At 36.5% G+C, this 72,089-nt stretch overlaps 1 long non-coding RNA gene across 1 annotated transcript; it reads left to right on the forward strand.

Annotated features, from left to right (window-relative positions):
• The first annotated feature begins 2,723 nt into the window (after positions 1-2,723).
• On the forward strand, positions 2,724-40,534 carry LOC311597243. The gene is made up of 3 exons (XR_014779147.1): positions 2,724-2,783; positions 3,846-3,957; positions 37,236-40,534. It is a non-coding gene; the product is annotated as an uncharacterized lncRNA (long non-coding RNA).
• Positions 40,535-72,089: the final 31,555 nt, after the last annotated feature.

Here is a 72,089-nt window from a genome sequence, read left to right on the forward strand (position 1 = left end):
CGAAGATGAGGCAGAATTTGGCCAGAAATCAAGGAGAAAGGCACTATTTTAAGAATTTAACATTAAATAAAATAGAATTTTAAACTATTGGAGAGACTGGTAATTGAAGACGTAAGTCCGAAGAAGAGAGAACTCACCCATAGAGGACAACTCTATAATCTTCATTAAAATAACTTTTAAAAAATTGCTTTGAGATGCATTAGTAAAAGATTAAAAGAATCTTACTAGAAATTAACAAAGGAATGCAAAAAATCTGTAAAACTGTAGAAAAAATAAAATATAGAACTGTGGCTTCTAGACAAGGTCTTTGTAAATATGTCAAATCATCATTACAATCCTGAATTCCTCCATGACATCATGCCTACATAGACAAAACGAAAGAACAAACAAACAAACAAAAAAGCTTTCCGAAAACAGGAAGAAATTAATTTCAGTGGATTTAAAATCATATCCAGCAATTTAATTTCATCTAAAAAAAAGTAAATATACTTCTGTTTAAAGTAAGAGTTCAGAGTTTATGCAAGACATTCTGTGTACTACCCCATATATCATGAAAAGCAATTAGATTAAAATAGCAGGGAATAAAACAAGTCAAGAAAAAAATATAGATAATAAAAATAGAAGTAGGAATGAAATTCTTGTTACTGTAAGCAGTGAGAATCTCCTTTTTAAAAATTAATTAATTAATTAATTAATTAATTAATTAAATTCAGATTACATCTCAATTGTTATCCCGTCCCTTGTATCCTCCCATTCCTCCCTCCCTCCCACTTTCACCCTATTCCCCTCCCCTATGTCTGTGACCTAGGGGGACCTGCTTTCCCACTTTATGGTCATAGGCTATAAAGTCTTATCTTGATAGCCTGCTTATTCTTTCTCTGAGTGCCACTAGGCCTCCCTACCAGGAGAAGTGGTCAAATATGGGGCACCAATGTGCGTATCAGAGTCAGTCTCTACTCTCCACTAAACTATGGAGAATGTCTCGTCCATTAGTTAGATTTGAAAAGGGGCTCAATGTTTACTGAAAGTATTGTCTGTGATTGGTGCAGTAGTTTGAGCAGGACACCTGTACCCAGATCTGCCTGTCATGATATTCTCCTTGTAGGTGTCTAGGGACCCTCTCCCATACTTCTCTCACCTAGAGTCCCAATAGGATGTCCTCACAATTATCCCAAATCTCCTGGTAAGTAAAGACTTTCATGAGACATGCCTCTTGGGCTAATGTTCAATTATACGTGAGTATATACTATATGAATCTTTCTGCTTCTGGGTTAACTCATTTCTAGTTCATTCCATTTGTCCACAAATTTCTAGATTTCCTTTTTTTATTTTATTTTTTATAGCTGAGTAGTATTCCATACTGTAAATGTACCACAGTTTCTTTATGTATTCTTCGATGGAGGGACATTTAGGTTGTTCCCAGGTCTTGGCTATATGAGGAATAGTTAGAAATGTAAAGTGGATAGACAGGAGTGCTGGTACATGATTTTCATCCCAGCACTCTGGAAGCAGAGGGAGGCAAATCACTGTGAGTTCAAGCCAGCATGGTCTACAAAATGTATATATATATATATATATATATATATATATATATATATATATATATATATATAGTGGGTTTCAAACTGGACCAGCTATTGGTTGTCCAATCCCATAATTTCTGTACTATCTGTACCTTAGCACATCTTATAACAAGACAAATTTTGTGGTTGTGTTGCTCAGATTGGTCAAAGATACCACAAGAAAACCCATAGAATCAAACAGCCTGGGCCCGTAGGAGCTCACAGAGCCTGAACTTCCAACTATGGAACCTTGCAAGGGACTGACTTAGGCCCTCTACAGATGTTACAGTTGTGTAGATTGGTGTTCTTGTGAGGCTTCTAACAGTGGGGGCAGGGATTCTCCTTGACTGTTGCCTGCTTTTGAGACCAATAGAAAATGCTTTGAATCCTCATTCATTGACTTATGGCAATGCTTTGAAGGCTATAAATATTTTAGGCTCTGGGATCTCATGGATAGAAGTAGATAACTGAAAGTGAGGGACATTTGAAAGTTATATCTGTCCCCAGTTCCTGGTACAATGCCTACTTCCCAGTCCACACTTTGAGAGGTGTTTGCCCCATATTTCTATCTCAATGAACAAGAATGTGTGAATGTGACTATCTGTTCATGATAGACCATGTCACTTGGAAAGCATAAACCAAAGCAAATATTTTGAATTTCTTCTGTCAAGTATTTTGTCTCAGAAAAAAAGGCAACTAATTTAGAAGGCATTATATATCTCTCAATTTGAACCATTCGAAATCAGTGTAAATGTTCTTTGTCTAATAATGTATACTGAGTTATCAAAAATGTTTTCTTAAGATTTATTTTAATTTACATCTTCAAACTAACAAGTTCTTCAATGACTACTAACACTCACTGATATTTAATACATGATTTACCGCTAGTGTTAATGCTGAATATATTTCCTCATTCTTTTGAGTCATGTACATTCCTCATCTCATCTCATCATAAACCCCAAAGTTTAAAAGAATGGCAATAACATAGTGGAATGAAAAAGCTTAAAGTGTATAGTCAATACACAAAATTAAGGCCTAATGTTTGTTCCTCTGGTATTGAAATGTTCCTTTATTCTCTCTCTTCAATTTACCCTTTATTAGTATGCACTTGAATAGGCTCTATATGTTGTAATTTGACCAGTTAATGTTATATTTTTTCCTAGGATCATACTATCATCTTGGAAAAGAACTACGTTGTTGATAGTCTTCAGTAACTGAGAAGTAAGCTTTCTCTCCTCCTTTTCCCCATGTGGTATGGGTATGAGTAATTATTTTAGTCTGAATGCTACTATATCTTGCAATATTTTCAACTACCAAATGTTAATACTATTTAATATTATTTCCAACTGATATATATTTTTAAAAATATTTATTTATTTATTATGACATATACAGTTCTCTGTCTGCAGGCCAGAAGAAGGCATCAGTTCACATTATAGATGATTGGGAGCCACCATGTGGTTGCTGGGAATTGAACTCAGGACCTCTGGAGGAGCAGTCAGTGCCCTCAAACTCTGATCCATCTTTAGCCCTGCCAACTGATATATTTTTATCTTGGTATTGATGATTGCATTGCATATTTTAGTAGAAATTAGAAGCTCAGATTGCATATACTGCTGTGGCTGGAAAAAATCCAATGTGGAAAGAATAAGGCTGTGAATAAATTCTAAAGCTTCAATCTGATTAGAAAGGATGCAAGTCTTATACTTTGCTCCAACTATCTTGTTTTAAAAACAAACTGTATTTCTTAATGAACTGAAAAGTTAGGTGAAACTAGCAATTTTTTTTCCTTTTGGGAAAATGAATGCATAATATTCTATTCTCCCCCAAACTTGTATACAGCATTTCAAACTGAAATTTTGTACTGCAGTAATTAGATCTTTATTGTAGAGAATAATGATTGTACTTTACTTAGTCCTGCATACTGAATAAGCCAATATACCATAAATAATATCCATAGACACTGATTTCTTATTATCTGTGAATGTGTAATATACTTTTAGAAACAACATATTATATTTAGCCTGTGATAGACATGAGTTGAAAATTCACTTCGGTTTTCTCCTGCCCATATATAATATCTGTATTTTACTGTAGTGCTCCTTCCATACTATCCTTTCCCAACCTCTATTAGCAAAACACAAGTCTAGTAAGGTGTGTATGCCTTGCATTCATGATATTGAAAAGAACATAAAATGGTTTTCATGGCATGTTTGGATGAAGAGACTATTTTTATTTTTTATTTATAGTTCTTATTTTCCTTCTTCTAATCTACTGTCCTAGTGTTTTCCCACGGATGATGATGAAGAAGAGGACATGGTGGACATGACTATATTGGGTGATCTTTTTTGTCAGTCAACTAAGAAAATAGCCACTGGGAGCATCTGTGAGATTAGTAAGTTAAGTTATTTGAAGCAGTAAAGTCCACTTTAAATACAGGTGGTAACTTCTAGTGCCATCCAGATAAATTTGATTTCTAGGGTAAGGTTGTGTTTTCCTTCTTTCTCTTATTTCTTTTTCTTTCTTTCTTTCTTTCTTTCTTTCTTTTTCTCTTCTTTCTTTCTTTATTTCTTCCTTCCCTTCTTCCTTCCTTCCTTTCTTTTGTTCCTTTTAATCTTATTTTATTGACATCTTGCTGTCAAGTTTGCCTGTTCTATTTCTGCCATGATTATTGCTGTTGCCCCTACTGCTAAACCCCTCTGCTTATGCCAGGTCCTAGTTTCTTGATGTTTACAATAGGACTGAAATATGATTATCTTTTGAAATCCTCCAGGTCTTCTGATGAGACTGAGATTTCTGAGGCATCCTTACCCATAGACAGAGCAACTAACTGGTGCCCAGGCTCTTCAGTGAGCAGAAAGCCATTGTTGGACTGCCCAGGAAGTGTCCAACAAACAATCTAATAAATACCCTTATAATAATCATTCTACTGAAACTGTTCCTCCAGAAAACCCTAACTAATGGATAAAGATGATTTCTCTAAGTTATCTTTTGGGGTGTTTGGAATGAAACCTGCTAAAAGATCCTCGATGTTTTGGGATGATGACCCTGGGAACTAATTTCCCAAAAGCCATAGTTCTATCTTCTTACATTATTTCTTGGATGAGTGATCTAAGAGACAATGTTGTCTAGAGCTCAGGAGGATCATCAAGGATCCTACTGATCCTTATAATCTCATTGTTATATTAAAAATAAGATTGGCAATGTGGATGTTTACGATAATGCTAGCCTCCACATTAAGTGTGGAAGAATGATGTCACTCATAAAAGACAAAATGTGACTAGATGTGGACCAGAATGCCTTTAGAGAGGTAGGAGTATTTTATTCTTCCTTCAACACTATCACATTTTATAGCTCTGTCCAGATTAATTATTTTGTACTTTTGGTTCTGAGCCTAACTTTTAATGGCTGAGTCATCTCTCCAGCCCCAGCTTAGATATTTTACTGAAATAGGCATGTGGCTTTATTCTTGTGAACATATTTTCAGTTTTGTGGTGAACTTTCCCCAGATGTGGCAGTATCAATGAGCATGTGGATAATATTCAGAGAAGGCCCAAGCCCATCATATCATTGTTCCCTTGAAGAGCTATCTGAGTGGTATTGATGGCATAGAATATGATAATGAAGTCTTCCATGATGCCAAAATTCTATGGATGTTCTTGGCAACATTGCATAATGGTCATATAAAAGGTACTGTTAATGACCTTAAGAGAACTGCTGTACTTCTCATTTTTCATTTTTATATTTATCCCAAAATGGAAGTATCAGAAGAAAGAGACAGAAAGAATTATCTTGACTCAATGCTTCAGTTACTTTAGGGTAGTAAACAAACCAGTAGGTTCAAATATATTACAAATATCACCTTCACTCTAGTTGATAAGTGCAGCCTATGACAACAGAGAAATGTTTATGGCTTTTCAATAACAACAGAACTCTATCTCTACATTGTTTGGGCATAGAACTTACAAGGAGTGACAGAAACATGTAAACCGTGTAGTTTAAGCAACTTAGGGTTCATAAGTGGGTACAAGTTTGCTTTTTCAAGGCTGAAAAATCCTTAGCAAATGTGTGCATAGCATGGCCAAATCTGTATGCTCAAACCCTCACCATTTTTTTAGATATATGGTTGGCACTTTACAGGGAGATAAAACTCATTGTTGAACAGTGAGGAGGATAAAGACTATATAGCTGATTTATTGAAACAAATGCTTAACATTCCAAAGAGCTCAATTTATTTTTTTAAAAAAGCAACACATTTTAAAAGCACTCTGCAGGTTTTTGCCTTTAAGATTCAGATTTTGAAGTAGCTATTTTCTTGATTCAATCACGAGTAACAAAGCTTACATATTTTAAGGTAGAAAAACAACCTTTATGTTACTCTATCATTTTATATACTCTATTTCATTTCTCAACTGACATTGTGGGCTTAATTTTTTGCACTTTTACATTTATAATTTGACAAGTAATGAAAATTTGAATAAGAGAAAAATATAAAATACTGTTAGATGGTGATCAGTATATAAGAGAATCTTGCCATGTAATGTAGAAAATTGAAACAATATTTTTAAAACTTTTATTTTAGAGCCTACAGTTCTTCCTCAAGGCATGCATATGGAGCTTTGTTCAAATTGGGCTAAAATTTTATTGAAAACAAACTATTTTTAAATTGTTATTAACATTTAACCCTTCAGAATAATGAAACTTTTATTGTGATAATATTGAGTGAGCTTAGATATGATTTTGTTAAAAGAATGTAACTCTGAATACAATTTTCATGTAATTCTCTATAGTTCCTAATGATGGGCATATTTTTGAAAATTAAACATAAGCAAACAAACAAAACCTGAAATAGACAGACAAACAAATAAAAACAAAGATTTCTTGGCCTTTAAATCTTGAGCTAGTGGTCTCCCAAAGGCCTTCATTATTATTGTTACCTTCATTCACTATCACATTAGATGTGAGAGAGAGCCTTGTGCATGATTTCCTGGGAAGGAATGGGAATAAAAACAAAACAAAACAAAACAACAACAACAACAACAACAACCCCCCCAAAAAAACAAAACCCTGTAGCTAGCTTTCCACACTGTAGATGAAAAATAAAGACTATGGCCTCTTTAAATCATTGTTCACTTTGTTTTTTCTTGTGTGTGTTAGTTTTGTAAACTATAAAGACTAAACTAAAAATTCCATATTGTTTTGACTTCTTTATAGACATTATTTTGTGCGGTCTTGTACTTTTGATAGATAAGGGGATAAAATATTCCTTGGGGAATTGAAACATATACTTGAACTGAAAGTAATAATACTTAGGTAGTGTATTTAAAGAAAATTATCATGATAAAAGCATCTTTCTATAACGCATTGACCCATGTGCCTTAACCTTTGTTCAGTATGTAACAGCCCAGAAAGTCACCATAATTCTGTTTTATGTGCAGGAACTGGCTCATAGCTATCAAGGTCACAGTAAATCAAAACAAAATAGCTGGGGTCACTAGTTCATTTTTCCCTGTACCCAATATTCCATCCATCAGACATGGATTTATCTTTAATCTCAGGAACTGATCTTGATCATATAAACATTTGTTTCCATACGATATTTTTGTGAATGAATATAGAAAGCATTTATCAATAAAAAATGGCTTCTATTTACCTTCTACTTACCTTTTATTTACAACATATATACTTCCATGTTAGAAGTACCTTAGATATTATAATAACAGTATTGAGTACACTGCTAACAATGTAACAGCATATACATGAATAAATGGGCATCTAATAATCCAGTTATTTGTAAAGTCCTAACTGCTTAAGATCATTTTTAATTTCTTGATAATTTAATACATGAATATAATGTGTTTTAGTCAAATCCAGTCCTATTCACTCCCTTGCAAGTTTTCTTCTATCCTTGCCATCACTTTCTGGGGGCTAAATTCATGCACTCTTATTGTTGTCTGTATGTATATGAGTGCAATATCATCTACCTCTCAGGTTAATGTTACTTTTAGAAAACTGTCTCTTCCTCCATTTGCAGCAATCACTTGCATATTGCTCCTCAGGTAAGGATGGAACATTATGAACCTTTTCTCCGTCTATACTGGTATTTTAGTTGGCTTGCTCTTGTGCAGGTCTTGTGCATATAGTCAATGCAGCTAGCTATGCATTCTGTGTGCAACGCCCCTGGCTAGATCTGTTTCCTTGCCATCATCCTTGGACTCTGGCTCTTTCCATCAATCTGTCCCTTCTTTCTCACTATGTCTAAGCCTTTAGAGGATAGCTTTTGAGACAATGTCCCACTTAGAGTTGAACTCTCTATAGTGATTTATTTTCTGTATATTGACCAAGTGTTGAGCTCACTGTTAGTTGATACTTACATTAAAAACAAGCTTCCTTGGTTTGGGTTGAGAGATGCACTAATCAATATGGACAAAGACAGAAAGTGGGGATAAGTATTTGTTTTTCAATTTTTAAATTAAAATTTATTTACATTACATCCTATTATAATACCTTCATTCTTATCTTCCTGTTACTACTCTTCTTTCTTTGTCCACACTCTTCCCCTCTCTTAGACCTTACACAGATGGGATCCTCCTCCCCCACCATCAAAACTTAGCTTATCAGGTTTTATCTAGATAGCCTTTGTCCCATTTCTCTGTGTTCTCTGTGTATCTCTGCCAAGGGGCAGGGATCAAATCTCAGGCACCAGAATTCATGCTGGATGCCTGCTCTCCTCCCACCACCTTCCCCACGTGGATAATCAGCTGCCCATCAGCTATATCTGAACAGGGGGTCTAAGTGTTCTGCTTTCAATCTCCTTGGTTGGTGAATTAGTTTGTGCAGGCCCCCCGGGTCTAGATCCACCAGGCTTAATAGTCTCCTTGAAGAGCTCCTGACAGCCATGCACTCTGTCCTTCCATCGCCCAACTCTTCCATACAACTTGCAAAGTAGAGCCAAGATTTCTGCTGCAAGTTCCAGCATCTGTTGCAATCCCCTGCTAGGTGGAGTCTCTAAGAGTACATCATTTATAAGTGATTATATATCATTGTGCCTTTCTGGTTCTGGGACACCACAATCAGGATGATTGTCTTTAGTTCCATTAATTTGGCCACACATTTCAAAATTTCCTTGTTTTTGATAACTGAATAGTATTTCATTGTGTAAATGTAGTATAGCTATTTTATTCATTCTTTGGTTTAGGGCCATCTAAGTTGTTTCCAGATTCTGGCTACTATGAATAAAGCTACTCTGAACATAGTTGAGCAAATGTCCGTGTTGTATCTTGGAGCATCATTTGAGTATATTCATAGGAGTGATATAGCTGAGTCTTGCTTGAGGTAGTAGTACTCCCAATTATGGAGAAAGTACCAAGTTGATTTCCAAATTAGTTGTTCAAGTTTTCACTCCAACAAGCAATGGAAGAGTGTTCCCCTTTCTCTACATCCTCTCTAGCATGTGTTGTCAATTGAGTTTTTGATCTTAGCCATTCTTATAGGTATAAGATGGAATCTCAGAGTCAGGTGATTTGCATTTCACTGATAACTATGGACATTGAGCATTTCTTTAAATGTTTCTCAGCAATTCAATATAATTACTACAGCTGATAAACACCTTCAGCAAAGTGGCTGGATACAAAATCAACTAAAAATACAAATGACAAATGAGATGCGAAAGAAACTAGGAAAAATACACCCTTTACAAGTAATATAAAGTATTTTTGGGTAACTCTATCCAAGCATGTGAATTTTTTTTTTTATGAAAAAAACTTCGAGTCTCGGAAGAAAGAAATTGAAGGAGATATCAGAAGATGGAAAGATCTCCCGTGCTCCTGGATCCGGAAAATGAACATAGTAAAGATTGACATCTTACTGAAAGCAATTTACAGAGTCAATGCAATTCCCATCAAAATCCCTACAAAATTCTTTACAGACCTTGAAATATCAATTCTCAACTTCATATGGAAAAACAAAGAACCCAGAATAGCTAAAACTATCCATATGGAAAAATATCCATCTAGGATCTCAAGCTTTACTATAGAGCAACAATAGTAAAAACAACAGGATATTGGCATAGAAATAGGCTGGTCCATCCATGGAATTAAATCAAAAGACCCAGGAATATACCCACATACCTATGGATACTTGATTTTCAACAAAAAACCCAAAACCATGCAATGGAAAAAGACAGCACCTTCAGGGAATGGTGCTGGTCTAACTGGATGTCTACATGTAGAAAAATGCAAATAGATCCCTATTTATCACCCTGCACAAAAATAAAGTCCAAGTGGGTTAAAGGCCAGACACTAAATGTGTTAGAAGAAAAAGCACGAAAGAGCCTTGAACTCACTGGGACAGGAGAGAGCTTCCTGAACATAACACCAACAGCTCAGGATCTAAGGCCAACAATTAACAAATGGGACTTCATGAAACTTAAAAGCTTCTGTAAAGCAAAGGACACTGTCATTAGAACAAAGCGACAGCCTACAGGTTGTGAGAAGATCTTCACCGACCCTACATTTGACAAAGAGCTAATATCCAAATCATATAAAGAACTCAATAAATTAAACACCACCAAACCAAATCACCCCATTAAAAATGGGGAACAGAGATAAACAGAGAATTCTTACGAGAGGCAGAAGCATTTTTATGTGGAATAGGATTAACTTTTTCCCCCTACACTAGCTAGGGAACATCCAGACAGTGATTTTTGAGACATTTACATATAAGTTCCCAAATAGAGTTTTATTATAATTTAACTAACAATGAATGTGTATGAAAGTTCTGATTATGTAGCTACAAAGTAAAGTTAGAGAAAATTAATCACACAGAAATCAGAGAATAGTGTTGAATGCCACAATTTGATCCTTCTCAAATACTTGCCATTAGACTTTACAAAGATGTTGCTGAGTTATGAAAAACAAAAACTCGGACACAAAACCCCAACATTTAATCTCTAACTAAAAGTATTGTAAGAAATATATGGAACATCTTAAGATTAGTAAGCTAAGAAAAAATATACTTTTTCAAATTAAATTATAATATTAATTATATACTTGGAAATCAGAATTGAACAATTTTTTTTTCTGAGACAGGATTTCTCTGTGTAGCTTTGGCTGTCCTGGACTCACTTTGTAGACCAGTCTGGTAAAATAGAATAATTTTAATTTTTATCTTTTTAAACGCCAGATGATACTAAGGGAAAAATCCCTTTATTTAATGACAGTTTTACCCCAGACAGGATTTTATTCTCCTGTACATAACTATAATACAGTGTTTTCTCTAAAATCAGAGTAAATAAATTCCTTATGTGCCAGTAAATTTTAGATCATTTCTATAAATAAACAGAAAAGAAATTTAATTTATTAATACAATTATGGCGTTGTAGAATAATATGCATTTCATTATGAAGCATAGTGAGGTATGTTTCTGGTATGAGTAATATCTTAGAAATTTCATTAACATATGATATTGTTATATTAGTAATTCAGTAATTAGTTTATAGCTGAACTGGGACTAATACTAACTGCGAATTTCTCGGTACTCAGAAGAACATTTTTCTTCCTTTGTGTTTGCCTTCAAACATATCTTAGAAGAATTCACCTAGACATGTACAGTTACTAGAGAGAAGAAAACACCAATAGCACAACAATGAGTCTTGCAGTAGTACCAGTCAGTTTGTACAAAGCTCACACATCCTCAAGGAATCTCTCTCATTTCTTGGAAATACTTAGATATTTGGCAACAGTCTGTAGACTATATAATATTTTTATTACTTGACATCAAAATTATGCTTTTAGATTATTTAATTGATATTTATATAACTGTTAAAATATTAATATGCTACAATAAAATGAGATGTGTATGTTTATCATAAATAAAAGTAATTACTTTATATATAATTTAAAATTTTATATTTATGCTTATTTTTTATGTTTTTAAATACTATTATTATTCAGATTTACATTTAAGTAGATTGTACTTCCTTTAAATATTTTAATTAAATTTAGACTACTTTGACTTTTTTCTAATTAACTTTTTAATTTAATTTTAAGCATGTAAATTTAATCCTCTATATTAGTGTAGTGTTTGCATAATATGCAATGCTGACATTCTGAATTAGTTAAAAAAACAGTAATTATATTCAAAGTTAGAAGTCTATTACCTATCAGGACAGAATTGCTCAGTCCCATATGACATAACCCAAGAAATAACTGACATCTCTGAGTAATTTAAAGTGCCAAAAATCCCCATACTGGTGAATTTGCTTATGCCTTCAAATGTTGTTCTTATTTAAAAATTTAAATTATATTTTAGCTTAAAAAGCATTGACCAGAAATTACTCTAGTGAAAAATGTTGTCTTTGATGCTACTAAGGAAAATGATTATGGGGCAGACTCAGAAGACACAAACTTTGGGCCGAGAAGTGTCACAAGGATGATTCCAGCATGAAAATCCAGGTGATCTTTTCTAAGTTGTCTTCTTAACTCTCTGAGTTAGTGCAAATAATAATAGTGATGACCAATGCTGATAGCAAGGCAAACACGTGAACTTTGAAAAAGTGAACACTGTTCACAATCAGAAAGAAAGATTTCAAATAATTTTACCTTTACAACTCTACCTTTTCTTTGCTTGTCAACTTAGTATATAATCACTATTAAGAATGACATTTTAGGGGATCCAAGGTGGCGGCAAGTAGGATGGACCGTGTTTAGAAGCTCCAGTAAATGATTAAGGGAATTGCATGGAATACTGAACCAGGAACACCAAGGTCCGCACCCCACTACAGGGGGAGTATTCCACAGTTCGAAAGGACCAAAATACAGAAAACCTGCGTATCCCTGCACACGGAAGGAGCACACATTTTCTCGGACCAGCATAGCTGTGGCAGCGGCTGAGGTTTGCAGCTGGAAACTCTCCAGCAGAGGTTATTGGGGAACTGAGGCGGGAGAGGGGACTTTGTGCAAAAAATGGGCCCCATGATCCAAGCTCAACTTGGCACGTGGCTCATGTCCTGAGACCTAAACAGGACTCAGTGCGTGGTTCGGCTCCTGAGACTCTAGCTGAGCTCAGTGTGCAGTTCGGGCCCAGAGTCCCTAGTTGGACTTGACGGGCAGTTTGGGCCCAGACACTCTAGCTGAATTTGGTATGCAGTCCCGGCCCATTCATGTTTAAAGTTTTGGAGAGATCAGTGATACAAGGCACATACCTCAACATAATTAAGGCTACATGCAGCAAGCCAATAGCCAAAATCAAATTAAATGGTGAGATACTCAAGGAAATTCCTCTAGAATCGGGAACAAGGCAAGGCTGTCCACTCTCTCCATATCTCTTCAATATAGTACTGAGAAAACAAAAGGAGATCAAGGGTATCCAAATGGGAAAGGAGGAAGTCAAATTATCCCTATTTGCAGATGACATGATAGTGTACATAAGTGACCCTCAAAATTCCACCAGAGATCTACTACATCTGATAAACACCTTTGCAAATTGGCTAGATACAAAATTAACTCAAAAAAGTCAGTGGCCTTTCTATATACAAATGACAATCATTCAGAGGAAGAAATTAGGAAAACTACATCCTTCACGTTAGCCACAAGCAATATAAATTATTTAGGAGTTACTCTAACCAAGCAAGTGAAAGACTTGTTTGAAAAAAATTTCAAAACTCTGAAGAAAGATTTGAAGATGACATGAGAAGATGGAATGATCTTCCTTGCTCATGGATTGGGAGAATTAACATAGCAAAAATGACCATCTCACCAAAAGCAATTTAGAGATTCAGTGCAATCCCTATTAAAATACCTACACAATTTTTAAAGACTTTGAAAGTTCAATTCTCAACTTCATATGGAAAAACAAAAAAACATAGAATAGCTTAAACAATCTTTTACAATAAAAGATCCTCCGGAGGAATCTCCATACCTGATCTCAAGCTATACTATAAAGCTGCAGTAATTAAAACAGCATGGTACTGGCCCAGCAATAGGCTGGTTGTTCAGTGGAATCGAATCGAAGACCCAGATATGAATCCACACACATATGGTCACTTGATTTTTGACAGAGAAGCCAAATCTATTCAATGGAAAATGAATAGCATCTTTAACAAATGGTGTGAGTCTAACTGGATATCTATGTGTAAAATAATGCAGTTAGACCCATATTTGTCATCATGCACAAAACTCAAGTCCAAGCAGATCAAAGACCTCAAGATAAAACCAAAGACACTAAATCAGTTAGAAGAAAAAGTGGGGAAGAGCCTGGATCACACTGGCACAGGAGATAACTTTCTGGACAGAACACCAACAGCCCAGGCCTTAACTTCAACAATTAATAAATGGGACCTCATGAGCCTGAGAATCTTTTGTAAGGCATGAGACATTGTCAACAGAACAAAACAACAGCCTACAGACAGGGAAAAGATCTTCACAAACTCTGCATCTGACAAAGGTCTAATATCCAAAATATATAAAGAAAACAAGAAATTAAACACCACCAAACCAAATAACCCAAATGAGAAATGGGGTCAGAACTAAACAGGGAATTCTCAACAGAGGAATATCAATGGCTGAGAAACACTTAAAGAAATGCTCAACCTCCTTAGTCATAAGGGAAATGTAAATCAAAACAACTCTGAGAGCCTATCTTACAGCCATCAGAATGGCTAAGATAAAAAATTCAAGTGACACCACATGCTGGCGAGGATGTAGAGAAAGAATGCTAGTAGGAGTGCAAACTAGTACAGTCACTTTGGAAATCTATCTGCCATTTTCTCAGAAAACTAGGAATAAGGCTTCCTCAGGACCCTTGGAATATACCCAGAAGATGCTTCAGCACACAATAAGAACATCTGCTCTACCATGTTCATAGCAGCCTTATTCATAATAGCCAGAACATGGAAACAGTCTAAGTGTCCCTCAATAAAAGAATGAATAAAGAAACTGTGGTATGTCCCTGTATGGGGAGACCTGGTGGCACTCAGAGGAAGGACAGCAGGTTACCAAGAAGAGACTTGATACCCTATGAACATATACAGGGAGAAGAAGTCCCCCTCATTCATAGTCATAGGGGAGGGGAGTAAGAAAAATGGGAGGGAGGGAGGAATGGGAGGATACAAGGGATGGGATAAGAATTAAGATGTAATATGAATAAATTAATAAAATAAAATTAAAAAATAGAAAAACTGTAAAAAATATTAAGAAAGAAACTGTGGTACATATACACTATGGATTACTACTCAGCTTTTAAAAAACAAGGAATTCCCTAAATTTGTGTACAAATGGATTGAACTAGAAATGATCATAATGAGTGAGTTCACCAAGAAGCAGAAAGAGTCAAATGGTATATACTCACTTATGTCTGGACACTAGCCCAAAGGGCATGTCCCATGGAAGTCTTCACTTACCAGGAAACTGGGACAGAGGGGAGGACATTCTATTGGCAGTCTAGATGAGAGAATCATGGGAGAATGGGCAAAAAGAGGATCCAGAGGGTCCTAGAAACCTATTAGAACATTATGACTGGTGGATCTGGTCCCAGGGGTTCTGCTCAAACTATGGTACCAGCCAAGGACAATATGTGCAGAAAACTTTGAACCCCTACCCAGATCTAGCCAATGGACAGGACATTTTTCACATTGAGTAGAGAGTGGGTTCTGACTTTCACAACAACTCTGGTTCTTGTGAACATATATAGGGAGAAGAAGTCCCTGTCATACACAGTCATAGGCAAGGAGAGTAAGGGAAAAATCAGAGGAAGGGAGGGATGGGAGGATACAAGGGATGGTATAACAGCTGAGGTTTAATATGAATAAGTTAATAAAATATATTTAAAAAGAATGAAATTTTAAACACGTTTTCATAAAAAAATAAAGTAACTCATATTACATCTCAATTGCTATCCCATCCCATGCATCCTCCCATTCTTCCCTCCCTCCTGCTTTTACCCCAATCCCCCTTCCCTATGACTGTGACCCAAGGGAACCTCCTCCCCATGAATATGGTGCTAGGGTATCAAGTCTCTTCTTGGTAGTTTGCTTCCTCCGAGTGCCATTGGGCCCCCCTAACAAGGGGATATGGCCAAATATGGGGCACCAAAGATCTTGTGAAAGTCAGTCCCCAGTCTCCACTTAACTGTTGAGAATGTTCTGTCCCTTGGCTAGATCTGGGTAGGGGTTTGATGATGACTGCACGTATTGTCCTTGGTTGGTGCCTTAGATCAAGCAGAACCCCTGGGTTCAGATCCTCCCATCATAATGTTCCTCTTGTAGGTTTTTAGGACCCTCTGGTTCCATCTATTTCCCTATCCCCTATATTTTTCTCACCTAGAGTCTCAATAGGATGTCTTCTCCTCTGTCCCACTTTCCTGGGCTAGTGTCCAGTTATAAGTGAGTATATACCAAAGAATGACATTTTAATGCTTCAATTAACCTGTTAATTTGTAACATTAATTGTATACACTGTGTAACTTCAGTCCTTATGTTCCTGTCTCTACCTCCAGTGTGTTAATAACCTCTCTTCTTATTTTATTTTATTTTACTTTAAATTTGAGATAGGGTCCCTTCATTGCCATGGCTGACCTGGAATTCAGGAGGTAGACCAGGCTTGCCTCCAATTCATAGATTCTGGAGTAATGGAACTAAAGGCATGGACTACATCAGTTGTATTTGCTTTCTGCCAAAGCACAAAGTTTCTCTTACCTAGCAGGAATAAAACAATGCTGAGTATCAGGTCCCAATCAGGCTACTCGAACTCACCTTATTATCTGGTCTTTTCTCACTGATGTACTGATATTCAATAGTATTTAACATTATCTTCTTCAACTAAGCTTGTTTCTGCTTTAAGGTACTTGAGTTTACTCTTCATCTGCTGAGATTAGGGTTTACCATGTGTGAGTAGATTGATAACACTCTAGTTTCATTCAATTTGGCTCAGGCTCTTTCTTCTTGCAGGTATAAAGATAGCAGCACTGGGTGTAATTCTTTATGCTCTGCTATTTCCTGGACTATTTATTCATATTTCAATTCTCTTTCTGATTTAGGATAAATTCTCTACTTTAAGGATGCATGTGATTGTAACTGATGCTACCAGAAATTAGGACCTTTATCTCAAGATCTTTAACTTAATTACATCTGCAGATTTTCTCTTGTTAGGTAAGATACAGTGTACACAGGATTAAAATATGAAGGTGTGGACATATTTAGGTACATTATTGTGTCTATCAATTATGCTTCAAATTTCCTGCAACACTTGTCACCATCTGAGTCAATGTTTCACTAAGGATTGAAATGAGAAGTTTTCTCACAGACTAGTCTACACAAAGAGAAAGCCCAAATTTGGGTTTTCCACTTCTTCCCCCATGTCTTCTGTATGGCTGTTAGTTTGTGGTCTCTTACCTGTCTGTTTTCTGTGTGTTCTGTATGATTTCTGTCTTTCCATGTTACTTGTCTCTTAAATGGGCTTTGCTTTACATTTATTAAACAACACAGAAAACATGCTATGTGAAAGGAATGAGGACTATTTTTTTTACAGAAATCTTTAACCAAATTATTTAAGGAATGCAGGTACTTTGTTGAATCCACCTTATCCAAAACAGAACCGAAAAATTATGAAAGATGTTCTCAATCTATATCTATAGTTGTTTCCAACATATTTGGACTATTTGTTTTGCTTAAGATTTATTTGAATCTATTTACTGCCTTAGCAAATAATTGTCAAAAAATAATTCTCTCTCTCTCTCTCTCTCTCTCTCTCTCTCTCTCTCTCTCTCTCTCTATCTCTCTCTTCCTCCCTCCCTCTGGAAACAACAGATATCAAGTACCATCTTTGACATCAATTGAGGAAACTGAAGTGGGCATGAATCCTGGTGACCCTGTAGATTTTCTCTGAGGCCAACCTCAGAGAACTGATAGTTACTGGCAATAGCTTCCAATGATAGTCACAAGCTGGAGCTAGGGATGATGGGGCCTTCCACTGATGGTGGCAAGCAGGGGCTAGAGCTAATGGCTCCTACAGGGGCTTCCACTGATGTTGGCAAGCATCTAAAAAGGAAAGGAAAAGGAGAGAAAAGAAACACACACACACACACACACACACACACACACACACACACACACACACACTTAACTAGATGATAAAGTAAGACAGACTCCAGCTGGTAGGTTTCAACAAGTTGTTTCTTCTTCTTTTTATTATTGTTTTCTTATTTTCATTCTTATTCCTATTCTTGTCCTTCTTCTTCTTGTTCTTCTTGTTCTTGTTCTTGTTCTTGTTCTTCTTGTTCTTCTTGTTCTTCTTGTTCTTGTTGTTGTTGTTGTTGTTGTTGTTGTTGTTGTTGTTGTTCTTCTTCTTCTTCTTCTTCTTCTTCTTCTTCTTCTTCTTCTTCTTCTTCTTCTTCTTCTTTTATGCTTCTGGTTCTGCTTCTGTGTCTTCTTCTAGTTTCTTCTTTTTGTTCTTCTTCTTGTTACTGTTTCTTCGGTTTATGTTTTTTATCCCTTTCTTTTCACAGTTTTTATACACCAACAAAGTCTTTCAAGCAATACAAAAATCACAATGTGTTTACACTCTATTTCTCTATAAATAAATGATTACAATGGATATATGTAAGAAAATCATGTTCCACAATAGCTTCACATGACCGAGTGTTTTATGTAAGGAACAAACATGATTAACAAATTATTTCTGAGAATCCACACACATTTGTACAAAGCAACTTGTTACATATTAACAAAGTATAAACAAGCCAGGGAATTTCTCAGCCAGCTTTTCTTTACTGGCATGTTGCAATTTGCAATTACAAAGTAGGAATCAATTATCTTAAGAATTAATCTTATGAAGATGTTAAAGGAAACACAAATCTAAACATATATAAAAATAATCAGCCATGTCTATTTTAAGTCCTAATGGTGCTCATCTACTAATTAATATGTTTTATTAAATCATATCATGAAGCTGAGGGCATAAAAATAGAATAAGGAAATTAATTGTCATCTCAGTCACCAGCCCAGCTTGAAAGAGTCATGTCAGTCAATGGTGCTATGGCCCATTGTTCTTTCTTTGCCAACCTCAAAATGTCTCTAGATTAAGATTTCCTGCATCAGGGCCAACAGCAAAAACATCTTTACCTTACTTTGCTAAACAATCTATTCTTCCCTAAGACTTTCTATGTCAGAGCCACTAGCAAAAACATCTTTATTTAACGTTGTTGAACAATCTATTTTTCCAAAGTCTTTCTAAGCTTACTAATCATTGTTAGCAATCTATATCCATAGGTTGTTTTCAGAGATGTTGGTTGAATCATTAATCTGCTCCAGTAGCAATGCCTGAAAGAGATCAAGCATTGTTATTGCATATGTCAATGATACTGCCCCTTTATAATACTCACACAATTCACATATTACGGGGATTATAAGGACAGCAAAGGTAACAAGCAGAGCTATGCTCCATAACAGCATGAAGTCCTCAGGACATGTAGTTCTTGGGGTTATGCCTTGCCGAGACACACCTGTTGTGGTTTGCTAACCGGTGGGACTCATTCTGTGAATTCTAGAGCTATTTTGCTCTTCCTCTTGCATGGACCCCAGCAAACAGAAGACAAACAAACCTGAAAACAATAAAAGAAAAATCTTGAAGTTGAAAAATACATTGAAGATAACTAAAGACAAAACAAAAACATCAATAATTAAATGAATTTGGCAGTACAAAAATGAGCCATGCAACTGGAAACTAGAATGGAATGGAATTAAGAAGGCCTATCGAAATTTTCTGACATTACCAAAATTATAGATAGTCAAGAATTCAAAAAGGATGTGAAAATGCCACAGTAGCAGGTAGATTCTTTAGAGATTAACCAAAAGTCCAGCATTACATCTAAGAAAATGTACAGGTATACAACCATATAAGGAGTAAGATTATTAGTGTGATTTCATGGAGGAAATCCGTAACAACTCATACTATAGACAAACTGCCAAAGGTAAAAGATTAAAAGAAAAATTCTGAAGGCAGAAAAAAAATCCAGACATACCATAAAGTGATATAACATCTCTCCCTGAAAACAGACTTCTCAAAAGCATCTTTTCAGGCCTGATGCATTACTTTTCTTGTTATTTGGAACAAATACTTCAGAAGAAGAAACTTAAGAAAAGGATGGTTTATGTGGGCTCACGGTTCAAAAGGGTACAGTCCTTCATGGTCACTAAGGCATCTTGGAAAGAACATGGGTCAGACAATACTTCCAGCAGTCAAAAATAAAAATAGATAGGAAGAGATGGAGAGGTATAAAAAACCACAAAGCCCGCACTAACGACCTATTCTTTCACCAAGATCACCTCAAGTTTGCCCACAATCTTCCAAAACACCTCCAACAGTTGAAGCATCATAAAATAACAAGACAACTTAAGAATTTACTCTTGACGATCAATGGATTTTCAGAAAAATCGGTAAAAACATTTTTAAAAAATTAGGTCAATGAAAATGGAGTCAGTCATAACACACATAACTTAAAGGACACAGATAAAGCAGATCTAATGTGAATTCAATCTACATCTATATTAAATAAGTAGAAAGATGTCAAATAGACAGTCGATTGCTACATCTCAAGGAACTGGAAAACAAGAAAACACCAAAACTAAATTAATATAAAGAAACAAACACCTAGGGCTGGAGTGATGGCTCAGTAGTTCAAAGCATTGATTGCTCTTCTAGAAAACCTAGTTCTATTCCTAGTACCTACAAGATAATTACAAACATCTGTATCTCCAGGTTCTGGGAGTCTGAGACTCTGGCATGATGGCCTCTGAAAGCACAGCATACATCTGCTGCACAAATATGCACGAAGTCAAAATTCCCATATATCTACAATAAAAATAAATCTTATTAAAAGAAACATTAAGCACCATAGTGTTAATGAATGCACTAAATACTAAAATCAGTTTTAAAACAAAAGAAGGAAAATTGATTCTTTAAAGGAAAAACAAGTAAGCCTCAGAGTACAAAATAAATAAATAAATAAATAAAATGACTCAAACAAATCAAAGCGGATAAGGGAAAAATTGCATCTGACAGCTGAGTAATACAAAAGGATCATTTGAGATTATCAACAACTATCTGTCAATAGACTTGATAACCTAGAAAAAGCAGACAAAAAAAATCCCAAATAAACAAAACAAACAAACAAACAAAAAATCAAAAGTGGCCATATACTATTAACCATAGATAAGACTGAATCAGCTTATTGTTTGGCTGTGGTTCTCTGTATCTGTTTCCATCAGCTGCTAGATGAAACCTCTCATACCACAGTTATGCTATGCTTATGTCTGCAAGCACAGCAGAGTGTCATTAATAACAGATGCAGAAACCCACAGCCAAACAATAGGTCAAGGTTGGGGAGTTTTTCGAAAGAGTGAGAGGAAGGATTAAGGGAGCCAGAGGACCAAAAACATTACAAGAAGACCTACAGAATTCCTTGTTTTTAATAGCTAAATTGTATTCCATAGTATAATGTACCACCGTTTCTTTATCCATTCTTCTACTGAGGGACACTTAGGCTGTTGCCATGTTCTGGCTATTATGAATAAGGCCGCTATGAACATGGTTGAGCATATGTCCTTGCTGTGTGTTGGAGCAATTTCTGAGTATATTCCAAGGAGTGGAATAGCTGGGTCTTGAGGAAGCTTTATTTCCAGTTTTCTGAGATAGCACCAGAGATTTCCAAACTGGTTGTACTAGTATGCATTCCCACCAGCAATGAAGGAGTGTTCCTCTTTCTCCACATCCTCGCCAGCATGTGCTGTGCGATGAATTTTTTATCTTAGCCATTCTGATGGATGTGAGATGGACTTTCAGAGTTGTTTTGACTTGCATTTCCCTGATGACTAAGAAGGTTGAGCATTTCTTTAAGTGTTTCTCAGCCATTGATATTCCTCTGTTGAGATTCCCTGTTTAGTTCTGAGCCCCATTTCTCAATTGTGTTATTTGGTTTGGTGGTGTTTAATTTCTTGATTTCTTTATATATTTTGGATATTAGACCTTTGTCAGATGCAGGGTTAGTGAAGATCTTTCCCCAGTCTGTAGGCTGTTGTTTTGTCCTGTTGACAGTGTCTCCTGCCTTACAGAAGCTTCTCAGGCTCATGAGGTCCCATTTATTAATTGTTGACGTTAAGGCCTGGGCTGTTGGTGTTCTGTTCAGGAAGTTGTCTCCTGTGCCAATGTGTTCCAGGCTCTTCCCCACTTATTCTTCTAACCAATTTAGTGTCTCTGGTTTTATGTTGAAGTCTTTTATCCACTTGGACTACCAGCTATTAGAAACAAGGAATTCCTGAAATTTGTGTACAAATGGATTGAAGTAGAAAATGATCATAATGAGTGAGTTCATCCAGAAGCAGAAAGAGTCAAATGGTATATACTCACTTATATCTGGACACTAGCCCAAGGGGCATGTCCCATGAAAGTCTTCACTTACAAGGAAAGTAGGACAGAGGGGAGGACATCCTATTGGGACTCTAGGTGAGGGAAACATGGGAAAATGGGGAAATAGAAGGATCCAGAGGGTCCTAGAAACCTACAAAAAGAATATTATGATGGGCAGATCTTGGCACAGGGGTCCTGCTCAAACTATGGCACCAGCCAAGGACAATATGTGCAGTACAATTCAAACCTCTACCCAGATCTAGCCAATGGTCAGGACATTCTCCACAGTTGAGTGGGGTCTGACTTTCACACGAACTTAGGTGCCCCATATTTGATCACGTCCCCTGGATGGGGAAGCCTGGTGGCACTCAAAGAAAGCATAGCAGGCTACCAAGAAGTGACTTGATATGCGGTGAGCATATACAGGGGGAGGAATTCCACCTCATTCACAGTCATAGGGGAAGGAAGCAGGGGGAAAGCAGGAGGAAAGGAGGAATGGGAGGACAGGGGGTTAGGATAACAATTGAGGTGTAATATGAGTAAATTAATAACATATATTAAAAAAATAGTCAAAAAGGAAGTCCTACAGAATCAACTAACCTGGGCCCATTGGAGCTCATGAAAACTGAACCACCAATCAAAATACATGGTAGGGATGGAACTAGATGTCCTACACAGTGTAGTTGATCTGCATCTTGGTCTTCATGAGCATTCCCTAACAATGGGAATAGAGGTTCCCTGTTGGCTGCCTTTGGACCTTTCTCTATAGCAGGGCTGCCTTGTTAGGGCCCAGTGGGAGAGGATGTGCTTAGTCTTGTTGTGGTTTGAGGTGCTTTACTGTCTTGCTATCCATTGGTGGCTTCCTCTTCTCTGAGAAGGAGAGGGGGTATGGGGGGAAATGGGCATGATGGTGCAACAGGGAGAGGAAGAGTAAGGAGGCTACAATCAGGATGTAAAGTTATTAAATAGTTAGATAATTAAATCTAAATAAATAAAAAATAAATAAGACTGGGTCAGAAATTAAAAGCCTCTGTCTCCATTGAAGTAAAGTCGATGAACAGATGGTTTCATTAAATACTTTATTGGATAATTAATGTGAATATTAATTTTATACCATAATAATTGAAAAGTAAATTTTTGAAAAAATTATATATGTATAGCTATACCTTAATACCCCAAACAAGAAAAAGTAGTATAAAAAGTTATATACTGATATGATTGATGGGAGAAAAAGAACCACAAAATATGAACAAGCTGAACCTAACATTGTATTAAAATTATATTTCACCTTGGTCAAGAGACTTTGTCTTAAGGATGCAAGAATATTCCATCCAAAAATCAATAAACATGATGAACAATATCATCTGGATGGACATAAATCATGTGATCATCCCAGTAGATGCAGACAAACTATTCCTAAATACCAAGAAACTTGATAATAATATTCTGAACCAATTCCTTATATTTCAATATACTTCCACATGGTAGTGTACACAAATAATGAATCAATAACTGATATCCTATCAAATGAGGAAATACTGAAATCATTTTCTTCAATAGGTAGATCATGATAAGGATGCACACTTTCTCCATTTTAATTCAATAAAATCCTGAGGAATTTAGTAAAGCTATTTGGGCAAAATCAGGAAATGCATACCACCCTACTTGGAAAGAGATTATAATCTTACAAATGAGAAACCCAAAATAAGCCTACAGCCCAAAGTACTAACAAATAAACTCAAATATATGAACCAGCATATTTTGTAATATGCTGATATTTAATTCTCTGACAAAAATTAAGAATGTAACCACATTTATAATTAATATAAAAATGAAATAAACTATATGGGAATACATTTCAACAATGATGTTACAGACTTCTTAAACAAAAATAATAAACTGTTTATGAAGGAATCATAAAAAGACACAAAAATAGAAATGCATGTAGTGACTATGGATTGAAAGAATAAATATTATAAAATAACCATTCTTTCAAAAATAGCCAAGAATTTAGGGCAAGTAGATCTCTATGAGAATTCTCAGCAACTTTCTTCACAAAACTAGCAAAAATGCCTTTAAAATTTTAATGGAACAACACATCACCCATAGTAACCAAATCATCTTGAGAAACTAAGCAAAAATACTTCAAATTAAGAATTTAAAATATGTTACAAAGTTGTAATATCTTAAAAGGTAATATATTTACACAAACAGACCAATGCTACAAAGTCTTTACAAAAAAATTTATGCCTACAGACAACGAATTTTCCACAAGACTAAAAGAATAACCTTCTCAAGTGTTTGAAGTAATAATGGCCAGAAACTTTTCAAAATGAAGAGTTTAAGGTATAAACATGGGAATGTTAGAAAACAACAAGTGAAATAAACATCCTTATACATATATCCAACATATTCACACCTAGAGAAACAGTGAGGAAAACAAAGGTATTTCTGAAGTGTCTTAGGGGACAACGAACAAACAGCAAACACAGATTTTTTTTTCTCAGACTAACATAAAGTGTAATATTTGACAAAGAGCAGAAATACTACACCAGGTAGATTTTAAAATGTTATTCAGAAAAAAGAAAGAAATTATCAGATTTTCATATAGGAAAGAAAGCTGTAAACAAAGTCAACAGGAATAAAAATGCCTATTTTATTGTTGATTCTTAAACTACAATATAAATATTCAAACATAATGAAATAACATTAGTGATCATTGTATGTGTGCAAGTGAAATGATTGACAGCCATGAGAGTAGGCATAGGAGGAAGAACTCAGAAACACGTTTGTATAAAGTACCTACGTTACCTTTGAGTGACACTGTGCTGTTTGAAGAGAAAGTTGCTGCTGAGAGTGGAGTAGGTTTGAGGAAAGGTGAAAGGAGTAGTGAAGCACCGGGGAAGTTAGATGAAAATATTTGAAATTTCAATGGTTAGTGTGACACTGTGCATCTGTTAAAACAACCCAGTGCTCCAACTTGAGCAGTCAGCACTCAGGAATTCAAACTTCAGAGCACATTACTGAGTCTGATGGAATGGAAAGCTCTGCCACACAATGTAACAGCATTACTGACATGGGAAACACTGGTAGGAATTGGGGGGTAAACTTTTATTAAAGCAAATTTGGTGTGAGTTTGCAACACTAATGACACAGTAACCCTCCATAAGCTTTATACTCAAATGGACAGAGTTTCTTCTTCTTCCTTCTCCTCTTCTTCTGTTTGTTTACTATAATACTTGTAATTATTTTGAATTGTTCTAGCATATTTTAAGTTCCAGTTTTCATGATGAAAAGACATGAGGCCCATTAAAAAACATAGCAAGTTTATTTTCCAAATTGTATATATTTAATTACACAAAATATAATTTCTATAGGAAATATAAATATATATGAATTTAGGCTTACTAGAGGCATTAATAAATTTATATAGAATATTAGGAATTGAAAATGTGAAAAAATAAAATACAAATTGTTGTAATGTGAATGCTAAATTATTAAAATGAAAAATGATCAATAGGTAAATGTCTTGTATAACCTAGTATTGATCATTCTGCTTTTTACTTACTTCGACTTAAAGAAATTAACAATGTTTTTCAAAATTAAACTTAATGCATATTTCCAATATAATATTTAATATTAATGAAAGTCTGTATTAAATACCATTTGTGTTTATGCAACATTTTGAAATGTTGCCCAAAGGTATGTTTGGAGGTCAACTCAGAGTCATGGCAGACATTGGTTTAGACTGCAAATGAAGGCTGTCTCATAAAACTTATAAACCAAAGGGGGGGGTGCTTTATATGAAAGAAAAAAATGACTTATGTAAAATAATAGTTTTTAACCTGGAAAGTTCATATTGCTTTTAAATATTCTGTAGCACTTATGCTTATTGTAAAATCTCATATTCTTTCCATATTGAAGTGTGAAATACTATCAGAAGTTTCTTACACATACTCTAGGATGCTTATTTTTTCTTTTTTATTGAAAAATAAAATCATTCATATTATATCTCAATTGATATCCCATCCCATGCATCTTCCCATTCCTCCATCCCTCTTGCTTTCACTCCACTCCCCTTCCCTATGACTGTGACTGAGGGAGAACTCCTCCCCTTGAATATGTATGTTAATTTTTATCTTTATCCACTATGCACATAGTTACCCAACAAGAGCATCAAGTACAGATATTGTTTCATTTCTTAAAATTTTTTCTTTTATTGAAAATAATTTTTTTTGACCCGGGCATGGTGGCGCACTCCTTTAATCCCAGCACTCGGGAGGCAGAGGCAGGTGGATAGCTGTGAGTTCAAGGCCAGCCTGGTCTACAAAGTCAGTCCAGGATGGCCAAGGCTACACAGAGAATCTCTGTCTCAAAAAACCAAAAAAAAAAAAAAAAAAAAAGAAAAAAGAAAAGAAAAGAAAAAGAAAATATTTTTTTTCTCATACAAGATATGCTGATTACATGTATCATCCTTGTTTGGTGCCATAGTTTGAGCAGGACCCCTAGGCCCAGCTCCGTCCATCATAATGCTTTTCTAGTAGGTTTCTAGGACCCTCTGGATCCTTCTGTTTCCCCATTCTCCCTTGTTTATCTCACCTAGAGTCCCAATAGGAAGTCTTCCCCTCTGTTCCACTTTCTTGGTAAGTGAAGACTTTCATGGGACAGTCCCCTTGGGCTAGTGTCCAGATACAAGTGAGTATATACCATTTGACTCTTTCGGCTTCTGGCCAATGAACAGAACACTCTCCACAGTTGAGTGGAGAGTGGGGACTAACTTTCACTTGTCTACTGGATGGGGAGGCCTTGTGGCACTCAGAGGAAGGATAGCAGGTTACCAAGAAGAGACTTGATACCCTATAGCATATACAGGGGGAGGTAATCCCCCTCAGGAACAGTCATAGGGGAGGGGAGTAAGGGGAAAATGGGAGGGAGGGAGGAATGGGAGGATACAAGGGAGGGGATAACCATTGAGATGTAATATGAATAAATTAATAAAATATATTATAAAAAGAAAAAAGATATACTGATTATAGTTTTCCTTCCATCTACTTCCCCCAAGTCCTCCCTATCTTCCTTTTCCGCTATATCTGCTCAGATTCCGCTTCTCATTAGAAAAGAATAGGCCACTAAAGAATAACAACCACACAAGATGAAATATAATAAGATGAAACGAAACCTATGACATCTAGTTGGACACAGCTACCCAACATGGGTAAAGAGTCCCAAGAGCAGGCACAAGAGTTGGAGACCCACTCATTCTCATAATCAGGCATCTCATTAAAACAATGAGCTATAATATATACACAGAGAATCTGGTGCAGACCTGAATAAGCTTTGTGCTTGAAATTTCAGTCTCTGTGAAGTGTGCATAAGAACTCACATGCACCTTACTTAGTTGATTCAGAAGGACTTATTCTATTGTCTTCCATCCCCTCTGACTCTTAGAATCTCCCCCCTCTCATCTTCACAGGCTTTCTTGACCTCTGAGGGGAGGAGATTGGTGGACACCTCCAATTTAGACTTTGCACACAATGTCTAGATGTTCTCTGAATCTGTTCTCATCTGCTGCCAGTTGCTGCTGCTACTGTTGTTGTCCCGTGTGGTCCATACTGTTTGGTGTTCTGAATGCTTCTCATACCTATACAAGCATGACCTTCATTAGCTTAGAGAAAATTGCCTCTATGGTTTTGTTCACAACATTTTCTGAGCCTTTGATCTGAGTTTCTTGTCCTTCCTCTATACATTTTGTTCTTAGGTTTGGTATTTTCAGAGTGTTCCAACTTTCCTGGATGTTTTGCACCATGAGTTTTTTTTGTTGGTTTTTTTTGTTTTGTTTGTTTTTTAGATTTGAAATTTTCTTGATCAATGTATCAATTACTTTTCTCATATCTTGTATGTCTGAGAGTCTCTTTTCCATCTCTGGTATTTTGTAGCTTTTATTCAAATTTATGTTTTTAAATTGCTCTTCTGAATTCATTTCTTTATTGTGTCTACTTCCACTATCATATCTTGAAATTTTTTTATTTGTTTCTTTGAACTGCTTGTGTTTTCTTGTCATTCTTTAAATAATTTAATATTTTCTTCTTTAAGGACCTCTATTATCTTCATATAGTTGATTTTAAGATCTTTTTCTTGAGCTTCAACAACACTGGAATGCTTAGGGCCTCCTATGATAAGATATCTATACTCTAACAGAGACATATTGCTCTGATTTTATTGATTGAATTTTTATGCTGCCATCTTGGGCCTCCTATGATAAGATATCTATACTCTAACAGAGACATATTGCTCTGATTTTATTGATTGAATTTTTATGCTGCCATCTTGACACCTTGGCTTGAGATAATTAAAGATCCAGGTGCCAATTTCTAGATTTGTTTTTGTTGAGTGGATGTTTTGTTCCTTTATTTCTGTTTCCTCTCTGTATTTTCAGAGCGCGTGATATTTGTCTATTGTCTGCTTTCCTGGTCTGTTCAACTGGTTTGTTTACAGAGCATGTCTACTGGTATTGAAGACTGGGTAATTGGGAAAGCTGTGGAAAGAAAGTTGGATGGTAAAGTCTTTGTGATCTGGCCTGAGGAGAGGGAGGCCACAGCAGATTTCCAGTCACAGAGCTGGGCATGAGATTAGGGAAATTAGATCTCAGATCTCAAAAGCAGTAGAAGAGGTGTGAGTCTGCCTTCAGCCTACTTATTTTCTTAAGAGGAGCTGTCCTTGAGTTAGCAGGGAGTACTTGATAGAGCTGGGGCCATGGACAAAGCAACCAGCAGGGGGAAAGAGGTCAGGAGGAAATGTTCTGTGGGCTATATAAGAGATATGGGGAGGGGAAAAGGGAAGACTATATAGCTCATGTTCTGTTTATGTGTTAGGGGTGAAAATAGGGGATTGTGTCTAGGGAGAAAGAGAGAGAGAGAGACAGAGAGAAAGAGACAGGAGAGAGAGACACAGAGAGAGAGAGAGACATGAGAGAGAGACAGAGAGAGAGAGACAGGAGAGAGAGACAGAGAGACACAGACACACACACACACAGAAAGAGAGAGAGACAGAGACAGAGAGACAGAGAGAGAGAGACAGGAGAGAGAGACAGAGAGAGACAGAGAGACACAGAGAGACACAGACACACACACAGAAAGAGAGAGAGAGAGAGAGAGAGAGAGAGAGAGAGAGAGAGAGAGACAGAGAGACAGAGAGAGACAGAGAGACAGAGAGAGACAGAGACAGAGACAGAGACAGAGACAGAGACAGAGACAGAGACAGAGACACACACACACACACACACACACACAGAAAGAGAGAGAGAAAGACAGAGACAGAGAGACACACAGAGAGAGAAACAGACAGGAGAGAGAGGGTGGGGGTGGGGGGTAAGGACTGCAGTCAGTCTAGCAGGTTTTTGGAAGGTATGGCCCATGGTTTAGTAGGGCATATCTCCTAGAGTTAGGGGCTAAAATACAGAGATGAGTGGAGGGAGGGAGGTTAGGAAGGTGTAGTCTGTAGGATACACAAGAGATGTGGGAAGGAGAGATGAAGGCTGCATCTGGTGTTCTGTTGCAGTGCAAAGGATGAGACTGGAAAATTGGGTCTAGCAGAACAGAGAGAAAGAAAGGAGGAAGAGGAGGAGGAGGAGGAGGAGGAGGAGGACGTTTCTGAGCAGCCTACATGGTATTCTGGCAAGCATGGTCCAGGTACAGAGTTGTTATTTCTGGACTCAAGGGAAATTGAGTTGTAAATCTTTTTCATGCATACCATAGTTAAGTAAAATTAATGTAGATAGAGTATGGAATTTGAGTTTTCTATCGATGAGGTGTGAAGAGATTGCTAATGACTTATGGATCTGTGCTAAAGGTATGAATGTTACCTCATGTTTATGTAAATAAAATGCAAGAGGTTGTATAGTGAAGTATTTGCAGATAAATTTATTGATATATTTCAAAAGTTTCCTCAAAATCTATGTTGCACTTAAGTAGCCATTGCCATAATGCTGAGAGATTTGGCCTTTAAAATTTGGTTAGATAGTGAAGAGTTTATACTGGTTAAGGTTTTTATTACTGTTCTCATGGACCTGGGTTAGTCTTTACTGGAGTACAATTTTAGTAAAGATGTGCTTGCCTATCTGCTTCTTTCTATGTCTTTCAGGTACCCTCCTCCATATCCACCAAGTTATAAAATGTTTCCAGCTATAAGGCAAATCAACTTCTAATGAATATACATTTTTAAAATTCACCAGTATTGTTATGACAGAAATAAATGAATTATGATATGAATACACATGTCAAATTTGCCAGGGAAGATGGCTGAGAAAAGACAAACTCTTTTGGCATGCATAACACCAAGATTTAATTTTCTAACATTTTCCAATGAAATGGAATGAGGCTGCTTTGAAAATGCCTATATTGGGGGACTGAGATAGGAAATAAATAAAATTATCCCAAAGCCTAACCCTAATGTGCCAGAAAATTAGGAAATGCATATGCATATTATATATAGGCATATTCATGTATATGTATATAAATGATAATGCATGTTAGGAAATGCATATATAGAGTGAAAATATATGTGTATATCAAAATATGCTCAGTATCCTGATTTTACAGGCCTGACAATTAAACCATGTGTGAATACTACACAAATATGTTAGAATGGATAAAATCCAAAACATACAGTAGCAAGCTAAGGAAAGTTGAGAAAAACAGCAATTTTCACTCAGTGCTGGTTAGTAGGAAAAAACAAGTCCTGTGGAAAATAATTTATATTTGCTCATAAAGTTAACATATGTTATTGTTCTTGATATTTAGTCATACAATTCAAAACTTTAGTAAATACAATGGCATATAAAATTGTATATGCCAATTATAAAACCTTAGTTGGAAATAATAATTAGCAAAAAGATTTGTTCCTTTCAACAGCTTATAAATAATCAAAAATTGGTCTACCCATACACTTGAATATTATTGTTTTGTAAGTACAATGCTTTCAAGTCTAAAGAAGACATAGAAGGAACCAAGTGGTGGTGGTGCACATTTGGGAGGCAGAGGCAGGTGGATCTCTGTGAGTTAGAGGTCAGCCTGGTCTACAAAGCTAGCCCAGTACAGCCAAGGCTACACAGAGAAACCCTGTCATGAATCCCCTCCCCCACCACCTAAAAAAAAAAAAAAAGACATAGAAGGCATACTGGTCAGGTTTCTTGTTGCGCTGACAAAATGCATCCCCTGGAAAAAACAAAGAAAAATTTATTTTCTTCCTATTCAAACCAGACCACACCCCACAGAGATGGATCAGCATGTATTTAGTGTGAGTGGGCTTCTTACCTCATTTAACGAAATCAAGAATCTCCTTCATGGAAGTGTTTAAATCTTTATTTCTTAGATGATTCTAGATCCTGTCACACTGGCATTGAAGAAATTGGGAAATATTGGGAAAAGGTGAAAGATTTAATATGTCATTTTCAAAATATAATACCCTGGGAAAGACAAAAGTATAGACTGGAGAGTGTTGCTTTCCAATGCAACAGTTGAGATAGAGACATACAAGAAGAGCCAAGGAAGTATTCTGAACAGTGAATCTACTCAGAAAAACAATGTTAGTGTAGCTACATGACATGTAGTTCCCAAAAGCCACATAACTAAATAATACAAATAAATCCTAATGATAGTTATGAGCTCAGTTAATAACAATGCATTCATTTGGGGCTCATCAAATGTAACAAATAGACAACACTATTGTAAAAATGTCAATTTCAGGGCAGATTATATGAGTAATTGAAAAATATGGGACTTTTCTATTTTTTACAAAACTTTTTTGCAAGCCTAAAACTTCTCCATAAATAGGTCCTATTCTTAAATAAATGAGTCACATAAACACATATGTTTTAGGAACACATGGTACCATCTGTATGAGTTCCCAATAACCAGAACATAAAAATCTCAAGTGAAAATATGTAATATTATCATATCATAACTTAAATTGTACCATATAAATCCATTAATCCTCCATAATATCAATCAGACTATTGAGTCAATAAATAATGAGGAAGAGATATATTACCTTCACTACCATATTTCTTACGTATACTCACCATGATGGTGACAAATTTCTTAAATATAGGATCTGAATAGGGAATCTCCTCTAAACATCAAACATGAAAATGTGAAATAAATGAATCAGGAAAGGTGCTTTTAACTGATTTTTAAATGAGAGGAGTAGATAGACCATTCTTACCTGAGTCTTGAAGGACAATTTCAACAGAAATAAATCAAATCAGTAGTATTTACTCTTTCATGTAATAAACATGGCCAGTTGTCTCAATGGACTCTTTGACCATTGTACATATGTTCAGTTGGATCATGAGAAAATATTAAACAGAACTCATTATGGGTATATTCTGCACAACCAGCACCAATACTGCTTTAAATCAGGCAAAGCCACAAAAATTAGAGAAAATCCCTCACAACCAAGATAATCTTAAGATATAACTATCAAAGGCAGTGCGTCATCACAAATGAAAACTTGGGAGGGAAAAAAGGGAGTATTAGGTGGGTCCTAAGGAAGCCTAAACAAAAGAGCTTAAGTTAAAAACAATACATTGTCTAGATAATTGTAACAAGTCATTGATAATAATATTTTACAGTAATAGTAAAGAATACAGTTTAGGGAAAAGCTTATATAATCTTACAAACTTTCTCTATATAAAATGAAATATGTAATATTTCTTATATATAAGAAACATGTAATAAATCTTCTTTTAATAAGTATATTCTGTTTTTAAAATCACTGTATCAATTTAATTCATGAGCAAGGAAATAATACATATTATATACAAATATGTATATTGTAGATATATAAAACTTTTATCTAAGCAAATAATAATAAAACAATGAGGATGGTTATTAAATAAGCATCTTAAAAATTAGATTAAAAAGTAGTAATCAATTGAATGTGTGCTAGAATTAATTAGATTTCAAATAATTAAGTTATCTTACACCTAATAAATGGACAGTATTAAAACTTCAGGAAGCACCAAAATATTAGGATGTTTGGAGTCATTGTATCTCAAATATGTTGCTAACAAAAATGTGAAGTCCCAAAACAACTTTTCTGGGGCTCTGCTTGAAAGGTTGAAGTCAGGTGTATTCAGACGGCCAACTGAGGTAGGGGTCTTTTATGACTGTCTCCCTTTCTCACGAGGGTTCTCTCTTTGCCTGATCTGGGGAACCCCAAATTTTGTAAGGAGCATTGTATAGCCCTCAGGGAAGATGACAGGCCTTTTACTGACAGAACGTGTTCATCAAGCATCTGGGGAATACCTTACCCTATGCTAAGGAGATCTAGATTTCAGCAAATGACCTTCCATTGCACCTGGAAGTTCTTTCCCCACTCATAGGATAATTAAGCACTGTTTCCTTCTTATGATAGGACCCCTTGTTACTGCATGTAAATGAGGTACTATACCACTGCATGTACATCAATTATCCTGGCTTCTTTAGCCATAGCCAATCAAACACATTTGCCCACCCCCCGCACCCCCTGCCCAAGGTTTTTAAATAATGGTTGGCTGGCTTGCTCTCTCACTCAACTATGAAAGTCTGGGATTCATCATTTATTCTGGGGGAGGGGGAGGGCTCCTGAAGAAGCACACTGAACACACTGAGCTCCAGACCTGCTTGGGGCTGTTGACTTCTGTGAGCTTCACCTGCATGTGGAGCTGCCTTGGCAGCCTCTGAACCCCTCTCCATCAAGGCAAGATAGGTGTTGACTGACAGTGCAGCACTTGCCAGGCCTGCATTCCACCAGACCTGCCTTCGAGAGCATCTGCCCACATCCTCTGCTGGGCTCAGCACAGAAGCTTAACCAAAGAACTGTAACACTGCACTTTCATCACATGCCTTTGGAACACTGGAAGTTTCCACTGCGGTCTGACACCAGCAATTTCATTGTCTCTGGCGGGCTTCTGGCTTGTGCCTGCTTCCTCTGCCTTGCTTAGCATAACCGTTTGTCAAACGGCTGTAACACTTTCGGTAACATCACAGGCTTGTGAATCTTCCAAGACTCCACTGCCATCTGATACCAGCAATCTCATTCTAAAAGAACTAAACCTCTGGTCTGGTGATGCAATCCTTAAATCCAATCACTCAGGAGGCAGATGTAGGTGGGTTGTGTGTTCAATGTCAGCCTGGTGTAGAAAGCTGGACTAGGATAGCCAAGGCCACACAGAGATACCCTGTGATCAAAACCAAACCAAAGAAAAGCAAAGCAACAAAAGAGCTAAACTGTAACACCTGTGGAAATTCATTTCTACCTCCCTCAATGAGACTGGGAGCCTAGGTAGCAGATGGGCCTCTCCCTAAAGCACTATAGCTTTTCCTTACAGGAAATGGATCTTTAATCTCAAGGCCAGTCTTCTGTTCTTGTCTGAAAGCAAGCAGTGCCTGTCCTACCCTGGACGTGAAATTCAGGCTGTCTTCAGGACACTGAACAACAAACTTTAAAAACTGTTAATATATTTTGCAAAGATAAATGCATGTTTGCTGTCTCTTCTCTAAGCATTTGCTGGTTATATGTAATATGTATTTTATTATGTCACCAAAAACGTACTTAATGCATTTTGTTCATATTCCATCCTATTCCCCTCTCATGCCTCCCTCTTTCTCTACATGATACCTTACTTCTGCTCAACATATTCATCTCGACTTTCATGCATTAATTTGTTTATTTATGTGCTTTGGTGTTTCAATGAAATTTATTAGGGTTCACTACGTGAGTATGAGTGCTGAATTATTTATAGCTGTATGGACAACTTATCAATATAAGCTGACCTTTACCTTCTTTAGAAAGCAAAAATGCACAAAGAGAAGTAATATAAAAATGTGCTTTTGTATTAATAATGACTTTTTTAAAAGTACAGACATGAAGCACAAACAACAGCCCAGTATTAAGGTAAATATTTGTCTTGCATAGAACTTGGTATCCACTCATCACACAACCAACTTTACCTGTAGCTCCAAGAGAACCAAAACAGTATTCTTGCCTTTGTGGGTATTCACACATGTATAACATGCACACAGGCACACATGCACATCAATACATTTAAGTTGTGAAAACAATAACAAACAATGAGAACCTGAGACTCAGCCCGCACAGACACGAGTGAGCAAACTGAGGAATTACCAATGGAATAATCTTTTGCAGTTTAAGGAGATAGGATGACAGCGGTGGAATTCAGAATCAAAAGAATAGGTTAGTACATGTGTTTCTATTTATATCAAATTCAGGGTCAAACTAATTTCATAGAAAAAATAATGTATTTACTTTAGAAGAGGATGAAGATATACATGAAATATACATTGGTAAAATTGTGAAAGTGCAGCCATTTCTTGCATTTTATAAGAGTCTTGCATAAGCCTGTGCATTTATAAAAACCCATCAAATTCAGATCTCTGTACTTTACAATAGGTAAAATTTACCTTTATGTAATTAACTGCCATGTTTGATGAATGATTTACCTGTATTGTACTTTTCAATATCAGTATTAAATGTTGTGGTTGTTAGTTTTGGCGTAGTTTGATTTTTTTTTTTCATTTACTATCATGATACCTCACATAATTTTCTTTCTTTGAACTCTTTCAATCTACATCCAGAATTGTTTTTATAAGGTGTGCTTCACAAAGATGAGACTTAAAATGTTTAGGTGTGCAAATCATTTGTGAGCTTGCTTTTTTTTTTTAAATCCCCTTATAAAATAGCAGTAAAGAAAATACATACTTTTTTTCCTTAAAGATAATTCTGCATTTTACACTATGGAGCTGAAGGCACAAGAATATAATGGGCACAATGTTCGCTTTCCCATGCAGGAGAATACTTGGTGTCATAATCCAGGAAACGACATTTCAAAGTGTATACAGTGAGGAAGAAAAAAGGTTACAGATGAACTGCAAAACCGAGGGCAGCAAAGGGACAGCAGGTCTAGAATGACAGCTACGATTTGTAGTCTGCAGCACAATTTCCACATTCACAAGAGCTTACCTGGGTGATACTGTTATGCCCCTCAGGCAAGGAGCTCCTTATGGAGGGCAGATGGCATGCTATTTCCCTGGTGGCAGAGTCTACGAATGTCTGTTTTACTCAGTTTATTTTAAATAAAATTTCATCTTGTATTGAAATATTACACCATCCACTGCAGAAAGCAGAAGGGCTCATGTTGCAGCATACAAATTTGAAACTGTAATAAGAAGCCAGGGCAGCAGGTGCAGTTGGCTAAAAAATGGAAAAGGCACAGTGTGGCACAGACAGCAGGAGATTAGGAGAAATGTACAGACATTTTATAGAGAGAAAAAAGTTAGCACCAAACAGATTTGAGAAGGAAACACAATAACATGATTCCACAGCCAGTGCTGAGAATAGAAATGCTTAAGTTGGGTCCTTAGAAACCACAGTGAAGCATAAGGCAGATGCGTTGCAGTGGCCATCTTATTATACTCTATGAGCAAAAAGACCAAGGTGTCGGCTCCGATATCACTGCAGAGGTCAGCAACTGTGACTCACAAGATAAACAGACCTTGTGATCTAAACAACCATAAAAAGGAGAACAGACAGGCAAACACATAGACAAAATAACACAGCAAACTAAACCAGCCAAGTAAAAAGCAAAACACAAAGATTATGCCTCAAAACTCTGCATTTTGTTTTATAGTCTTAAATATTTACTATCTGGCTCTTAACTACAAATCTGTCCTCCTACTAAGTGAGTTGATTATTACTTATTTAACTAACCCATTAATATTGCATGAATCCTTAGCTAATATAATCATTCTGAGTGCCTAGCTTGAACCAGATGAAGTATGTTACATCATAGGACAACACTAAAAATTACAGTCCGGCAGTCTGTCCTGTATGTGACATGAGCAAAAGTCAATAACTTTTTCAAACATTGGTGACTTTTCTTAATAACAGTTTTGAAAACAATGAGTTTTCCTAACTTTGGAAAACTTGGGGCAACTAGATAAATGTAAAGCACTCCAGAATAACTGGGAAGGAGGAAGATTTGCCTAAAAAGGAAGAGTAATATGGATGCATGCATTTAGGGTTTAATGAGTTCTGACTAATGTGAGTGGAGGGAAAGCAAATATCCATGGATCATTGAGAATGAGGGACTTGAGAGATAAGGACATGCATTGCGACATGACAGAAGGGTGCTTTGCAGGCGACGAATATAGGACAATATTTGCTGTTTACCTAGATTATGAGTGGGGCTAATCTTACTTCTTTTGCTTTTCAGCTCTCGTTATGAGGACAGCCAGGCTTAGGAAGGCTTGCATCAGGAATATGCACTTAAATTAGAATGAGATAATCTTATGGCTCCTTGGAACTTTGACTGGAATCATCTATCAGGATGTGTACCTTCCTTTCCTCTGGAAATTCAAGTTGGAATGACATGTACATCTGGAGATACTACTGGGTATCATGAGTTCCTGTGCAGATGTCTTCCTGAGAATAAAGTCAGCAGGAAAATGCAGAAGCGAGAGAGAAAACAAAAGCAAAAATAAAACTTGGCTCACATCCCAGAGGAAACAAGTAGAATGCATATTCAGCCATGGCTGAACATGTATCATCATATCTTTAAATTTTTGTTTTTTATGCAAAATCTATACCCTAACCATTGTCAACTTTTCTAAACCAAGCCTTTATTTGCTTGTCAAAAATTTAATTGGATTTTTTTCAATTACAGTTCAAAGTCTTTTCAGGCTTTCTAGACCTTTAGTATTAGAAAAAGTGAGACTGTTATCCTGTGTTTCCTCTAGCATTCTTCCAAAATTTCAAAATTTCAGATACACATTGGAGATCCGAAAGCATGTAGATATCAGTGGGGAAATTTTAGCATTTATTTTAATGTCATAATTTATCTCATGAATGAAAGTAATGAAACATACATAGATATACTTTCTCAGTCAGTATATGTCACCTATTATGTGTATTATATTTTTCTAAGTGCTACAATATGTAACTACAAATAAACATATCTTATTTCCTTTAGAAATTACAGATGGTTAAACTTTAATTATTAGGAACATCTAGGTTTATAATATAAACTATATCTGCAAAATATAGTATGATTCTTTAAGCATTGGACAAAAGCTCTACATTGGTCAGCTCTGGAATCTGACTTCTTCTTACAAGGCAATGACCCCACCAAATCTGCTCTGGCTTCCCACATTGCCAGCATTTTCAGAGGCACAATGAGAGACTTGCTTTGCTCTAGCTTTTAGAAGCCTGAGCTGTCTCACTTACAAAATATTCCAATACTCAAGTATCTTGCTTTGTTTCTCTTTAAAACTAAACGTGGACTTGCTTGTCTGGATCACTGTCCTTAGAAGAGTCAGTAGAAAATTTTGTAGGACTTATTCCCCTTCTAGGAAGAAATTCTGTCCCTGTTTGATCATGTAGACATGCTGTTGATGCCATTTCTGCCTTATTGGTAGATTTTTTTCACAACCAGTGATCAATTATGTGCGTGTAAGTAGCCTACTATTATCCACTGAGCCTGAACACTTACGCACCTATGAATGTATTGATGAAAATATAAATATAGATTAGAAAATTATTTAGAAACTTGATTTTGTTACTGATTGTGATCCATACATAAAAATGAAAGAGAAAAATGTCCTTTTGAATTTTTAAGACATTTGTACTGTAGCCCTAGGATGTTCATGTTCAAAGGAGACTTTGCACTAGATGCAAAATGGACTGATATTAGCTTTTATGTGTTTGCATTACTATAGAAATATCAATTGGCATGCTATGGAAGTTGTATTCTTCTGGACTGACATTTGTCTCTTGTGGTTTTGTTTTAGTTTCTAAACATCCTTTTTAATCCCAATGATTGAGAGTCTCAGGATGCAAGCAGCTTGAAGTTTTTCACTAAATTATGTCTTTGTCAGATCTTGTTAATAATGCATTTAATCCAGAAACAAGTGCACAATGATTCCATCAATTGGGGTATTTCTAGATTGCCAATGGAGCTTGAATGTATCCAAGTAGAGCAGTAACAATAGCAATAGTCCCAGTAGAGACTTGTCCCAGATCTTCCTCTGTAGATGCAGTAAATGATGCACAGCACCAATGAGCACATGCACTGGGGAGATGACTGTCCTCCGAATCCATACTTGTGTAATGCTCACAAAGGCCTAGGCATCCACCAGTCACTACTTCTGGCGGCTTAATGATCTTTCCATTTACTTCATATGGGCAAATATAAGATTTATTGTGTACGATGAACTATAAATGTGAGTATGGATCCTAGGAGAGGAGTGGAGTCCTGCTTCACACAAGTTGAAGCGTGTATGGCCAACAACTTGAAATAATTGTTTTGTACTATATATTTTTACTAAACAAATGATTAGATGCCGAATCATAAAAGTAAGCATATGAAGCATGCATAATGTATCTCCTGGTCTTTACATGGCTAATAATATACCTCGTCTAACACTACGAGAGAGTGAATTTTCAGTCCGTGTTTAGGGCATTCAACTGGTATCTCTTCTTTATTTCCTGCTTTTTTTTTTTCATTTTAGAATACAATTCCTTTACAGAAAAAAAAACATGTCTTCTCACTTGAAAAAAGGCTGTGTGTACGCGCCCGTGTGTGTGTGCGTGTGTGTGTTTATTGTTATCCAAGCAATAAATAAATTAAGACTATCTCCATATGACATATTAAGTTAATAACATACATTTTAAATATAATGTGACCTTTATGTGTTGCAAATAATTTCATACTGAGGAAAAAAACAGATTATTACATTCCTTCTAACTGCTAGTGACAACAAACCAATTAAAACCAGCAATGGGTAAATATTCTACCTTGATAATCCATGCTGAAGATGTGGCTGTGAATAGATTCTTTGTTGTATTAGCTTGACTGAACTTTATGTTCCCCCCTGACACCCTGGTGGTTTTCAGCATATGTGTGTGTAATTATGAGTGTGTGACCTTCTACTGTTTGTCACTTAAATAGCTTTTCCCTTGCCTTTTGCCAGCTGTACTAAGTGATGTTCCCAGGTATATTTTTGGTTCTGTCAGCAGTTTAAGTATAAGAATATAGCTGTGTGTTTTTAAAATTTTCTCCTTTGTTTTTCTGTTGAATCTCTTATCCTATACCTGACTATAATTCACCATAAATCTAGTATGTGATTTTACAGTTAAATATACTTTAACATTTTCCAATTTAATTCAAGTTGCAAATATGTACATGCCCAGACAAAGCAAGGGTGCTAAGACATAGAATAAATATATGAGCCTAAATGTATCTAAATATCTACTCTATAATTTACTTATTTCTTTTGTCCCCCTTGCCTAGTAACCAGAGTTGGCTGTAATGTGTGTAGAAAACCAAAACTAACAGACGATTTCATACTCTCTGCATGACAAAGCGGACCTCTTAAAGCCTCAACACTGTTTTCTATGAAGTTAACTTCCTTTGGTTCTTGTACAAACTTAACTGGTTACTGATGTTTACATGAATAAATGTCTTTAAATTCTTCTAAATAGTGACTCAAACTTTGAAATAATGCATCCCAGGTGTTAATGAATTTAGACACACGTCCTAGACATGTGAAATGTGTGGTTTGCCAAATCACAGTGAGCATTGCTTATCTATCTATCTATCTATCTATCTATCTATCTATCTATCTATCTATCTATCTATCTATTTTGTCTATCAGTGATGTTTTTATTTTCCCTGAACAAGATAGAAATGGCACCACAAATAATAGCCTTTGTTTTACTGTCTAATAATAAAAACATTCAGATGCAGTGGTCTTGGGCAAACTGAATTCTACTATGTAATATATTTAGAACCTCGTGGAATCCTGTGCTGGACACAGGTACTGAGAAATCTGCAGTGGGTTTGGCTTGTGATTTCCAGAGTTTCTTGTATTCCAGAATCTACCACTGAATTACTGAGAAGAATTTAATATTTGGGTCACATCTAATTTAACTTAGCATTCAACAATAATTTTCAAAATTTTCTCCATTTACTCAATCAAGTTTCCATGATACATGAGTAAAATAGAGTGCATTAGTGTATCTTCAGTTGAGGAGTAATACTTTCTGAAGCCCTTATTTGTTGTCATTTCTGCTATAATATCAACCTCCTTGCTCTACAGATTCATCATTAATATTTTATCTAAAGAATTATCACTTTCCTTATTTTCATTTATGTGTCTAATTTTAAAGATTTTGACCTCTCTTTTAGGTTTTATTTTATTTCTTTTAACATAATAAAATATAAGATAAAACATATCACATTGAAGTTGGACAAGGCAAACAATACCATTACACTGATGTTGGACTAGACAAACCAACAGAAGGAAAAGTGACCCAAGAAAAAGAACTAAAATCAGAGAGCAATTTGTTCATGCACTCAGGATTCCCATGAAAAAACAAACAAACAAACAAACAAACAAAACCCACTAAACTGAAAGTGACAGTATACATGCAGAGGAATTGGTACTTGTTGCTCCAGTCTCTGTGAGTTCATATGAGCTTTGTTCAGTTGATTTAGAGAGCCTTGCTCTGGTGTCTTCCAGTCTGTCCAAGGATTATACTCTTTCCATCTCTTTTTCTGTGAATTTCTATGAGCTCTGAGGGGAGGGATTTGACTAAGATATCACAGTGAGAGCTGCTCTCTCCCTCCCTCCCTCTCTCTCTCTCTCTCTCTCTCTCTCTCTCTCTCTCTCTCGCTTTGCTGTGTTTCTCTTTATGTGTTCGCATCTGCTGCAGAAGGAAGATTTTCTGATGATGGCAAAATGAGACACTAATTTATCCACATAGCAGACTATCATTAGGAGACATGGTATTGTTTCTTTTAAAACAGTTTTTGTAATACTTGGTTTAACCCTAGTTCTCTTGACTATCTGGTCTCTGGTTCTTGGTCATCCAATCAGTGCCAGGTATGAATTCTCTTTGGTAGAGTAGGCTTTAAGTCAAACCAGACATTGGTTGGTTAGTTCCACAGATTTTGTGCCACTATTGCCCCAGCATATTTTATGGACAGGACAGCACTGTAGCTCATAGGTTTTGTGGCTGGGACTGTGGTTTTGATTCTTTTTGGTAGCATTTAGAGTAACTTCCCATACCAGAGACAGTAGAAAATGATAGTGAAGGTTCTATATAGGCACCATCTGAACCACTCCGTCAACAATGGGACCTTGCTAGCCCTTTGCAGATAAAAAGATGTTATCTTGATAACTGTATCTATTTTTTGGGAATTTCCACAGCACCTCTTTGGCCATCAACTCCATTAGATGCACCCAGTTCTAATACTGGAAGCTTCGGTTGGTGACAAAGGATGGCCAGGAAGAACTCTGCTGCTCTCACTATTTGTAGACTTCAATAAGATCACTTCCATACATTTTAGGAGGCTTCTACTGTACTGCTTCCATACCCCTGTAAAGGTCTCTCAACTGTAGCTAGATCTACCTGCATTCCATCCCTCAACCTCATTTCTCCTCTTATTTTCTACATATCGTCTCTCTCCACTGTCTTTAGTCCATCAGTAAAATCGATTCCATTTTTCCTTCCGGGAAGATCCATGTATTCTGGCCCCATCTCCACCCATGCCAAACCCCTTTCTCTATATATCACCTCACTGGGTCCATTGTCTGTAGCTTGGCTTTCACTTATTTAATGGCTAATATCCACATATAAGTACATTATATTTATTTTTCTGCATCTGTGTTATCTCACTCAGGATGCTTTATTTTCTCCTTCAGTCCTTATATTTGGAAATTTCATGATGTCATTTTTAGCAGTTGAGTAATAATTGACTGTGTAGAAGTATCACATTTTCTTTATCCATTCTTTTGTTGGACAGCTAGGCTGTTCCCAGTTTCTGACTATTATGGATCTAGCAGCACTGAACCTGGTTAAATGTACTTTTAGTAGGATGAAGTGTCCTTTGGGTATATGCTCAAGAATAATATAGCTGGATCTTGAGGTTTATTAATTCCAACCTTCCTGAAGAACTGCCATATTGATTCCCATAGCCGTTGTATATGTTTGCACCTGTACCACCAACAGAGGAATAGCTCCTTATTCCACTTCACCAGCATGAGCTGTCACTTGTATTATTCATCCTAGCCATTCTGACAAGAGTAAGATGGACTCTCACAGTACTTTTCATTTCCCTGATGGCTAAGAGTGTTGAACATTTCTGTTTTATTTTTTTTTTAATTTGGGTTTCCTTTATTGATAATTCTATGTTTACAACTATATCCAATTTTGAAAATTTGATTTATTTGTTTTATTGATACATAGTTTCTTGAGTTCTCAGGTATTTTGGATATTATTACTCTATCAGATGTAGAGTTCCTAAAAAAAATCTTTCCTCATTCTGCATGCTACCATTTTGTTTGAATTGCGGTTTGCAGATCAATTTCCCTTATGAACATAGATATAAAATATTGACTAAAATACTCGCAAACTGAATCCAAGAGCACATCAAAATGATCATCCATCATGACCATGTAAGCACCATTCCAGTGATGGCAGGATAGTTATGTACAAAAAAAAAAATAAATGTAGTACACCATGTAATACAAGCTAAAAACAAACAAAACACATGATCATCTCATTTGAAGCAGAAAAAAGGCCTTTGAGAAAATCCAACACCACTTCTTGGTAAAGGTTCTGGAGAGATACTTAAAGTGGATATCAGACCAACATAGATGTCCTCTGAGAGACTCCACCCAGTGGGGGATCAGGAAAGATGCTGGGACTCACAGCCAGACTCTGGGCTGAGGAATGAGAGTTATATAGAAGAGTGAGGGATGGAAGGACCCAGAGGGTCAGGAGCCCTACAGAGAGACCATCAGGGCCTGTGGATCTGGATCCAGTGGGGAGTCAACAAACTGATGCACCAACCAAGGACAATGCTTGCAGAGAACCTAGACCTCCGTTTCAGATATATCCAATGGATAGCTCTTTCTCCATGGTTGTGGGAGGAACAGTGACTGCCCCTGACATGAAATCTGGTACCCCCATTTGGTCACTTCCCCTTGGTGGGAGCCCCTGCTTGTACAGAGAGGAAGGGTATGCAGGCTATCCTGATGAAACTTAATAGGCTTTGCTCAGACCATGGAAGAGGAGGGCCCCACTCTGTCAGAGGTGTAGGGGAGAGGAATAGGGAAGAAGAGGTAGGGAGGGTGGAAAAGGGAAGATATAAGCCAGGGGATTACACTCGGGAAGTACTATGAGTAAATTATAATACATTTAAAAAAATGAAAAAGTTCTAGAGAGATTAGGAATACAAGGGACATACAGAAACATAATAAAAGCAATTTGCATCAAATCCACAGCCAACATCAATTCAAATAGAGGGAAACTCAAAGTAATGCTACTAAAATCAGGAAAAAAAAACATAGGTGTCCACTCTGTTCATATATATTCATTACAGTACTTGAATTCTTAGCTAGAACAGTAAGACAACTGAAGGAGATAAAAGGGATACAATTTTGAAATAAAGAAGTCAAAATATCTTTTTTTCCTCAGATAATTTGATACTATACATAAATGATCCTAAAATTTCAAGAGTGAACTCCTGTAGATGATAAACACTTTCAACAAAGTTACTGGATTCAAAATTAACTCACAAAAATCAGAAGTCCTCTTATATAGAAGACAGATTGGGAAAAAAAGGGAAGAGACATCTTCCACAATAGTCTCAAAAATATAAAATATTTTTGGCAACTAACTGGTAACTCCAAGGAAACAAGTGAAAGGTTTATATGTTAAAAACTTGAAGATGATATATACCTTGGCCATGGATCAGTAACAGTAAAAGTGGCCATCTTCCCAAAAGTGGAACAATGCAAATAGATCTATACTCACCACCTTCCACTAAACTCAAGACCAGGTGTATCAAAGACATCTAAATAAAACCAGGTACATTGAACCTTATAAAAGAGAAATTTTTGAGTAGCCTTGAAAACAATCACAGGCACCAAGATCAATAATTAATAAGTGCGACCCCATGAAACTGAAAACCTCTGTCAGGAAAAAATCCTTAAATTTTAAAACCATACCTTTGATATCTATTTCCAACATTAACAAATTTACCTAATATGCTTTAAATATTTGCACACAAGCTTTAAATTTCTTCCTTTTGTGCTCTTTTAATTAATTTTCAATATTACATTTTGTGATGTTATTTATTCAACACTTTCAAAGATTTGTATTAAATTTTATTAAAATCTAGTTTTGTTTCCTATTTTGACTTACTCGGGAGTAAATAGTTAACTGTTTTTGCAACACTTCTATCAATGTCTTAAATAAGAGGTTGAGAATGGGATTGATTCTAAATGTAAGTGATTTCTCTCTTTATATGTCTGTTCCTGTATCTTTTGCTCTGAGTCTGGAGATTTCAGAAATGATTTATCCAGTCGTATTTTTTGAATTCTAAAAGCAGCCTAAGGATGTCACTTGATGATGGAGGGTACCTCCATATGTGATCATCAAGGAAGAAGTCATGGAATTTATCTTCCAGTCCCACCTCTCTCAGCCTGTTCTGGTTAAGCCACACATCTGGGAAGAGGTGAGCTGAGACCAGCTTTCCCATTTTCTTCTAAGCCAGTGAGTTACTGCAGTCATGTTTTTATTTAAATGGAAATATTTACTGATATTAAACATGGAAGTTTTCTTCAGATCTCAATTTTCTGTAGACTGGTATCAATAAAATTTGAAACCTCTGCTGTATAGTATGATAGGTGTGAATTCTCTTATAGTTCAATTCAGTGAATTCTTATCCAAATTTCCAGGAGTTGATTGGTACAGGTATAGCTGTTGGGTTGCCATTCGTGTGGATTATGACTATCCAATGACTTTGCAGTGAAGTTCAAATTCTTCCATACTAAGGATGAATAAAGTTGTTTTCAAAATCTGTTAAGTATTATGCTTTATATCAAGAAAAACCTTAGATTCTGTGACAATTTATTTAAAAAACTCTTTGTTTCATTTTGTTAATATCAATCATAGTTTTGTTATACAATCACTAATTTTAGATATTCGGTAAGCTATAAATTTGAGGGAATAATATTTCTTAATATTAAGACTTAAAATGAATGGTATTCTGTCACATGGTGAATTGATTACTGTGTTTGAAAATTCATGTTTTTAATAAGAAAGGGTAGGTTTGGTGTATATTCATAGGTAAATTCATAAAAAATTCATATGTAATTTTTTAATTGTATATTTTACTGTAGAAATAATTGACTGAATGAAGCAAATTTTCATGTGCAGACTTTGGATTAATTTTAGTTAAACTCTAAAAATATTAAATTAAAAGTTAAAATTTCAGTTTATAAGTATAAAACCATATATAAGTATATGAAGATTTAATATACATTTAAATTAAGCATTTTAATAGATATTTTCCATTCTGAAAGATAACTAAATTTAATACAAGTTTCTGAACATCAGTATAATACATACTCACATGAAGAGATGTTGTCACTAACCATTTGACATGTAGGTACACACATTTCTAAATCTGTGTTTGGGAAAAATGAAAGGACCTTTTAGTGGGAGCTAAGTAGTTTCTCAAAAGGAAAATAAGTCAAGAGGATGATCCTTTCCTATAAAATTAGAAATCATAGAATCAAGACAAAGCTGTTTGTCGTTATTGAAAGGAATTGGTAGGAACTATTATCATTTGAATATCTTTTTTTGAATTGGCACAGAGGAAAGGTATTTCCTTATGCAACTGCTTTGGGGAGACATTGTGGTCAGGTCTCTCCTCAGTATGTTGATGTTGTTATAAGACAATGTTTATGGGATGGATTTCTTGCTTTTTCTCCTACCATGTGAGAAATAGCATTCAAGGTACTAAGCCATGTCCCTTTAAGAAACTCCAAAGATGTCTTCATACTAATCTAGTGCTTCTCTAATTTCATAACAATGAGTAAATGAATTTCTGCTCTTTAGAAAATGCCCAGTCTGTGGTACAAATTCACCAGCTGAAATCAACATAATGGCATAGATAGTTTAGAAGCATCACAAGCAAGGGAGTGAAAACTACTACCATTATGATTGGTTATTGTTGTCTTAACTCTTTATGGTATATGTTTTACATTAACACATATCCCGTCTCCAAGGCATCTTGGGCAAGGTACAAAAAAAATTGGGCAGTTGGAAACAGCATTTATAACAGGTAGGGAGGCTATAGTGCCCACAGTTAAGGTTTTAGTTTCTTCAGCTATTAGTAACATTTTTGTTTTTTAAATTAACTCCTTCCTTTGCCATATTGGAAGTTAAACATTGTCAAAGTAATGTGGATATAAGGAAAATAGAATTGATAGATTCCAATGTTACTCCAAGTGTAAGGAATCTTTTGATAATCACAGATACATTTTTTTTTTTAGAAAAGTGAAAACTGCTCTCCACATAAGTTGAAAAACCTATCTACCTGGTAGATTATGTAACTGTATTATCAGGAAACTCAATTAAGAAAATAATGAGAAAAATGTATATTACATTTTATTTCCATAAATGTACTCGATGATTGTGATTTTAAAAACATAGAAGCCTTGACATTATGAATCACATCATTAATCTAAGCACTTAGGAGGCCATGGCAGGCTGATCTACCTGGGTTTGCAGACAGAGTGGTCTAAATAATCTGGTCCTGGATAGTGACAACTACGTAGTGATACTCTTATATCAAAGAAAAAGAAACAGCTCAAATACTTAACAGTATAGAAAATAAACTCTATATACTGATATTTATTTAGCTATTGAAAATCATATTTTCAAAGACTCCTAATGATTGCTTATTTGTTAGTGTCTCTGTGTATGTATCCGCAAAATGTTAGTAGAAGTTTTAACAGTGATTAATACTGATATTGTAGTACATTATTGTATAACATTTTATGAGATCACCAAACTTCCACTCTTTCAATTCTCTACTTTTTAAAGGTTAATTTCCCTAAATAATCTACAAGTATGGACTAGGAAAGAGGAAAATCTTATAAACATAATAGCAGTGCTACGGGAAGAAAGTTAAGTAATAAATAAATAATTGTTAGAAAAACCAAAAGGTTTATTTCTTGTCATATAATGAGTACCTCAAGGTAATTGGGTATTCCACTGAGTGTTGAAATTAGAACACATTTGGAGGCTCTGACAGTGTTCAGATTTTGTTTTCATCCACTGAGATACTGCGATTCACTAGGGAAACCTAGCATTCCAAATGTGTTAGGAAATACATAATGTGTCAACACATTGTGACATGGGAGTGATGCTAGGAAAAGCTGTTTGGGGCTATTAATAACACAAAGTCAACTAGCTCATTCTAATAGTAGGGGAAAAAGGAGTATACGCTTTGATCTGATTTTTTGTTCCCTTCTTTCCCATCCTACTCTACAATTCCCTTCCTATTCCTCCACCTTCCTTTCTCCTTCCTTCCCTGTCTTCCTTTCTGACCCCCTTCTCTCATTCATATTTGCTTATTATGTTATTTAAGTTATAAATGAAAGAATTTGCTACAAATGTCATGAACATGCAACCCAATAGTTCCAGAGTTTTAAAAATAATATTTGCTTTCTAAATCTGCTCATAAAGGAAAGAACAACTATATAAGTGGTTTTATTTTCTTCTTCCACCTACGAGAGCAAAACAACAATAAACGGACTCCTAATGACACATTTTGCTATACCCGTAGATCAGTGTTATCACTCAACCCTTAGCAGTGACACTTCTTGAAGTAGATGGTAATTAACAAAAAGATGATCAAGGAGACAAAATACAGTAGCTGCGAAACTTTGGAACACAGCGCCCTCAAAGGAATGCCTTTATCAAACATCTTCCCTCAAGGTTCTGGTATTAAGAAGATGTTTCAAATTGATACCTGATGACAAATGGATAATCAGTTTTCTGTAATGGAGTGTCATTTGGTGTGTCAACCATAGAAGAGGGCAGCTTCTATGACTAGGAGTAGCAGGCAAACACAAAGCAGACCAAGTGGTTTTTGTTTGATTCTTTTGTGGGTTTCTTTATGTTGGATTTTGATATCACTTGTCCTATTGGTCTATTTGCTTTTGTTTGTTTTGATTTTTTTCTGTTTTATTTTTTAGAGAGATGGAAGCAGGGAAAGAGGGAGAGAGGTGGGAGGGATGGAAGGAGAGAATGAGAGAGAGAGAGAGAGAGAGAGAGAGAGAGAGAGAGAGAGAGAAGGTCAGAAGATCTGGAAGGACTTGAGGGAGGGAAAAGAATGAAAAAGGTATATTGTATGGAAAATTCAAATAAAAATGGGAATAAAAGAGGTAAGTGAAACTGACCTTGTCAACATAGTTGCAAAGTGGAAAAATGTTAATCTATATTAATAATAAATAGGCATCTAATTTCATTCGCAGGTGCCATCATTAAGAAGTCTGTTATGACTTCATTGCTATCAACCAGACAGCCGAGTTGTGCTTAACATATACTAGCTTCGTTGCATTAGTTGTTGTTACCACTTGATCCCTTAAGTCTGAAGCATGCTGAGGATGTGACAACTAAATGTGTTCAGAACCATTTAGAACCGTTTCCCTGGTACTTCACAAACACAACACTGCAGGTCCTAAACTTGACGCAAGGACTAAATTGCTTCCATTTTATCAATAAACTCTGAGGAGGAATGACATTGAAACTTGCATGGTTGTATACTGATTATTGCAGCCTCTACAAAAATATGTGTGAGTAATGTGAAGTATGACAAGGTGACCCACTGATAGTGATGACAGTGATCACAAACCCCAAAGCTCAGTTGTCACATTAATTTAGTGAGGAAAAAGTAAGTTCTGTGGGATTTTGCTTCCCTTGAGCAGCTTGTTTTTCGTTTAGCTTGCTCTGTCATTATTATTATAAATTGAAATTAATTTATTTCTTCAATCACATTGTTCATGTTAACATATGTCAAATGTGTCCAATTTCATCGACCAATTTGAATTCATTCTATTTTAATCTTATTGACTATATTGATCTCATTCTACTCTTCAAACAACACAGCCAAAAATATGCTATCCATTTCAGCGAGTGAAACCTCTGGGTGAAGGTTAATTACAAGGTTTCTAAATGAAACAACTGAAAAGAGACAATGATCAATTGGAAATAGTACTGACATAGTGTGTGCATTTTTCTTCACACCATAAGGGTGGAATTACAAGCCACAGATGCCAGTTCCCAGTCACCCAATGCCAGCTGGGGGTGCGTTTACTCCCACTGTTTGGAGCAACTTGGATTTTAAACTTGCTTAACTATCCTTGCAGCAGGGATCTGACATCCAAATGCTTCCTCACTTGTGAAGATGGGTTCAGCTTTTTATTATGTTAACTCACATAATACATGCTTAACTTTTATATAGTAAGAAAAAGAAACCATTTTTTATCATCCTTCGATCTTGGATCATTACAGTTCTCTCTCTCTCTCTCTCCCTCCCTCCCTCCCTCTCTCTCTCTCTCTCTCTCTCTCTCTCTCTCTCTCTCTCTCTCTCTCTGGCACATTTTCAGGGGCAGTCTAGCTATTTGCTATTCCACAGTTGCTTCAGGAGTCTGCCGTGGCAGCTGGTAGCGCTTCTCTGAAGGCCAGGCTTCCAGGAAACAGCCTAGCTGAAGCTTAACCTAAAACAATAAGCTCAATCCTATTAACACATTACTGCCCCTTCTCACTTTCCTCCAGTCCTTTCCAGAAAGCATCTGTGAGTCCGCTCTCCATTTTATATGCGGAGTCATTTCTAACATTCACAGCTCCCTGGTTATTTCTCTATGCTCTATTTAAAAATGTGTTTTTCACACAATAATCTGGCAACCCCTCAGATGGAGGCATTGTCTACCGTTTAGTTTTAGTCATCTTCCACTATTCTTCAGGGGTGTAATTCACGACCTTCAGTGGAAATTTGAAACTGTAAATTGTACTGAGTCACAAATGTCCTATTTTCATTTTTTCTATATATGCATATCTATAATAAAATTTATTCATCCCAAATTAAACAAATAATAGTAATAATTTCAACAACTAAACAGTTATAACCACATACTCTAATAAAAGTTATGTGAATGTAGTTTCTGTTATCTCTTTTTAAAATTTTTTATATACTTTTATTTTATTACACATGTATAAAACAAACTACATACAGCAGAGAGAACCATGTGGCAATCATGAGAATAATGAGTTCTATACATGTTACATTCATAGTGACTTGGCTATCTGCATTCATCTTCTCTGAAGTAAGTGTTTATCCTGTCTTGCTGGGTCTAAATTTCTGAATGAGATTCAATATTTATCCTATCTCAACTCTAATAGCTTAACTTCTTTATCTTGATCTAAAACGATCCTGTCCCCTAACCAACTAAGCTTGGTTGTAAAACTGTACTATCTTGTCTTCAATGCCCCTCAGAGACTTGAGAAGGAAGGAATACAACTTAAATTCCTGAGTGAACCAGCAGTGTGGGTAGCAGCTTCCGAAATGTCTCTTATCTCTTTATCTCAAAATATTTTATTTTACTTTTCACTACTCATTTCATGCTGATGATAGGTAATTTACATTCTTGACAGATGAGCTGAAGGTTCTTCTGTGTACGTGCAACTATGAACATGTCCAATTTCATCTGATCATGGATGCTAACAAGAGTCAGACCTGCTCCCTATTAGGATGAATGATGAAGGTAAGTGAAGGCCATTGATATTGTTCATGGATGCTTGCTTGATTGAAGCACAGTCAGTCTGTGATAACCAATTAATGGACTTCATGGAGGCTAATCCTATACAGTGTGTTTACACTGAACAGAGGCATGATTCATGTGCCAAGTAGGACAGAGTGAGATAATCATGTTACTTAATGCAGCATAGAACTTATAAATTATGTCTGGGATTTTCCCCTTAAAGTTTTGAGACCATGTTTGACCATTGTTATCTGAAACTACAAGAAAGAAAAGCAATGGGTGATTCCTCCTGTCTGTTGAGAATGTGTGGCTTGCATACTGGGCAGTGAAGAACATTCATTGGTGAGAGTAGCAAAATTTTAAAAAATGGAATAATCTAACAGCCTTACAAACACAAAACAGTAGTAACATTTTCACTTGCTAGATATAGTTTATCCTCCCAGTTCTTAGGTTGTGATTGGATAATTTATGTTTGTACTATAATATGATTAATCATTACTTTCTGAATGGTTGTTCTATTTAAAGAATCTTGTATTTCACTTATATTGCATATTCATCTATTATGAATAACAAGGTGGATTTCAAGATGTTTGGAATACATTGTTTTCTTCACAAACTTATTTATTCAAACACATTTATATTAAGTTTTAATTTTTGGTATCAAAATGCTGGTTTATATCAAGGAAGCATTAATATACATGCTGCTTCTGCCTCTGAGTACTAGGGGTTAATTACAAGGCCTTAGTTATGCTTCTGAGCTGCCTATTCTTTCATATTATTAATTATATAAATTTAATTAGCATATAATATCATTGTTACTTTTCCTCCCTCCAGCTCCTTCTATATGCCCCTCACCCCTCTAAAATTTATAGCCCCACTTCATTAATATTTATTGTTACATCACATACATGTGTATAATGTATTACATATTACAATGTATTCCTTTTATTAAGTTGTAATATGTATATTATAACCTGAGGAGTCTCTTTATTGCTGTTTATATGTACATGATTTTAAGGCTGACCATTTGGTATTGAATAACCATTTATGGTATGTATGCCTGGGAAAGGATAATTCTTCCTTTTTTCATTGGTCAATAATTGCCTAGTGGTCAGTAACTGCCTATAGTTCTTCATCAGAAGGCAGAGCCCCACGAAGTTTTCTCTGCTCACGTTGGCATATCAACTGGTATTTTTACTTCGTGTTTTGTTTAAACAGTAATATTGTTGATATTTCATGGATGTAGCTTCCTTTTTATGTATCTAAACAATGGCTAATATATCCATAATACTCAGGTTTTGATGATAAACCACGGCTGTTTGAGTGAGTGTGTCCCATTCAACAGGAAGAAAATGATGCCTGACACAAGAAACTAGATAATTTCTACTGTTAATGAGATGATGGATTTTAGAAGAGAATCTAATACTACCACTTTGATAGAACAGCCATGTCTCTTAGCTACATTCTAAATCTTATTCTTCTATACACAGACAAGTGTGGCATACCACCTCTCCTCAAATAAGCTTCTCTTTACAGCAAACGGAGGCTATCTTAGAAAAACACAACTGGACACAAGGCACAGAGCAATGAATGGTGGTGAGTACCTTCCTCATGGACACATATGAAGCACAGCCCCTGCATCTGTGGCTTTTGGAACATTAGCAAAAGAGGGGATGGGAAGATTGCAAGAGTCAGAATACCAAGAAGTCTGCCATGAGACTGCACTTCTCAGCAATGCTCCATAAATAAGACTCACACAATGGAAACATCAATAGGCACTTTAAAGGGCAAGGGAAAAACTTTCAAGGACTCACAACTGGAAAAACAACCCTTGGTAAACAAGCACCGCTGGGAGAACTAAAAAGATTATTTTCTCTCAGGAATGATCACCCAGATTCCTTATCTAATATGGGTGGTCAGGTCAAAGTTAGTATACAACAACAATGTACTTAGCCATCCCTATTTATATATTTTGCCTATGGATTTAACAATAATTATCAAGGAGTAAGAGACTATAAATTTGAAAGTAGGGGAACATCAGAAGTACTGGGAGGAATGGGATGTGGAATGAACTGGAAGGAGGACACTGAAGGGGGAGTTGTCATAATTACATTTCAATTTAAAGAGTCAAAAACATTTCTAGCTAAAACTTATTTATATAAGTGCCCCAAGATTTGCTAAAATTAGTTTTAGTATTTTGTTACTAAATTTGTTACTAAATTAGTAATTTCTTAAAAGTACTTTCTTTTGTTTGATGTGATTGATGGTTAGCCTAGAGATGTGGGAATTACATGATAGTCTTTAGCTCTCAGTGCATTATGGGTATTCTTCCATTTTCATGTCATCCTATTATTGTGATTGAGAAGTCCTGCATTTCCATTTTACCTTTTGTTCATGTTCAATCAGTTGTTATTTCTTGGAAGATTGTTAAATTTGTTTTAATCAATATACCTATGATTTCATTAACATATTGTTCTTCTTACTGTCTATTCATTTCCCACTAAGAATTTAATACAGCCAGAATACAATTGTTAATATATGAACATATATCCTTCCTCCCACTCTTATACAGAACTCCCTGAGCTCGGCCTATTCTTTAGGCATGGGTCTCTGTATCTGTTTCCATCAGCTAGTGGATGAAACCTTTCAGAAGACAGTTACACTAGGCTCCTGTCTGCAAGCATAGCAGAATACCATTAATAGTGAGGGGAGCTGGTTCTCTCCCATGGGGTGAGTCTCAAGTTGGGCCAGTCACAGGTTTGCCGTTCCCTCAATTGGTACTACATCTTTACCCCTACATTTCTTGTAGCCAAGACAAATTTTGGGTCAAAAGTTTTGTTAATGGGTTGGTGTCCCCCTTCCTCTAATGGAAGTTCTATCAGGCAGGAGGTAGAGATTTCAAGCTCCTTCTCCTTAACCCCCTGCTGCTAGGAGTCTCATCTGGGGTCACCCTCTTAGACTCCTGGAAATCTTCCCTGTTCCAGAGATTTCCGTTCTCCCTCCTATTCTTCCTCCTCACTTCCTTTCCCTGATCAACTCCCCAGTTACCTTCCTCAAGCCCTCCTCGACCAAGTTGCCCCCATCCACCTACGTCAGATGTTTATTTATTATTATTATTTTTTTTTTTTTTTTTTGTTTTGAGTGAGATTCAAGCTTCTTCCCTTAGGCCACTCTTGGCTTCTTTGGGTCTATGGAGTGTAGCATGGTTATCCTGTACTTTCTGGCTAATGTTCTTTTATAAATCAGTACATACCATGTGTGTCTTTCTGGGTCTCGGTTACCTCACTTGGGATGATCTTTTCTAGTTCCATTTATTTGCCTGCCAATTGCGTGATGTGTTTGCTTTGAATACCTGAGTAATGTTCCGTTGTGTGTGTGTGTGTGGGGGGGTCAAGGGCACCACAAGTATACATATAGAGTCAAAAAATCTTTACTGATAGGGACTCAAAGAGAGGAACTACCAACCAAAGAGCATGCATGGGTTGTGCCTAGACCTCCTATATGTATTGCACATCTCCAGTGTGGTTAACCTGTGGGTCTGGTTATAACGGGTGTAGCGACTATCTGAAACTATGTTGCCTGTCAGTGTACCCTTTCTCCCCAGTGAGCTTGCTTGTCAAGCTTCAGTGGGAGAATATGCCCTTAGTCCTGCTGTTCCTTGAGGTGGAGAGTGGGTTGATACTCCTTGGGGCCCTCCCCTCCTCTTCGAAAAAGACAAAGGGTAAATGTGAGGAATGGGTCATGGTTGTGGGACTGGAAAGAGAAGGAGGGCCTGGGATCTACCAAGCAGGCAATTCAAGCAGATGCTGAGACACACAGACAAACTTTGGGGTGGAGCACAGGGAGTTTTAAAAAAGAGTTGGGAAATAGAAGGGCTTTGAGTGTTCAGGAGCTCCATAAGGGGACCAATGGAGTTAACAAATCCTTGGAGAGGAGGTGGCTACTACAGAGACTGATGCACCAACCAATGACTGCATATGGGGAGGACTTAGATTCTGCTCAGATTTAGTAGATAGGCAGCACAGTCTCCTTATGGGTCCCATAATATGGGTAATAGGGACTACTTCTGACATGGACTCTGGCCCTCACAAGTTGATTAATTCTCCCTGGCAGGTGGTCTTGTAAAGCCACAGAGGAAGAGGATCCATGCAATCCAGAAGAGACTTGATAGGCTGAGGTCAGATATTAGGGGAGGAGGGCTTCCCTTTCTGAGGACTAGGAGAGGGAGTGAGAGGGTATGAGGGAATGAGGGTTGGATCTGGAGGTGACAAGAGAGAGGGCTAAAGTTGGGATGTAAAGTGAACAAATTAAAAATAAGAAGAATTTTTAAAAAGAAAAGAAAAACGTGAGAGAGAGAGAGAGAGAGAGAGAGAGAGAGAGAGAGAGAGAGAGAGAGAGAACAGACACATATTCTCCCATCAAGACTGAATGTGGCAACTCAATAGGAGGAAAAGAGTCCCACAAACAGGCAGAGTCAGAGACAGCTCCTGTTTGTACTGTTATGAATCCCACAAGAACACTAATCTACTCTTTCTGAGAGATTTAAATGAGGCATTCTTATTTCCTCATCCAGAATTTCGTAATATTGCCATGAAAGTGATCAGTTAAGCATTTAACTTTTGTAAAGCATATTGATTGAGAACTGCATAAGAATTTCATACTTCTCTTTGTGGAAGTGTGTGTGTTTGTGTGTGTGTGTGTGTGTGTGTGTGTGTGTGTGTGTGTGTGTGTGTGTGTGTGTAATAATCATCTGCGATTTCTGTCAAGTTTGATTCCTCTTTCCATTTTCTTGAAGTAATTTCTAACCACAAAATGACATCAGGCCTTTGATTAGTTAAAGAGGACCTCATAGTACTAGTCTCCAATTTTTTATTCTAGTTTCCTTTATAAGTTGATCATGTTTGGACAGATACTGTTAAATATAAAGAAAGCCATTTCAAGCTTGACGCAGAGCCAGCAGTCATATTAATGTCTAGACCAGGATCACTTTTTGGGCTTGGCTAGGATCATACTAAAATCTGAAAGGTGAAAAGTTTAGGAGTTGGGCAGAATTAGAGAGTCTTGTGGATAAGGGAAATACTATATCCAAAAGCTTGCATTTGCAAAGAGCCTGAATGCCAGGTAAGATTTTATTTTGAAGTAAATCAAGAAAAGTGAAATAAACACATCAAATAATGACAAATATGACATTTTTCTCAAATGTGAACTCAAGGTAAATGTAAAAGTAAAAGTGGGGCATAACTGAGAATTGAATGGGGAAGTGGCAAGAAGGATGCAAGCAGATGACAGTGGAGGTGTTTCTCATCTTTGCTTTCCTGCTAAGGTCATCATGAATTCTATCACACTTGACAAGTACCAATAAAAATAAAAATCAGTCACAAAATATCATGAAATGCTTTCAACTTTAGTAATATATAAACCTGAGTACAATAGGGTGGTACTGTATATAAGCTGATTCTTGCCATAAGCTGGCCTGTTAAGGCTCTCCAGACACTAGTGACACCCAGCTATTCTTAGTGACTTCATGAGTGTGCATAAATGAATATGTTTGTGACTTTACCACTATTTTTCCACTTAAATCAAAATAGTACCAACTACTATAAGTCATTGAGATTGATCTAATAGACTTGTAGAACCAATGAACTTTTGGGGATGGTGTGACCATAATATTATTTTTGGATTTAACTTTTCTTTGGCCAGTATAAAACACTGTAGTCTGTATTTTGGTTTCTTATTCGCTTTTGTAAGAATCTCTTTTGAAAACATTTGCTGGGTGTGGGTGGTTCACAGAACTTGCTGGCCATCTGCTGTGACGATCAGTGAGAAGATCGCCTTTGATTAAAAAAAATCCTGAGAACTTTGATCTGTCCCAATGTACAAAAATGCCTGTCAAAATAAGAGCAGCTCTGCTTCCTTGTTTGTCTTACCAGAGTAGTTCAGAAAGAGGAGCATCATCAAAACGCATTTAATTTGATGATAACAACCACTTGAAAAGCTAATATTTTTTTTTGTTTTTTCAAAAATCATCATTTAATGTACAGTTTAACATTTCTCTTCAAATCTTTTAAATGCATAATAATGCTGGGCTGTGTTATTGGAGAGCATGCAGCTGTCTAACAGAAATATTTTAGGATTTCTTTGATGCTTTGAGAAAATCTGTCTTTATCAAAACACATCTGATTTTGGTGAAGATCTTGTGTTCTTAGCTTTTACCCCACACCACTCCATCAAAACACAAAACATAACAAAACAAAACAAAACAAAACCCTTCAACTTGCCTTTGGTTCATTAAGTTTTGGCTATGGGTCATATTGATAGCTGTTAATCCAGCAATTATATTGTTTAATTTCTCTGTAAAAATTTTATTTTGTTTTTTCATAACAGGATTTTTGTGTAGCCTTGGCTGTCCTGGACTCACTTTGTAGACAAGGTTGACCTCATAAAAATTGTTTAGTGCATAATTAGTATAAACTCATCCACTTTAACATATGATGTTAATAATGATGGTATATGTTATTTATTCCATGTAGATTTTTTTCAAAAATTTATTTTATTTATTTATTTTTTAAGAAGCATTTTCTTTATTTTTGAAAGATTGGTAATAGAAAAGCATTATTGATTGTAGTGATTATGTTGTTTCTTTTTTTTTAATTTTTTTATTTTATTTTATTTTTTTTAAATTAATTTATTCATATTACATCTTGATTGTTAGCCCTTCCCCTGTTTCCCCCCTTACATACTTAAATTGAGAAACAGCAGTGGTCTCAGAATAAGCATTTCCTGTTTAAAATGTTTGGATATTATGTTCTAAAATTGGTATTTGTTCCTTGAGATTTTATTGCATTACATTTTGACCAATTCACCTCCCCCAATGCCTCATTCTTCCCAGATTCACACCCCTTCCTTACCCACCCAACTTTGTGCCTCTTTAACAAAATGTATCAATGCTGATTTGTGCCACCAGTACATTCCTGGGTGTGTGGTCGTCCACTAGAGTGTGGTCTACCTCCCAATGCCACAGCCTTAAAGAGAACTGATTCTTCTATCTTAGCAGCTCTCTGTTACCAATCCATCCTTGGGTAAAAGTGAGGATTGATACTCATCTCCCTTCGGCATATGTGCATTTAACTGGCATATGCTTCTGAAGGACTATATATATTGTCACACACTACCATGAGTGAGAGTCTTCGGCTGTCATGTAGTATCCTAAAAGCACTGTTTTCTTTTAGTCATTCACAACTTCTGTCACCTGCTTTGACTCTTGGTTTTCAGTTATCCCACTTTACTTTCTTACTCCACTGCATTCTATCACATCTCCTTGAAAAACTTTATTATAATAACTTTCTAATTTCTTTATCTATATAGATATTACACATGAAACACATGTTTCTAAATATACAAAGCTAACATCTACAATTTAAAGAAAGTAATTGAGTTCTACATTCAGGATGATTTCAGCTCTATTATGTACCTGTAAGCTTTTTTTTTTTTTTTAAATTTAATTCTTGAGATTTTACTATTTTATTTTATTTCATTATTAATTTATTCTTGTTACATCTCAATGGTTATCCCATCCCTTGAATCCTCCCATTCTTCCCTCCCTCCCATTTTCCCCTTATTCCCCTCCCCTATGACTGTTCCTGAGGGAGATAACCTCCCCCTGTATGTGCTCACAGGGTATCAAGTCTCTTCTTGGTAACCTGCTATCCTTCCTCTGAGTGCCACCAGGTCTCCCTCTCCAGGGGACATGGTCAAAGGTGAGGCACCAGAGTATGTGAGAAGGTCATATCCCACTCTGCACTCTACTGTGGAGAGGGTTCTGTCCATTGGCTAAATCTGGGTAGGGGTTTATAGTTTACTGCCTTTATTGTCCTTGGCTTGTGCCTTAGTTTGAACGGGAACCCTGGGCCCAAATCTGCCTATCATAATGTTCTACTTGTAGGTTTCTAGGACCCTCTGGAGCCTTCTACTTTGCTATTCTCTCATGCTTCTCTCATCTAGAGTCCCAGTATGATGTCCTCCCCTCTGTCCCAGTTTCCTGGTAAGTGAAGGCTTACATGGGACATGCTCCTTGGGCTAGTATGCAGATATAAGTGAGTATATACCATTTGAGTCTTTCTGCTTCTGGGTTAACTCACTCATTATGATCATTTCCAGTTAAATCCATTTATCCACAAATTTTGGGAATTCCTTGTTTTTAATAGCTGAGTAGTATTCCATAATGTATATTTACCACAGTTTCTTTATCCATTCTTCTACTGAGGGAAACTTAGGCTGTTTCCATGTTCTGGCTATTATGAATAAGGCTGCTATGAACATGGTTGAGCAAATTTTCTTGCTGTTTGCTGGAGCATCTTCTGGGTATATTCCAAGGAGTGGAATAGCTGGGTCTTGAGGAAGCCCTATTCCCATTTTTTGAGATAGCACGAGATAGATTTCCAAAGTGGCTGTACTAATTTGCATTCCCACCAGCAATGAAGGAGTGTTCCTCTCTCCCCACAAACTTGCCAGCATGTGGTGTTGCTTGAATTTTTGATTTTAGCCATTCTGATGAGTGTAAAATGGTATCTCAGAGTTGTATTGATTTGCATTTCCCTGAAGACTAAGGAGGTTGAGCATTTCTTTAAGTGTTTCTCAGCCATTTGGCATTCCTCTGCTGAGAATTCTGTTTAGTTCCAAGTCCCATATCTCAATTGGGTTCTTTGGTTTGGTGGTGTTTAATTTTTTGAGTTCTTTATATATTTTGGATATTAGACCTTTGTCAGATGTAGGGTTAGTGAAGATCTTTTCCCAGTTTGTAGGCTGTCGCTTTGTTCTCTTAACAGTGTCTCCTGCCTTATAGAAGCTTCTCAGCCTTATGAGGTCCCATTTATTAATTGTTGACATTAATGCCTGGGCTGTTGGTGTTCTGTTCAGGAAGTTGTCTCCTGTGCCAATATGTTCCAGGCTCTTCCCCACTTTTTCTTCTAAGTGACTTAGTGTCTCTGATTTTATGTTGAGGTCTTTAATCCACTTGGATTTGAGTTTTGTGCATGATGACAAATATGGGTCCAGTTGCATTTTTTTCTTTTTTTACACATAGACATCCAGTTAGACCAGTACCATTTGTTGAAGATGCTATCCTTTTTCCATTGAATGGATTTGGCTTCTTTGTCAAAAATTAAATGACCATATGTGTGTGGATTCATTTCTGGGTCTTCTATTTGATTCCACTGATCAATCAGCCTGTTGCTGTGCCAGTACCATGCTGTTTTAATTACTATTGCTTTATAGTACAGTTTGAGATCAGGTATGGAGATTCTTCCGGAGCACCTTTTATTGTACAAGATTGTTTAGCTATTCTGAGTTTTTTTGTTTTTCCATTTGAAGTTCAGAATTGAACTTTTAATGTCTTTAAAAAATTTTGATTTTGATAGGGATTTTGGGTATTTTGGGTATTTGGGGATTTTGGGTATATTGATAGGGATAGGTATTTTGATAGGGATTACATTGAATCTGTAGATTGCTTTTGGTAGGATAGTCATTTTTACTATGTTAATTCTCCTGATCCATTAGCAAGGAAGATTATTCCATCTTCTCATGTCATCTTCAATCTCTTTCTTCAGAGTTTTGAAAATTTTTTTCAAAGAAGTCCTTCACTTGCTTAGTTAGAGTAACTCCTAAATATTTTATATTGCTTGTGGCTAATGTGAACGGTGTTGCTTTCCTAATTTCTTCCTCTGCAAGCTTGTCATTTTTGTATAGGAAGGCTATAGACTTTCTTGAGTTAATTTTGTATCCAGCCAAACTGCTGAAGGTGTTTATCAGCTGTAGGAGTTCTCTGGTGGAATTTTAAGGGTCACTTATGTACACTATCATATCATATGCAAATAGGGATAATTTGACTTCCTCCTTTCCCATTTGGATACCCTTTATCTTCTTTTGTTGTCTTATTGCTCTGGCTAGAACTTCGAGTACTATATTGAAGAGATATGGAGAGAAGGGGCAGCCTTGCCTTGTTCCCGATTTTAGAGGAATTTCCTTCAGTATCTCACCATTTACTTTGATTTTGGCTATTGGCTTGCTGTATATAGCCTTTATTGTGTTGAGGAAAGTGCCTTGTATCCCTGATCTCTCTAAAACTTTAAACATGAATGGGTGTTGGATTTTATCAAATACTTTCTCTGCATCTAAAGAGATGATCATGTGTTTTTTTTTATAATCAGTTTGTTTATATGGTGGATTACATTGATGGATTTCCATATATTAAACCATACTTGCATGCTTGGAATTAAGCCTACTTGGTCATGATGAATGATATCTTTGATGTGTTATTGTATTTGTTCTGAAAGTATTTTATTTAGTATTTTTGCATCGATGTTCATAATAGAAATTGATCTGAATTTCTCTTCTTTGTTGAGTCTTTGTGAGGTTTAGCTATCAATGAGACTATGGCCTCATAGAATAAATTTGGTAATATTCCATCCATTTCTATCATTTGGAGTAGCTTGAAGAGTATCAGTATTAGCTTGCCCTTGAAGGTCTGGTAGAATTCTGCACTGAAACCATCTGGCCCTGGGCTTTTTTTGCTTTGGAGACTATCAATGATTGCTTCAATTTCTGTAGGGGAAATGGGACTATTTAGCTTGTTTATCTGTTCTTCACTCAACTTTAGCAAGTGAAATTGATCAAGAAAATCATCCATTTCCCTTAGATTTTCAAATTTTGTGACACATATGCCTTCAAAGTAGGATCTTATGATTCTTTGTATTTCTTCAGTGTCTGTTGTTATGTCTCCCTTTTCATTTCTGATTTTGTTGATTTCAATACTGTCTTTCTGCCTTTTAGTTAGTTTGGCTAATGGTCTGTCTATCTTGTTGATTTTCTCAAAGAACCAGCTCTTGGTTTTGTTGATTCTTTGGAGTGTTTTCTACGTTTATAATTTGTTAATTTCAGCCCTGAGTTTGATTATTTCCAGACATCTACTCCTTTTGGGTGTTTCTGCTTCTTTTTTTTTCTAGGGCTTCCAGTTGTGTCATTAAGATGCTTATGTACAATATTTCCAATTTCTTTTTAAAGGCAATTAGTGCTATGAATTTTCCTCTTAGCAATGCTTTCAATGTATCCCACAAATTTGGGTATGTTGTTCCTTCATTTTCATTGAACTTCAGAAACTCCTTGATTTCTTTCTTTATTTCTTCCCTGACCCAGGTGTCATTTAGCAGAGAATTGTTTAGTTTCCATGTATGTGTAGGCTTTTGGTTATTTCTGTTGTCGTTGAATTGCAGTCTAAGCCCATGGTGATCTGATAGGATACAAGGTATTATTTCAATCCTCTTGTATCTGTTGAGGCTTTCTTTGTGAACTACGATGTAATCAATTTTGGAGAAGGTTCCATGGGGTGCAGAGAAAAAGGTATATTCTTTCTTGTTTGAATGAAAGTTTCTATGGCTATCTGTTAGACCATTTTGACCCATGGCATTGGTTAATGATGTTGTTTATCAGCTTAGTTTCTGTTTCAATGGCTTATCCTTCAGTGAGAGTGGGGTGTTGAAGTTTCCCAGTATTATTGTGTGGGGATCGATGTGTGGTTTAAGCCTTTTTAGCAGATCTTTTACAAATGTGGGTGCCCTTGTATTGGGAGCATAGATGTTCAGAATTGTGATGTCATCTTGGTTGACTTTACCTTTGATGAGTATGAAGTGTCCTTCCTCATCCCTTTTGATTAATTTTGGTTGAAAGTTTATTTTGTTAGATATTAAAATGGCTACGCCTGCTTGCTTCTTGTGACCATTTGCGTGGAATACTTTTTTCCAACATTTTACCTTGATGTAATGCCTATCGTTATTGGTGAGATGTGTTTCTTGAATGCAGAAGAATGTTGGATCTTGTTTATGCACCCATTCAGTTAGTCTGTGTCTTTTTATTGGAGAATTGAGACCATTGATGTTGAGAGATATTAATGACCAGTGACTGTTAAGAGTCTTAATTTTGATGTTGTTTCCAGTCGAGCGTTTGTGTAGTTGTGTTTTTGCCATGGTATAATTATCTATTTCCTGAGTAGTTTTGGTTATAGCCTCACCTTTGGGATGGAGTTTTCCTTCTAGTACCTTCTGTAAAGATGGATTTGTGGATAGGTACTGTTTGAATTTGGTTTTGTCATGGAATATTTTGTTTTCTCCATCAATGGTTATTGAAAATTTTGCTGGGTAAAGTAGCCTAGTCTGGCATCTGTGGTCTCTTAGGGTTTGCAGGATCTCTGTCCAGGCCTTTCTGGTTTTTATTGTCTCTGCTGACAAGTCGGGTGTAATTCTGATTGGTTTGCCATTAAATGTTATTTGGCCCTTTTCCCTTGCAGCTTTTAGTATTTTTTCTTTGTTCTGTATGTTTTGTGTTTTGATTATTATGTGATGGGCAGTTTTTCATTTCTGGTCAATTCTATTTGGTGTTCTGTAGGCCTCTTGTATGTTACTCGTCATCTCTTTCTTTAGATTGGGGAAATTTTCTTCTATGATTTTGTTGAGAATAATTTCTGGACCTTGGAGTCTGATATCTTCTCTTTCTTCAATGCCTATTATCCTTAGATTTCTTGTTTTCATGGTGTCTGTAATTTCTTGGATGTTTTGTGTCAGGAGTTTTCCAGATTTGGCATTTTCTTTAATGGTTGCTTCAAGATCTGTGATTGCATCTTCTAGACCTGAGATTCGTTCTTCCATCTCTTGGATTTTGTTAGAAAAGCTCACCTCTGTGTTGCTTGCCTTCTTTTCTGAGGTCTCATGTTCTCGTTTTTCTTAAGTCTGTGTGTTTATCACTGAATCCATTTTTCTCTTCAGATCTTGAACAGATTTTTTTTATTTCTTTCATCTGATCTTTTGTATATTCCTGAGTTTCTTCCACTGTCGCTTTGTAGGTCTTCAGATCTTGAACCGTTTTATTTATTTCTTTCATCCGGTTGATTGCATTTTCCTGAAAATTTTCCAGTTCCACTCTATGTGCTACTTTTATGTCTCTCACCTGTTTGGTGTGTCTTCCTTCATTTGATTACTAATTTTATTTGTTTCCTCCATTATCATCCTCATTACCAAGGATTTGAGGTCCTTTTCTTGTATTTCCATTGTATTTGAGTTCTCTGGGTTGTTTTCTTTGGGATAGCTGGAAACTGGAGATGCCATGTTGGTTTGAGGTTTTTTGTGTATGCTTTTACGCTGTTCTTTAGACATCTTGCTGTCTTGTTTTTGCTGGGTAGCTTCCAGAGTTGGATGGAGGGAGTCTGATGATAGAGTCACTTGTTTTCTCATAATTCCCATAGGCTGGAAGCTCTGATGCTTCATTGATGTGGATGGCAGGAGGTTAGCCCTGTTGTTTTGGGCTCTCACAGCCAGTGATCCTTAGCTCCCCTGTTCTGTGGGTCCTGCAATTGTTCTGGATCTCTGAATGAGTGTTGGGTCAGGCCAAGGTATCCACAGCCTTCTAGGTCCCCTGCCAAATCCAGCCAGGGATACTGGGCCTGAACCATGTGTCGAGCTCAGCTAGATTCTCAGGGCCTGAATCGTCTGCCAAGCTCAGCTAGGGATTCTGGGCCCAAAATGCACACAGGGTCCAGCCAGAAATTTTGGGCTGGGACTGCACACCAAGCTCAGCTAGGGGCTTTTGGCCCAAAGTGCATGCTGTGGTCATTTATTGACTCAGGGCCTGAACCGTCCGCCAAGCTCAGCCAGGAATTCTGAAATCATACTGCACACTGTGTCCAACCAGACAGAGTCTTAGAGTCGGGACTGTGCCAAAAGCTCAGCTAGAGTCTCTGGACCAAACTGTCTGCCAAGCACAGTTAGGGACTCTGGCCCCAAACTGCATGCCGAGCTCCTCCCGAGTCTCTGGGGCAAATTTGTGTACCGAGCTCAGCCAGGGACTCTGGATTCACACTGCTCGCTGAGATCAGCCCGGGACTCTGGGCCTAAGCTGTGCGCACAGCTCAGCCAGAGTCTTTGGGCCCAATCTGCCTGGCAAGTCCAGCTAGGGCCTCTGGGCCGAATTTGCGTGCTGACCTCAGCCTGTGTCAGCACCCTAGAGCTGCTTGCTGAGCTGAGTTAGTGCCTCTGGTGGAACTGAGTGCTTGGCACAGCCTGTGTCACAGCAGGAGAACTGTGGCTGCACTGAGCTAGCACCTCCAGTGGAACTGAGCGTTCTGCCCAGCCTGTGTCACAGCAGAACTGCAGCTGCACTGAGCTAGCACCACCAGTGGAACTGAGCATTCCACCCAGCCTGTGTCACAGCAGGAGAACTGCAGCTGCGCTGAGGTAGGGCCTTGAGCGGAAGTGAGCGCTCTGCCCAGCCTGCATCACAGCAGGGGAGCTGTTGCTTGCTGAACTGAGCCAGTGTCTCCACGGCACTGCGTACTGAGCTGAACCCGGGACTCTGGGGCTGAACTGTACACAGAGTCCAGTTTGGGTCTCAAGGCACCATGCGACCCAAATCCTGTCCAGAGTCCCCTCTCCTGCAGCAACTCCCACCGGCCACCACACCAATCACCTCCAGCAGAAGGCTCTGAGCTGCAAACCTTAGCCACCACCGCTGCTGACTCTGGTGCCGCTGGTGCTGCCACTGCTGCTGCTGCTGCTGCTGCCTCTGCCCCTGCCCCTGCTGCTCCGATCCGGGAAAATCTACAGTCCTCCCATGTGCAGGGGCATATAGGTCCTCCGCACCCTGGTCCTTCTGAACCATGTAGCATTCCTGTTGCCGTGGTGTGGGGACCTTGGTGTTCCTGGCTCAGAAATCTGCGAAATTCCCTGAATTGTTCACTGGAGCTTCCAAACATGGTCCACACTGCTCGCCGCCATCTTGGATCCTCCCCTGTAAGCTTTATAATATTATTTTTCTTTTTTCAAATTAATTTATTCAGATTACATCTAAATTGTTATTCCATCACTTGTATCTTTCCACTCCTCTCTCCCTCGCACTTTCACCCTATTCCCCTCCCCTATGTCTATGACCGAGGAAGAATCTCCTTCCCCCCTTTATGGTCATAGGCTATCAAGTTTCATCTTGGTATCCTGTTTATTCTTTCTTTGAGTGCCACCAGACATCCCCAGCAAGGAGAGGTCATCAAATATGTGGCACCAGAACTCATATCAGAGCTAGTCCCTGTTCTCCACCCAACTGTGGAGAATGTCCTGTCCATTGGCTAGATTCGAGTAGGGGTTCAATGTTTACTTCCTGTAATGTCCTTGGTTAGTGCAATAGTTTGAGCAGACACCCCTGAGCCCTGATCCACCCATTGTGATGTTCTTCTTGTAGGTTTCTAAGATCTTCTGGGTCTTTCTATTTACCCATCTCCTATATTTCTCTTACCAAGAGTCCCAGTGTGATGTTCTCACATCTATTCTAATCTCCTGGTAAGTGAAGACTTTTATGGAACATGCCTTTTGGTCTAGTACCCAATTATAAGTGAATATATATCATGTGATTCTTTTTGCTTCTGGGTTAACTCTCTAAGTATGATCATTGCTAGTGCTTTCCATTTGTCCACAAATTTAGGAATTTCCTTGTTTTTTTATAGCTGAGTAGTATTCCATAGTATAAATGTACCATTGTTTCTTTATCCATTCTTCAACTGAGGAACATTTAGGCTGTTTCGAGGTTCTGGCTATTATGAATAAGACTGTTAAGAACATTGTCCCTGTTTTGTGGTAGAGCCTTTTCTGGTTACATTATAAGGAGTGGAATAGCTGGATCTTGAGAAAGTCCTATTCCTAGTTTTCTGAAAAAATGCCAGATAGATTTCCAAAGTGGTTTTACAAGTTTTCATTCTCACCAGCAGTGAAGGAGTGTTGCTCTTTCTCCACATCCTCGCCAGCATGTAGTGTCACTTGAATTTTTGATCTTAGCCATTTTGATGGGTGTAAGATGGAATCTCAGAGTTGTTTTGATTTGCATTTAACTGATGACTAAAGACGTTGAACATTTCTTTAAGTGTTTCTCAGCCACTCAATGTTCCTGTGTTGAGAATTCTCTGTTTAGTTCTGAGCCCTCTGTTTAGTTCAATTGGGTTATTTGGTTTGGTGGTGTTTAATTTCTCGAATTCTTTATGTATTTTGGATATTAGACTTTTGTCAGCTGTAGAGTTGGTGAATATCTTTTCCCAATCTGTAGGCTCTTGCTTTGCTCTCTTGACACTATCTCTGATTCTAACCTGGTATAGGTTTTAGTTTCCACATTTTTATATTCTATTATGAAATCTTAGGGGTTTTAAAATCTCTGCTGGTTCAGTTACTCATGTAAGATTGCTTTTCTCTTTAGTCATCAGGTAATTTTATTTTCACAAAATTGAACATATTTGTAATAGTGTTTAAAGCATTTTGCTTCTAATTCCAACATTTCAACCATCTCCTGGTCAGTTTTTATTATCACAAATAAGGTATTTTAGTTGTGTTTGTGAATATATTTACAAATTTTCCCTGTCTGTGTGTGTGTGTGTGTGTGTGTGTGTGTGTGTGTGTGTGTGTGTGCATGCATGTGTGTGTGTGCGTTCATGTGTTCATTTTTCCTTTTTTCTTTTTTAAATTCAGGCTGGCTTATTTGTAATGCACGATTTATATTGTAGCTACATTTCCTATTATTTTTGCCAAGCCACATTAAAAATGCATTCGGTAATTGCCTACTGTTTTTAAGAGAACATTATTTGCCCAGGCATACCACTAAAAGCTATTATGGAGATTGTCTCTTTCTTCAACTCATGTCTCATTATTCCTCCACTCCCATCCCTTCATGTTTCATGTAAAGGACACACTTGGGGATTGTCCATGAGCCTGATGCTTCATCCTGTCCCTGTATTAAATTGTTGTGTATCCTTTATCCATCTAGTTTATTTGGCCATTTTAAGTACTTATTCACCCACATGTCTTCTATTGACGTGTTTTAAGGGATGTGAGAACACGAAGATTAAAATTTCAACCGGGTCATATATAGTTATTAATGTTGAATCATAATTAACACGTATCAAATGATTAAATAATGTTATTTTAATTTTGCTGGGTGAATTTTGAATGTAAATCCAATTATTAAATGGGAATGATTAACAGAATTCTGATAGAGGTATATTGAGACAGTGTTTTTCTGTGTAGCCATGGCTGCCCTAGTACTTGCTGTAGGCCAGGCTGGCTCAAACTCACAGAAATCTACCTGCCTTTGCCTCCCAAGTGTTAGAATTAAAGGTGTGTGCCACCATTGCCTGACAATTCAAATAACTTCTATGCACAGTTGTTTAATAGTTCACAGTTAGAATTTTTGAGTTTATAAGTGATAAAAATAAATTCGTGAAGCTGGATAGAGAGTTTAGTGCTACCACTGACTGCTTTTATAGACAGCTGCGGTAAAATCCATAGCCCCCACATGGGGGCTTAGAACTGTCTGGAATTACAGTTCATGAGGTCTAAAACTGTCTTCTGATCTTCTCCAGCATCAAATACACACAATGAACAAAATTACATGCAGAAAAACCTACACCCAGAAAAAAAATAAAATTACTAACCTTTGTGCATGAAGTGAGTGAAACTAATAAAGATACATAAAACTCAATTTAAAAAATAAACATCTACTTATATACGAAATACCTTTTGTTTTTGTACTTTATATCTTTTCACTACAGAGAATAAGAATTGTTGCTTATGATCAATTCTACTTGAGACACAGAAATAATAATAAAATATTAGTGAATGCTGATCTTTTTTTACAGATGAACATATTATGCTACGAGAAAATAGTCAACAGTTATTTTCATTTATCTCCATGTAAATATGAGTACATTACGTTCTTACAATCACATTTCTCCAATTTGAATTACTTGACAAATATACACAAAATACAAATACAAAAAAAACTGTAGTACATGTATTTGACATTATAGTACAATGCTATAAGACAGTCAATAAAATTCTTACTTCAGTGAGGCAAATTAATAGATCTATCATGACATAGTTGCTTCATTGTGACCAGGGTCTAATTTAACAACATCTCTAATACAGTGCAGTTTAATTAACTTCCATCATCTTGTTCTACCTTAGATCTTTTAACTTATTCACCACATATATACACTATCCTCTAGCCTATGACCTATATCTGAAATACAGATAATTTGGAGTGTTGATTTACAAGAGCTCTTTTCAGTAGGGATTCAGAGACATTTTGTTCAATTTGAAATCCAGGAAATATAGATTCCAATGAAACCAATAAAGTGACCTTCAATCAACACTATATTTGTTTTCCTGGCTGATGCTGTCAGAAATATTGTGAGCAATAAAGAAAGAATAATCATACAGCTAGACAAGAAAGAGTGAGATCTTAAAATAAATAACCATATGCTCTAGTTTCTGAGAAAGAAAGTCAACATTTCAGATAGAATAAGAAAAATCTTTAAGGAAGTAGGGCATGACAGAATAAAAGGCAAGAGGAAGTATGGAAAAAAGAAGATTTAAAAACTTTTATTGAAAATAGTGTCAAATTAAATTAAAAGTTATTATTATATAATATCACAGATTCTATTTTTACCTTTTATTCAATGGAAAGAACAGTGCTATTTTGACTTTCTTGTGGTGGATTTTAGTTATCAAATAAGGTATATGTTATTTGTCATAACAGATAAGCACAAAGCCTGCTACATTGTTGATTGATTTACACATAACTGCATAATTGAAGAATTAATATTAAGATGGAAGGAGTGTTTATTGATTACCTTGTAAATGTCACCAGCAACAGTTAATATTTTTTGGTTCTTAGAAAGAAACTACTTTTTTTCAGAGGACATAGAATACGATTTAAAAATTATTAATTTGTAGAAAATATAGAATCAGCTGATGTTCTATCTAAGGATTATTTTCAATCCTGAATTTGATCATGGTAAATCTATAAATGTAGTTTTTGGCAGTGTTCATCAGTGTCTGAACTTTATAATTCCTTCATGTTAAAGTACAAGGGTGATGGGCTATCAATGGGAAAGAACAATGCACAGAATGATGTCAGCTGTGAACGAAAGCAACTGAACTGAAGTGTTAAAGGAAAAAGAAACAGTTCTAAATACGGGATATGTAGTCCTCAAGAAATCCTCTTACTGAGGAAATCATTGCCTCAATTTATTTTTACATGTTATTTTAGGCAGTACATACAGAAATCTGATAGGATATTTTATTAACGGAATAATTGAAAAGAGACCTCAGAGGAAGGGATCTAGTCTCTTTTTAGGCCATGATATGGGGTTTGTGTCCGTGATGAGGGAATATTAGAAGAAATAGCAATGGGAGACCATATAATACAAAGAACAATATTGCCTGAACAATACATGGTTCTGTTTGAAACTACGGCTAAGTACAAAAACTGAAAGCATTTACACTTTTAGTAGATTTTTATAAAACAACTTTAAGTCTGGGCCTTTGTATTCTTGTGTCTCAGAAGCTATCATTCTCTCTATTAAATATTCTCGGGCTTAGGCTCTTTAGCATTTTTTTCTTTCATAGAGATACACACATGGTCCCACAGAGCCTGTAGTATGCTTTTTGCATGCCACAGAAATTGGTCCTTAGACACTGGAAGACTTGATCATCTTGCACCTTTGCAAGATGATCAATAGTCAACCGAGCTTTCAACACAAGATACAGTACTCTTGCCTTGGCATTCCATAGAAAGACACCACAGATAAAGGGTGAATGTAAAAGTGAAAGAAGTTAATTGACCACCTGGGAAGAGAGAGGTTGGGGTAGATACCCAGGAAACAGTGCAACTTTTAGAGAATCATTTGCCATAGCTGCCCATCAGGAGGAGTTTTAGAGCAGGTTGCTTTTTACCCAAACTTTTCTTTGTGGTTTAATAAAAATGGTTGCAAAAATGTAGAGGCTATGGGAGTAACAGCCATGACCTTCCAATTAGTATACTGCATACCATGTACTTTCAAGTATTGTTACAGCTGCTATGAAAATATAGTTTAGAATGATAAGCCAGAAAAAAAACATGTTAGAAAATCAAAATCACAATCATTCTAATGACCCTGTCACTATTTTCGTTTGGTCCTCCATGAGAGGTGTGAAATTGGAAGAGATTGTGTAAGTTCTTTATCTGATTTAATGCCAATATCTAGCCCATCAGTTATGGATAGAAGTACATGGACTAAAACAAAATCTGACTTATGATGGATTGCAAGATTTTTCCCCCTGCAATACTAGGAAATGGATCAGATATTTTTAGAATAGAAAAGAAAAAAAAACTGAGGGAGTTTTTGTAAGTGTGGTAATGAGAGTAACTTGAAATTTTGTTCAGATTTCTTCTCTTATTTTTATAAAATTGAAAATAGTGTCAAGTGGAAAAGAGTACCACAAGAATATATAAGATTTGACAAAAGAGTAGAGCTTGCCTAAGAGTGACTTGTAATCAAATGTGAATATGATACAGGGCAGAAGAGAGCCATGTGACATTAAATGGAA

This window comes from Acomys minous (genome assembly GCF_964271855.1).
Source record: "Acomys minous genome assembly, chromosome: 5".
In the NCBI taxonomy this organism is placed as follows: domain Eukaryota; kingdom Metazoa; phylum Chordata; class Mammalia; order Rodentia; family Muridae; genus Acomys; species Acomys minous.